At 42.8% G+C, this 70,077-nt stretch overlaps 8 protein-coding genes across 11 annotated transcripts; 5 read left to right on the forward strand and 3 right to left on the reverse strand.

Moving 5' to 3' along the window:
- Positions 1-13,506: 13,506 nt before the first annotated feature.
- Positions 13,507-14,169, forward strand: LOC127765444 (E3 ubiquitin-protein ligase Os06g0535400-like). Its single transcript, XM_052290351.1, has one exon. The coding sequence runs from the start codon at positions 13,507-13,509 to the stop codon at positions 14,167-14,169; it is 663 nt and encodes a 220-aa protein (XP_052146311.1).
- A 2,948-nt stretch (positions 14,170-17,117) lies between these two features.
- On the reverse strand, positions 17,118-18,791 carry LOC127768209 (uncharacterized). Its single transcript, XM_052293746.1, has 3 exons — positions 18,531-18,791; positions 18,175-18,224; positions 17,118-18,053 (listed from the first exon to the last, which is right to left on the reverse strand). Exons 1-3 carry the CDS (start codon positions 18,742-18,744, stop codon positions 17,187-17,189), a joined length of 1,131 nt encoding a protein of 376 aa, XP_052149706.1. The 5' UTR covers positions 18,745-18,791; the 3' UTR covers positions 17,118-17,186.
- Positions 18,792-22,935: 4,144 nt separating this feature from the next.
- LOC127765375 (uncharacterized) lies at positions 22,936-30,342 on the forward strand. 3 transcript variants are annotated; one of them, XM_052290260.1, is made up of 16 exons: positions 22,936-23,120; positions 23,245-23,310; positions 24,018-24,101; positions 24,484-24,563; positions 25,003-25,048; positions 25,146-25,256; positions 25,914-25,980; positions 26,230-26,320; positions 26,561-26,621; positions 26,705-26,835; positions 26,933-27,050; positions 27,745-27,868; positions 28,209-28,310; positions 28,409-28,477; positions 28,771-28,924; positions 29,484-30,342. In XM_052290260.1, the coding sequence occupies exons 1-15, from the start codon at positions 23,040-23,042 to the stop codon at positions 28,824-28,826; spliced, it is 1,287 nt and encodes a 428-aa protein (XP_052146220.1). In that variant the 5' UTR covers positions 22,936-23,039; the 3' UTR covers positions 28,827-28,924; positions 29,484-30,342. The 3 variants fall into 3 exon arrangements, with proteins under 3 accessions (XP_052146220.1, XP_052146219.1, XP_052146218.1); XM_052290259.1 differs by having other exon boundaries at positions 29,042-30,339; XM_052290258.1 differs by having other exon boundaries at positions 22,937-23,120; positions 29,026-30,334.
- A 1,178-nt stretch (positions 30,343-31,520) lies between these two features.
- LOC127767575 (probable F-actin-capping protein subunit beta) lies at positions 31,521-34,712 on the forward strand. 2 transcript variants are annotated; one of them, XM_052292956.1, is made up of 8 exons: positions 31,521-31,743; positions 32,156-32,226; positions 32,602-32,715; positions 32,867-32,949; positions 33,036-33,097; positions 33,202-33,321; positions 34,118-34,213; positions 34,333-34,712. In XM_052292956.1, exons 1-8 carry the CDS (start codon positions 31,633-31,635, stop codon positions 34,414-34,416), a joined length of 741 nt encoding a protein of 246 aa, XP_052148916.1. In that variant the 5' UTR covers positions 31,521-31,632; the 3' UTR covers positions 34,417-34,712. The 2 variants fall into 2 exon arrangements, with proteins under 2 accessions (XP_052148916.1, XP_052148915.1); XM_052292955.1 differs by having other exon boundaries at positions 31,525-31,761.
- A 270-nt stretch (positions 34,713-34,982) lies between these two features.
- On the reverse strand, positions 34,983-37,849 carry LOC127767576 (co-chaperone protein p23-1-like). The gene is given in 7 exon segments (XM_052292957.1): positions 34,983-35,274; positions 35,276-35,289; positions 36,414-36,489; positions 36,568-36,596; positions 36,689-36,848; positions 36,931-37,117; positions 37,649-37,849. Coding segments are annotated over 7 exon segments (522 nt in total). The 5' UTR covers positions 37,654-37,849; the 3' UTR covers positions 34,983-35,223.
- A 2,956-nt stretch (positions 37,850-40,805) lies between these two features.
- Positions 40,806-43,443, forward strand: LOC127766026 (uncharacterized). Its single transcript, XM_052291028.1, has 3 exons — positions 40,806-41,270; positions 41,721-41,780; positions 42,679-43,443. Exons 1-3 carry the CDS (start codon positions 40,806-40,808, stop codon positions 43,441-43,443), a joined length of 1,290 nt encoding a protein of 429 aa, XP_052146988.1.
- Positions 43,444-43,526: 83 nt separating this feature from the next.
- LOC127768372 (uncharacterized) lies at positions 43,527-44,636 on the reverse strand. Its single transcript, XM_052293932.1, has 2 exons — positions 44,144-44,636; positions 43,527-44,047 (listed from the first exon to the last, which is right to left on the reverse strand). Exons 1-2 carry the CDS (start codon positions 44,548-44,550, stop codon positions 43,849-43,851), a joined length of 606 nt encoding a protein of 201 aa, XP_052149892.1. The 5' UTR covers positions 44,551-44,636; the 3' UTR covers positions 43,527-43,848.
- Positions 44,637-65,607: 20,971 nt separating this feature from the next.
- On the forward strand, positions 65,608-67,312 carry LOC127767756 (3-ketoacyl-CoA synthase 12-like). The gene has a single exon (XM_052293193.1). The coding sequence runs from the start codon at positions 65,662-65,664 to the stop codon at positions 67,063-67,065; it is 1,404 nt and encodes a 467-aa protein (XP_052149153.1). The 5' UTR covers positions 65,608-65,661; the 3' UTR covers positions 67,066-67,312.
- Positions 67,313-70,077: the final 2,765 nt, after the last annotated feature.

The following is a 70,077-nucleotide window of genomic DNA, read 5'->3' on the forward strand; positions in this document are numbered from 1 at the left end:
GATCTGCAATCTTCGCCTCGGTATCTCTCTTGCTCCTCATCCGACTCCTGTACGTGTGGATGTCCTCCTTGAACCCAATCTTCCAAGTAATCACCCCTTTCCCTCGTGTTCGTCCTGGATGCTCTAGAGTCTACAGGGCGAGTGACAGCTCGTCCCTCTCTCTGTGCGGTCGGAACGTGCCCTGAGAAGAGGCTTCCACTGCGTCTGTTAGTCGACGTGCAGCCTCTCGTATCTGATCGCCGAAGACCAGTGAGCCATCAGCTGGGTTTAGCGTTCCACCGTGAGCATAGTACCAGAACTTCGATCGTTCCGGCCAATTAGCGGTGGCCGGTTCGATACCCCTCTCAAGCAAGCTAGCCTCCATCTCCTCCCACTTCGGCATCAGGACGCTATAGCTGCCTGACCCCAAGTGGTGATGGTACTTCTTCTTGGCGCATTTTCTTTCTTTCCTTCTATCATCGCCTGCCCTTGTTCACCTGTCTTATATGCAACGAACGCGTCCCAGTGATCCCTTAGCTTTGGGAATGTGTCGAAGTTCGGTGTCTGGCCCTTCAGGATATATTTCTGGTACAGATCTCCCTTGAAGCTCTGAAACTGTTCTGCCATTTTCTTCAGAGTCCACCTTTTCACTTTGTCCTCTGTACCCGCGGGAAGGGTGAATGTCTCGAGCATTGTGGTCCACAGCATCTCTTTCTCCGAATCTGGGCCAAAGCTCTCATGATCTCCGCGTGCCCTTGTTCTTCGCCAGTACATCGTACTGACAGGCACGTTATCCCGCACAACCCAACCGCTGTGACGTACATAGTTCTTGGCGACTTCTGCCGGGGCACTAGGTCGTCCATCTTCTTCCACTTCCGTTATGATGTGCCGACCCTCAAGCTTCTTCGCGGCACCTCGTTGCCCGCGTGCCCTCTTCTGTCCAACGGAGGGTTGACTTCCACTAGCCTCCTCCTCCTGGTTCCCCTCCACATCCCTTTCCACGTGCCCCTCCTGGTTCCCCTCCGCATCCCTCTCCACGTTCCCTTCCTCGTTCAAATACTGGTTTGGATCCTCGTTCCCCTCTTCTTCGTTCCAGTACTGGCTGCTTCCCTCCGCGATTGTATCGTACAATATCTGTTCCTCATCGCGATCAGCCATCTGTTCATACAGGAAACATCTGCTAAGTCATGAGACATTTATGTTTTAACAATCTTATATTAAAACTCAAATAATCTTATATGCTAAGACTAAACGAACAGTCATGTATGCTAAGTGTAACTGTCGTATATTAGAACCCTACACAGTCTTAGAAGTTAAGTCTAATTACAAATCTAATAATCTTATACTAAAACTCAAATAGTGATGATATATGCTAAGTCTAGGTGACGTATATTATAGGACCCTAGCTAGTCAATAATTATATACTAAGTCTAATTACAAATATAATAATCTTATATTAAAACTCCAATAATCTTATATTAAAACTCAAATAGTCATGTATTCTAAGTGTAACTGTCGTATATTAGAACACTACACAATCTTATATGCTAATTAAGTCTAATTACAAATCTAATAATCTTAATTCATTACAAATATAACAATCATATATATATATAATTACGTCACTTGCCTGCGCGAATTCCTTCGAGGGCTAGCTCTACCACTCCGGCTTGAGGGACGACTCCGACAACGTCTTTTCTGCAAGATACAAAAAGATGTATTAGGATAAACGCGAAGTAACATATATTGCATTTGACGTTCACGTTTCGTTCACGATATCGTTCACGTTCGCGTTCTCGTTTAGGTCACATTTCATTCACCTACGTTTGTTCGTTCACGTTCATTCACCTGCCTATAATTGCATTTCACGTTCACGTTCGTTCGCTCGTTCACGTTATCGTTCACGTTCGTTCACTCGTTTTCATTCACGTTCGTTGGCTCGTTCACGTTCGTTCGCTCGTTCTCGTTCACGTTCATTCACCTTGTTCTCGTTCATGTTCGTTCGCTCGTTCTCATTCACGTTCGTTGGCTCGTTCACGTTCGTTCGCTCGTTCTCGTTCACGTTCATTCATTTTGTTCTCGTTCACGTTCTCGGTGTGGCGGCAGCGGGACGGCGGTGTGGCGGCAGCGGAGCGGCCGCGGGGCAGCGCGGCGGCTGCGTGGCGCCGCACGCGGCATCGGGCCGGCGCGTGGCGCGGCGGCGTCGCGCCGTGCGCGGCATCGGCGTGGCGCGGTGCCGTTGTGGCGCTACGCCCGGTGGCGGCGTTTCGCGGCGGCGGCGTTGTGCGGCGACGGCGTGGCGCGCCGCCGGTGGCGCGTGGCGCAGCGGCGGCGTGGCGGCGCGGCGCCGGTGCCGTGCCGCGGCGGCGTCGTGGCGTCTCGTGGCGCGCCGTCGTCGTGGCACGGCGTCGTGTCGTGACGAGGTCGGCGTCGGCGTCTGAAACTCGGCGGTCGGCGGCAACCGAGAGGGAGAGAGAGAGAGATCGAGATCGGAGAGAGAGATCGAGAGGGAGGCGGCGGCGGCTCTCACCCCAGAGATGCGGCGGCGGCGGAGGCGGCGGCGACGACGACAAGCGCGAGAGGACGGCGAGATACGGTGGCGGCGTCGGCGCGGGGATGCCCTAGGCAGTGGCGGCGAAGGAGAAGCCGAGAGAGATCGATCGGGCAAAAACTTCTAAGTGTTGGTGGAGAAGACGAGGGCGCGCATCGGGAACATATATAGCCCTAGATCTTTAGTCCCGGTTGATGAGAACAACCGGGAGTAAAGATATCATTACTCGCGGTTGTTGAGGACAACCGGGAGTAAAGAAAAGATCTTTAGTCCCGGTTGTCCTCAACAACCGGGAGTAAAGATATCTTTACTCCCGGTTGTTCTCATCAACCGGGACTAAAGATCTTTTCCCGCTATTTCCAAATTCTTTTTAAACCCGGTTAGGGTAAAGAACCGGGACTACTGATAAGCGCACTGAATATTATTTTCCATTACATATGTGTTTCTAAAATAGAAGATAATGCATTACAATTATTTAAAGTACAAAGATTAATGACAATTACTTCGAAAAATTATTGTTGTCTGTAATAAATTAAGTGGATAAAACGTAATAAGCAAATATATGATTTAAAATTAATAAAAAATCTAATAATCATATATACTTAGCATATGAATGATATTATTAAATTGGTAAAAACTCTAATTAACATATGTATATACATACGGCATGATTTAAAATTAATAAAAATTGTAATCATCATATATACTTAGCATAGGAATTATATTAAATTAATTGTTAAAAACTCTAATTAACATATGTAAATGCCACATGCATGATTTAAAAATTTTAAAAATTCGAATAGTCATATATAATTAGCATATGAATGATAGTAAATTAAATTGTGAAAAACTCTAATTAACATATGTAAATGCCACATGCATGATTTGAAACTTTTAAAAATTCTCTAGTCAATTATAATTAGCGTATGAATGATAGTAAATTAAATTGTGAAAAACTCTAATTAACATATGTAAATGCCACATGCATGATTTGAAACTTTTAAAAATTCTCTAGTCAATTATAATTAGCATATGAATGATAGTAAATTAAATGTTAAAAACTCTAATTAACATATGAAATTGCCACCTGCGTGATTTAAAACTTTTAAAAATTGTAAGTATCGCATATAACTAGCATATACATGATTTAAACTTGTTAAAACCTCTAATAATCGTGCGTAATTAACATATGCAATACATCAATTGATTTATATGGATAATCAATACATCCAAAATAATTTACATCGTATACACAATAATTACGGCAATACATCGGCGGTGACGGTTGACCGCACGTACTTTCTCCTCACTATTGTTCCCTCCTTGTGATCGCTACGTGAGTAAGGGGTGTCTTCATTTGATAGGAGGATGCTAGGGTCAATCGTCACCGTGAAAGGGGGTTGTCCATCCAACTGATCATAATCTTCGTCAGTCTGGTCCTCAACTCCGACGATTTTTCTTTTGCCTGAAAGAACCATGTGACTCTTAGGCTCGTCAGGCCCTCTGCCCTTCTTTCCTTTGCTAGACATGTCCTTCATGAAAAGGACTTGCATTACATCATTGGCAAGGACAAAAGGTTCGTCCGAGTATCCAACCATGTTAAGGTCAACCGTTGTCATCCCACTGTCATCAATCATTACGCTTCCACCAGTCAGCCTAACCCATTGGCACCGGAACAGAGGGACCTTGAGAGGACCATAGTCAAGCTCCCATATTTCCTCGATGGCACCGTAATACGTGCCAGTTGTTACATCGTGTCCCATGGCATCGACACGAATAGCGCTGTTTTGGTTCGTGCTCTTCATGTCTTGGGATGTCGCGATCGACCCAGACGGTCCCCTCGCCAGGAAGGCAAGTTGTTGGTTGATCGACTCGTTACCCATGAGATGTTGTCGTATCCACGTGGGGAAAGTATCAATGTGATGCCATGTAATCCATGCATCGGACTTACCGATGTTCTTGGCGCGAAGTAGAGCCAAGTGCTCCTCGATGTAAGGAGCTACCAATGAAGATTGTTGCAGAACCGTGAAATGGGTTTTACGGAATAAATTGTTGTCTACCGTCATTATTGCTTTCCTTCCGAGAGTTCCCTTTCCCCGTAGTCTCCCTTCATGGCGTGATTCAGGTACCCCGATTGGGCGAAGATCTTCGATAAATTCTACGCAAAATTCGACGACCTCCTCTGTTCCATAACCCTTGGCGATGCTTGCCTCTGGACGAGCACGGTTACAAACATACTTCTTCAGAACACCCATGTACCTCTCGAATGGAAACATGTTGTGTAGGTACATAGGCCCGAGAATACTGATCTCTTTCACAAGGTGACAAAGCAGATGCGTCATTATATTGAAAAATGAAGGTGGAAATATCAACTCAAAACTGACGAGACATTGCACCACATCATTCTGAAGGGCTTCTAATATATCCGGATCGATGACCTTCTGCGAAATTGCATTCATGAATGCACATAGCTTTGTTATTGTTGCCCAGACATTGTTAGGAAGGATACCCCTTATTACAACTGGTAGCAGTTGTGTCATCAACACGTGACAGTCATGAGACTTTAGGTTTGTGAACTTCTTCTTCTTCGTGCTTATTATTCGCTTGATATTCGTGGAGTATCCAGACGGTACCTTTATGCTCTCCAAGCATTCAAACATACTTTCCTTCTCTGCCTTGCTAAGAGTGTAGCTGGCTGGACTCAAGTAATGGCTTCCTTTCTCCTTTGGTTCCGGGTGAAGGTCGTCGTGTTGTTCCATATGCTTCAGATCATTACGTGCTTCCAGTGTATCTTTCGACTTTCCGTATACACCTAGGAAGCCAAGAAGGTTTACGCAAAGGTTCTTAGTGAGGTGCATCACGTCGATTGCGTGGCGTATGTCCAAGAATTCCCAATAGGGTAACTCCCAAAATATAGAGTTCTTTTTCCACATCGCCGCGTGACCATCTTCGCTCCCTATAGGCTGGCTTCCAGGCCCCTTTCCGAACACTACTTTAAGATCTTTAACCATAGCAAACACTGTTTTCCCGCTGTGATGTTTAGGCTTCGTACGGTGGTCAGCCTTATGTTCGAAGTGCTTGACTTTCTTCCGTACCGGGTGGTTTGCTGCAAGGATTTGACGATGACTCATGTATACAACCTTCCTACAGTGCTTAAGATACATACTTTCTGTTTCATCCATACAGTGAGTGCAAGCCTTGTACCCCTTGTTGGACTGTCCGGATAGGTTGCTAAGTGTAGGCCAATCGTTGATGGTTACGAACAGCAGCGCTCGTATGTTAAACTCTTCCTGTTTGTCCTCGTCCCACACGGGGACACCTTCCTTCTTCCACGACAGCTTAAGATCTTCGACCAGTGGTCTTATGTACACATCGATGTCGTTACCAGGTTGCTTGGGGCCTTGAATAATAATCGGCATCATTATGTACTTCCTCTTTATGCATAGCTAGGGGGGGAGGTTGTAGATACACATCGTAACGGGCCAAGTGCTATGGCCGCTGCTCATCTCTCCAAAAGGATTCATGCCATCCATACTCAAACCAAACCATATGTTTCGTGCGTCCTTTCCAAATTCTCTAAATTTTCTGTCGATGTTTCGCCACTGCGAACCATCGGCGGGGTGTCTCAGCATCCCGTCTTGTTGACGCTCTTCAGCGTGCCATCGCATCATTCTAGCATTCCCCTTGTTCCTGAACAAACGCCTTAGCCGTGGTATTATAGGGAAATACCACATCACCTTAGGAGGAATTCTCTTCTTTGTTAGCTGCCCATCAACTTCTCCTGGATCGTCTCGTCTAATCTTATATCGTAGTGCTTTGCAAACAGGGCATGCTTCTAGGTTCTCATACTTCTCACCGCGATATAGGATACAATCATTCGGACATGCGTGAATCTTCTGAACTTCCAGTCCTAGCGGGCAGACTATCTTCTTAGCCTCGTACGTTGTCTCGGGCAATTTGTTTCCCTCCGGAAGAATGTTCTTGACGAGTTTCAATAAATCGCCAAATGCCTTGTCACTAACCCCATTTTTTGCCTTCCATTGCAAGAACTCCAGAGTGGTATCCAACTTTTTATGCCCCTGCTTGCAACCTGGGTACAACGAAGTTCTGTGGTCCTCTAACATCTTGTCCAATTTATGGGCCCCTTTTCACTTTCGCAATCCTCCTTGGCGTCCTGCAACATCTGACCATGATCATCCGCAACGTCGTTACCATCAGCATCCCTTTCCTCCTCGCCCGTTTGATTTCCTTCAAATCCAACGTACTGAGCAACGTCCGGAATATTGTCGTCTTCCACTTCATCTTCTTCCATTTCAACACCTTACTCTCCATGGGATGTCCAACAGTTATAGCTTGGCATGAACCCCAACTCAAACAAGTGGAAATGAATAGTCCTGGATGCAGAATACTCCTTCTGATTCTTACACTTATTGCATGGACATCAAATAAAACCCCTTTGCCTGTTAGCTTCGGCCACTCTCAAAAAATAGTGCACGCCGTCAATAAACTCTTTGGACCACCGGTCAGCGTACATCCATTGCCGATCCATCTACATGAGTCGAAAAAAAATCATATAAAAATAATTATTCTTACAATAATGACAGTCATACAATAATTATAAGATAATTACAAACTGTTTGAACAGTCATACAAATAATTCATACAAAAATCATAAAATATTACACCAAATAATTCTTATTTACTATTTCTAAAGTTTTAAACTAATTTTAATGTGTTTTACTTCTTTTAATTTTCGTTTTAGTTTGTTTTCTAGTATTCAAGATTAACTTTCACTATAGTTTTCCTTCTCAACTATTTTATAAAACCTTCTTTAGCAAATCAACTAAATTTCTATATATTCTTTCTTCCCCACACAAATTTTCTCCCTCATCAACTTACAACTAAATTTTGGAGACAAAAAAGTGTGCAAAACATAGCTGCAAATGTAATATGACAAAAAAAACATTGGAGGATGAAGTTGCAAACCTTTTAGGCACCTCCGATTTATATGTAATCATCAAAATAAATTCACTAGAAATTTTGGCATGACCTCCCCTCTTTTTTGAAGAAATTTTGAAGCTTGCTCGGGCAGCTGGAGGAGGAAGAAGACATATATATAGGGGTGGGACTTTAGTCCCGGTTGGTGTTACCAACCGGGGCTAAAGATCCCCGAGATCTATAGGCCCTGACAGCATTTGAACCGGGACTAAAGATGATCTTTAGTCCCGGTTGGTAACACACCAACCGGGACTTTTGATCAAATATGCTCGTTACCCTTTTTAACCGGGACTAAAGATCATCTTTAGCCCCGGTTTTTATTGCATCCGGAACTATTGTGGAATTCGGCCGACCAACGAAAGATGGTTTCTCCACCAGTGACGAACACCAAGCTCCACCGCTGCATCTGCGATGGACTTGGGGTGGGCGGCGCCCACAGCGGACGACGCCACCGAGACACAGGAGAGCTTGCTCGACATCAGGCAGTTCATGGACATGACGCTCAACGACTTTGTCAACGATGCCGTCGACTACATATTCCGCAACTTCTTCCACGACGATCCCGTCGTCGTCCGCGGCGGCGGCGGCTCCCACCCGCGCGTCGAGTAGGGCGGCGATCGTCGAGGCGCCTAGAGACGACGTCGACGACAGGCAGGAGCAGGACAACTGCGTGATCTGCCTGGACAGGGACGACGCGGCGGCGGCGGAGTGGAAGGAGACGCCGAGCGGGCACCGCTTCCACGGCTGGTGCCTGGACAAGTGGCTCGAGGCCGCGCACGCCACCTGCCCCATGTGCCGCCGCCACGTGACGCCGCCGCCGATCGCCGATGAGGATGACGATGATGACTCTGAGTCTGATGATGATGACGACGACGATGATCCGGTTTTACTTTTTAGTCCTCGAGGACATCTGCGACGACGGCTCCCTGAGGACGACGACGACCCCCGCCGAGAGCATGCACGACGACGCTTTGCATAGACGAGCTACATTAGCTTTGCTGTCACATTCATCAGTGCATGTACTACTAGAATTTGATTAAATCTGTTTCTATTTTCGAGTTTAAAGTTTTAAATATTTCAGTAAAAGTTTGTCCAATTTCTCTTTAGAAATTTGAGTTGACAAAAAAAATGATTCTAAGAAAAAAAAATTCGCGTACAGGAGTACGGCCGTCGTCGTTCAGCCCGTCACCCCCGTCCTACTGCGGACCCTCTGCAATGGACTTAAGCCGCTAGGCTACATCAAAATGTTAAATGTATAAATTCTGCACACTAGCATATTTAATATGGACAAAACAGAGAATATCCACCCTAATAAATCATAGTTTCAACAATTTTGAAACTATGTCATATAAATGTTGTTATTTTTTTTAAGAAATGTTTGCAACTATTTTGATTTTTTTTAGTTGATGCATAATCATCGGCAATGTACTTGTTTTCATCGACATGGCAAGGAGATGTGAAACTTGAAGCCGAAGAGAATAAAAAATAAAAATAGATCTAGTAGCATGAGGATATTTTGAACAGTTTTACAACTCAAGCACTAAATCTAGTAGCATGAGGAGTAATTAGACAAAATAATGATAACAGTATGACGATTAGAGCGTGCACTACTAGCAAGTATACGATTGTTTCAATTTTGTTACATAAGTTAAAACAAAAGTTAGCGACCCATCAGTGCCGTTTTTCGAAAATTGTTGTTAAAAATCATTGAATCCTCCTACGCCAAGACTAAACTTGATTCAATGTTGATCTTATGATGAACAGAAGTGAATTCACTGGTGCACTGAGAAAATTTACCCCAATTAATACCTTTAAGATATTACTACAAGCTTAATTCTACGAATATTAAAGCAGTCAATTATTAGAAGCGTTTGTGGTTTGCGCTCATCTGCTCGTATCTTTACTCTTTAGATGTCCTAACTCTGTCAACTGCGGCCGATGTTACGCATGCCTAGATGGCCCACAAAAGAATGTTTCCGTGGTTTTACTTGCGGCTCTGCTTTCGGAGCTTAGTAGTAAGACCAACTTGTCGGTAATCAGTTCTCATAAGTTCATGAGAATCTGAAAAAATTGAAACACATAGTTGCATTATGTAACTATAACTTTTTCATAGTCTACATGAAAGAGCTTTTGCTTATCAGAGAACTTGTAGTAGCCATAAGCTCTCTTAAATAGCCCCTTAGTTTTCTATACGGTGGCTGAGCTGTAACGTGTGTCTGTGTCAACTGCCAATCACATAATATTTCAATCGATATAGTTGCCACTACAACACGACTTAGATTGTGTTTAGATTCATGAATGAAATTTTTTGGCGTGTCACATCGGATATACGGACACACATTTGAAACATTTGAAGTATTAAACGTAGTCTAATAATAAAACAAATTACAGAATCCGCATGTAAACTGCGTGACGAATTTATTAAGCCTAATTAATCCATCATTAACAAATATTTACTGTAACACCACATTGTTAAATCATGGAGCAATTAGGTTTAAAAGATTCGTCTCGCAATTTATACGCAATTTGTGTAATTAGTTTTTTTCGTTTATATTTATTACTCCATACATGTGTCCGAACATTCAATGTGATATGGTGAAAAATTTTTGGCTGGGAACTAAACAGGCCCTTAGTTGCTAGCTAGGGCGATTCTACAGAGTTCATATATAAAACGAGTATGGAAGATCTATTGGTGAAAGTTCTTGGGTCATCGTTGGGAGGAGGCTACTTCTGTGTCGCCTCTGGGTGACCTCGGATGCGAAGGCCGCCGTCCCAGCCTCCACAGCGTGTCTCGCCTACCTTGTCGCCGGTGGCAATGCCGCCGCCTGCAGTGGTGGCCAACAGCGGCGGTGCCTCCTTCCTCCCTCCCTTTTCCTCCCATCTCCTTTTCCCCTTCTTCCTTCCCTCCCCTTTTCTCCAGATCTGAGGCGACCCGGGAGGCGTCGGCCCCGAACCTGGCTCCCCCCATGTATAGCACCGGTGGCCACCTCCATCCCTTCCCGAGGCAGGCAACGGCTGTGAAGGCAGCGAGGGGATGGTCGGATCTGGCCACCCAAGGTCCAAATCTGGCGTATCTTCAGCGAGGTATGGGCGTCTCTCCGGCGGGAGAGGCCGGATCCCCTATTGCGGTGGTGGCGACGGCTGGCTGTGGTGGCGAAGGCACCGAGATGGATGACCGGATTTGGCCCCACAAGGTCTAGATCCGGCACATCCACAAGGGGATCAGGCGAGACCGGCTCCCTTGTGGCGCCGACAGTGAAGAGGCTGCTCGGGGGAGCTTGGGCGGCCTGCACGGGTGTCAAGGTCACTAGTAGGTTGAACTGTTAGCTGGTAGCTGTCCAGCGGTTTCGACGGGCTTGCTCCGCAGCTCAGCGCGGGGACTCGTGCCGCACAGGTGGTGATATATGTCGTCTTTGGCAAGCAGTGTCGAAGCTTTGGCTGCTCTCTGCTCGGCCCACTTCTCTTTGTGGAGCTCCTTCCCCTCCTCCCCGTGTGGAGCTCCATGCATGGTGGTGATGTGGTGGAAGGCGACCGGTGCAATGGACGGATGCCTCCGACAGCTTGGTATTCAAAGTTAGTTTGAGCAAAGATGGTCGAAAACAGATATTTATGACCAAGGTTCCCAATCCGCTACATTCATGCCCTCCCGCTACTCCCATCTCATTCCCATGATCACGTATGGCGGAAAAAAAATGATTACGCGAGAGGAGGAATAAACTTATTCCTGCTAGCTGATACTTTCATATGGAACCTACTTTTTTTTCTTTGTTTTAGGGAGTCAATTTTATCCAATCTCTTTGAGGGATAACTATTTTCACACGCCAAATTATGTTTAGGATTCCCATACAAATTTTCGGGATAGAATTTAACCAATATCTTGGTGATGCTGTTAGTTCTTTCATTTGCACCCCTTGTAAAACATGGTTGTAAAATATACGGACGTGACTCCCCGTCGAGCGCCCGATGCGAGCAGATTTACGTGCAAAATTATTTTAAACTGAATTTTCCCTTAGATTACTTATCTAAATCATGATCCAATTGCACCATTAAATTCGTTGCAGTTAAATCTTCAAAACAAGACCACACATGGATATATTCCGATGAAAAAAAATTTAGTTTATTATTGAATTATTTTTAAATGTTGCACGATGTTCCACCAGATATATCGGAATTGTTTCACTAAGTAGATCGAAAATGTTTGACACGTTTAAATCGGGTGTTGTTTCACCTTATATAAAAACAATGTTTCAGCAAATAGCGAAAAAATGTTTCACTTCACTGCAACATTAGATCTATACATATTGAAATATTGTGAGTACATTAGGTGTAACATTTTTCAATGGAACAAAAAATAAAGCAAATTCCCTTAATAGGGGTGTCGACGGTGGATACCCGTAGACCGGATATAGAGGGTATTGGGGTACGCTGGTACAAGGATCTACGTAGTACGACATCAAACAAGCAGAAGACAAAGATTATACTGGTTCAGGTCCCTTGATAGGTAATAGCCCTAACCCAGTTGATATGGGATTATATGATAGAAACCACCGATTACAAAGGGAATAACGGAACTCAATGATACCGACAAGACCGTGTCGAGTTGGTTTGACTAGATCACCCGACGACTTGGCTCCTATAGGCTCCGACTTCGTAGGCTGATGTGGATGTGTTGGTGGTGAGATTCGATGCCTTAGGTCCTCTCGGGGGGTCCCTTTTATATCGCGGGTCAGTTGATCTCCTAGTAGGACTCGGAGATATTGGACCCCTCATGATACAGTGACGACCTAGTCTTGTCCGAGTAGGACTTCTCTCATGTGTAGATTCTGTTTCTATTACGTGATTGATTTCCTTAACGTGTACAGGAAACATCCGTATATGCGCAAGTATACCGTATTGGTATACAGTATATATCCAAGGGTAGAGGTTATACCTTATCCGTAACCCTGACAAGGGTGTTTCCAAAATATGTGAGTTTTTTTTGTTGCAATGGAATATTTCGTTCACTGCAACATTAGATCTATACATAGTGAAACATTGTGAGTACATTAGGTAAAACATTTTTGGTGGAAAAAAAAATAAACTAAATTCCCTTAATAGAGAGTTTCCAAAATATATGGGTTTTGTTGCAACGGCACGTTCCATAATGTCAAAATCCACTGCAACATTTGATCCGTACATAGTGAAATATCACGAGTATACTAGCTGAAACATCGTAAAACTACTGGTTGAAACATCAAAAGAGATCCTATGTAACATTCAAAAAATATTAATAAAAAAGCTAAAATATTTTTTTGTCGAAACATAATCATGTGTGGTCTTGTTGTACAGATTTAATTGCAATAAATATAACGGTGTGATCGGATTATAAATTAGATAATTAGTTTAGAAAAAAAAGTTTCAAATATATTTGAAGGAAAAGCGACCGGAGGCGCGGGCGCCCGAGCAGCCGATTTTTTCTTGTGATGTCGTGCGCTCGGCGCGCAGCATTATCCAAATATACTCCAATCTACCATGTTTAAAGAAAGGAAAACGGGAAAACGTAGTGCTCAGTTCCTGATCACTAGAACCCGAGTCGCATTGTCGGAAACATGGTCGAATCCGTGTCCGAATGAATGATCCCAACATCATTCTCCATCACTAAAATCCGATCGATCGAGAACATTCTTTCCGAATTCCGACTGGGTGAAGTCACGGGGAACAGCTAGCGCCATTCCGACTCCGATAGCTTCTCCGCGTTCACGAACCCTACCTCCCTCCGCGCGCGGCCGCTTCATATATATAGGCCTCCACACCCTAGCGGGATCATATGCATTGGAGATCGATCGCTTGATTATTAGCTTTCCACTCACACGGTCGTCGGCGACCGATCGACTTGCTTCCTCCACCGTACGACGTACGTGCTCCTTCCCGGCCGGCCGGCCACAGCGACGGCGACGAGCACCACCGGCGCCGCCACGCCACTACGCCAGCAGCCAGCCATGGACGACGACGGCGGCGCGGGCCGCGACGGCATCCTAGCGTTCGCGCACCAGCTGGCCAGGCAAGCCGCGTTCCTACTTCAAGCCTCCAACGACCTACTCGCATCGCTTCTTCAGTCCACCTCGCGCGGCGGCGGCGGCGCCGATATCCTATCGTTCGCGAATCAGCTGGCCAGGCAAGCCGGCGCGTTCCTCCAAGACTCCAACGACATACTGGCATCGCTTCTGCAGTCCACCTCGCGCGGCGCTGCCGCTGGCGCCACCGCCGCCTCGGACGAGGCGATCCAGGCGCTCAAGGACGTGGGCGGCGGCGACGTCGACGGCGGCGGGCAGAAGCTGGTCTGCGCGATCTGCCTCGACCACGACGATCCGTCAGCGTCGGCGGCGGCGGGGTGGAAGGAGATGCCGTGCGGGCACCGGTTCCACGGCGGGTGCCTGGAGAAGTGGCTGCGCATGCACGGCACGTGCCCCATGTGCCGCCACCAGATGCCGGCGGCGGAGGTGGTGGAGGGGGCGGCTTCGGAGGTGACCACGTCGGAGCCGCTCCTGCTGATAGCGCGCGTACGCCGCTCCGGTGACGGCGCCAATGAAGAGGAGCATTACCATTACTATCTTTACGAAATACGAGTACAGTGCTCCACCAATGTCGAAATTAACCCTTAAATAGTTTTCGGTTTTCCTTTTTGGTCGTTGTTTCTTGGGGGAAACTATTCTACACCCTCGAGGGGATGTTCTCTCGTTTGCTTAAAAACCATTTAAACGGTTATGAAAAATTCTGAAAAAATTTGACAACATTCATATAACACATATATACAACTCCACAAAATCTTAAGTCTAAACTCAACTCACACGTCGAGATATAAAAAAGACAAATTCAGCATATGAATAGTAGCGTACTGTTTATATCTAAATTTGTCTTTTTTTTTGTTTCTCGATGTGTAGATCGAATTTGAACTTGAATTTTTGTGGACTAGTAGGTATCATTATACTCTACATTTTTAATTATTTTGTATCGAATTTAAAAGAATAAGGTATACGAGGGGATATCCCCTCAAGGCATTAAAATCCACTCCTGTTTCTTCAGCATGCCTTGACCATGAAATCTATTGTACCGTAATTAGTATGGCACGTCAAATGTAATCCTTTTATTTCTAAATATTGAGCACCGTTGATTTTTTTAAATATGTTTGATCATTCATCTTATTTAAAAAAATAAGTAATTATTAATTCTTTTCCTATCATTTGATTCATTGTTGAATATATGTATATGCATACATATAGTTTTATATATTTCACAAAAGTTTTTAAATAAGATGAACGGTCAAACATATGCTAAAATATTAACGGTATCAAATATTTAGAAATGGAGAGAGTATATTGCTACTGTTGCCTCATAAGGAAATTTCCTATAATGAAATCTCATATGTATCGAATCTCTGTGTTGCTTGCTCGTTCGCTCTCGGTAGTATGCTTATGTGTCTACGAAAAATGTGACACTACACCGTACGTCTATCGATCGTGAATTTTGATCAGGGCTAAAACCTACATGACGTATATGAACGCCCAAACTGCTACTCTCTCCGTTTCAAAATATTTGACACCGTTGACTTTTTAGTACGTGTTTGACTATTCGTCTTATTCAAAAAATTTAAGTAATTATTTATTCTTTTTATATTATTTGATTCATTGTTAAATATACTTTCATGTACACATATAGTTTTACATATTTGACAAAATTTTTTAAATAAGACGAACAGTCAAACATGTGCTAAAAAATCAACAGTGTCAAACATTTTGAAACGGAGGGAGTATTTTGGCGCTTCTCCAAAGCATTTTTTTGAAGAAAAAAATAATATGCGATACTAAACATGGCTTAGGGGTGGAAGGAGGCGCTTCTATTTTTTTCAAGCGGAAAATATATTTCTAACCACCGGCCCGCCTGGCGCCTGCAAAATGGGGCAGGAGGAGCGAGATGGTTATCTGCCTACCAAGATAAATCTTCCCAAGCGGATGACATGATGCGCCATTTCCATATCTTTAAGGTTGAGGTTTCTCTCTAACTTTCCAACTTCTATTCTTTTTTTCTCTCGCACGCTTCCCAAACGGCGAAACGGTGTGTTTTTGCCACAGTTTTGTATATGAAATTACTTTAAGAAATCGTATTAATCTATTTTTCTTTTTTTTCTAATACTTAATTAGTCACATGCTAATTAATAATATTATTTTTCATGCGGGAGTTCAGCCTAAATGTGTGTTACAGGACATGGGGTCGCACCAAAGCCTTTGTTAACTGACCCCACCACGTGGAATTCATCAGCAACTTAGTTAGGATCTCAACGCTAAAGCTACCAGCGTTGAGATGTTATATCGTCTTAACGCCAATATCGATAGCACTAACCCGACGGTTCATTTCTACAATTAATTTTTTAATATGAATTAATTTAAAATAAGTTCTCTAAAAGTTTCAATTTGTTAGTGGTTGATGGCACACAAAACGTCTGCTTGTGACATGCGGCCCTTCCCTATGGGACCCACATGGTCACATAGGTGCGGGGGCCAGGTATGTCACCACGCCCGCGCGCATACTCTGCTTACTTTTCGACTTCGGCTAGAACTAGATTAGAGTAAGAATAATAGTATAGCTCACTTCCTACTATTAGCCTATTTTAAAACCAACATATATAATATATTAGCTATAATTTTTTTCTCCTGTCTCTATCTCTTGTATAAGAGCCAACACCCTTAATTTTTCACTATCTCTCTCCTCCATCTAAGCTTATGGTAGGTTTATAGCTCACTATTATACTTGCTCTTAGAGTAAGTTTAATAGTATAGCCCACTACTAACTCTAATTCATCTATAGCTAATCTAATAGTTAATTTATACAATATTTGATTACTATACTATTAATTGAAGTCCGTGCTGCAGCTGGCTACATATCTGTAGGCTGTTGTTCTTCTCTCTCATTTTTTATCTCATTAAAATATATTTATAATTGGCTAATAGTAACTGCTCTTAGCGTAATCAGCGCAGCGCCGGCCTAATCGGAAGTTCACCGGCGACCAGCCGATTGACTCCGACTCGGAAATCACGTCCCTCCACCCCCGTTTTATCAAACTACACGTATCCGGCGCGAACCATTGACCGCACACTGGTGATGCCGATTGTTGTGGGTGCACTGGTGACGTTGGCCCCGCCGGCGGCGACCTCACGGACTCGTCTTCCTCCTCCGACGCCGCAGGAGGCGCACGACGACGTGATCGGTGACGGCGGCACAGAGTGCACGATCTGCCTTGACCAGCCGGCGGCGAGCAGGTGGAAGGAGATCCCGGCGTGCGCGGCACCTGACCCGTTTGCAGCCACCGGGTGCCACCAGCGATGCGCGCCGCGCGCGATCACGACACTAGCACGTACAGTGAGCTCGACGCCGGCGCACAGTGCAGCTCGTCCCCCTTTGTGTTGTACATGACATATGTTCGTCCTCGTACACAGCGCACACGTGCTGCTCTCTTTTGCAAATTATTTGGCACGTTAATCATCATCTAAAATCACGTAAGCTTCATACCGATCACCTAAGTGTACTACTAGCATAATCTAAGATACATAATCGCTCACAAAAACCATGTAGGCTAATAATTATCTTGAATTCTTGATTTGATTACGACGAACGTCTTAATAATCTACTTCTTGGCGAGAGAGAACTTGTAGAGCATGTAGTGCTTGTACTCCTGGCCCTTGCGGTAGATCTCGGTGGGGAACTTGGCGTTGTGGACGGCGTCCGGGTAGTCCTGCGTCTCGAGGCAGAGTCCGCCGTGCTTCACGTAGCGCGCGCCGCCCTTGCCCTCGTCGCCCTTGAGGAAGTTGCCCGTGTAGAACTGCAGCCCGGGCTGGTCGGACCACAGCTCCAGCACGCGCCCCGAGGTGGGCTCGCTCACCACCGCCACCTTGCGCACGCCCTGCCCGTCGGCCTCGCCGTCGAGCACGTAGTTGATGTCGTACCCGCCGCCGGGGACGTCGGCGATGCGCGCGCCGGGCGCCGCGGGGGCGCGGAAGTCGAACGGCGTGCCGGAGACGGGCGAGACGGCGCCCGTGGGGATGAGGCCGGCCCCGACGGGGGTGACCGCCGACGCGAAGATCTGGACGGAGTGGTCGAGGATGGTGCCGTTGCCGTGGCCGCGGAGGTTCCAGTAGGTGTGCTGGGCGAGGTTGACCGGCGTGGGCTTGCCGTCGTCGACGGGGCGGGCGTACATGGTGACGCTGAAGGAGTAGTCGCCGTCGATCTTGTAGGTGACGAGCACGTCGAGGGCGCCCGGGAAGCCCTGCTCGCCGTCGTAGCTCTGGTAGTAGAAGGTGATGTAGGGGAAGTGGCCGGTGGCCCTCTCCCGGACCGACCAGAACACCTGGTTGAACCCGCGGTGGCCGCCGTGGAGCGTGTTGTTGCCGTCGTTCTTGTACGTGTGGAACGCATGCCCCTTCACCGTGAACCTCCCGCCGGCGATCCGGTTCGCCACCCGCCCCACCAGCGCCCCGAAGTAGGTCGTGTCATTCTTCAAACCAAAAACATACGCATAAAACGTACGAAAAACAAAATTAGATCATCGATCGATATGCCATTTCATGTAGATTAATATAGTTTTCTTAATTTGCCATGGGATCTAGCTAGCTCACCACGTAAGATCCAATATCTTTGTAGCCAAGAACGACGTCATCAATGTGCCCTGCAAAACATATTCTGCATGATTAATCTCAAGAACTCGAGTGAACATGATGAGGGTTCGACATTTTGAACTGTTGGTTTCCGAAATTTCGTTTATTTCATATCCCTCTGATACGATATTATTTCGGCCGAAATTTTTATTTTTTTTAAGTTTTCGTGAATTTGATAATATTTCTTCATATTTGACTAAATTTTGTTTGAAATTTCGAAAATTAATCTTTATCAACACTTCCTGATATAAACACCGAAAACGAAAAATTAAACCCTTAACATGATACTGAGAAATTAACAAGACTGGATCAATTACCGTTCTTGTCGGGGAGGTTGACGGTGAGGATGGTGGCGCCCCAGTTGGTGACGACGACGGAGAACTCGCCCCGACGCAGCTCGTAGAAACCGATGGACTCCTTCCCTCCCCTCCTCGCCTCCGCCGGCGTGCCGCCGATCAGAGACGCCGCCGCCACCGCCGCCGCCACGGCCAACCATTGCCACGCCACGCTCCTGGCGCTCGTCGCCGCCATTACTGCCTAATCCCGACTACTAATACTACTAATCTTCCTCTAATCCGTGCAACTAATGCTGTGTAAATCTCGGTTGCCTATTTATAGGTGGAGGTCTCGAGGATGATGAGTTGATGACTATCGTTCTAGTCAACAGGATCTACTAGCGCGGGTTTCTCACCCACTGACATGCGGGGCCGTTGCACCGTAAAGTTGCCACGTAGGCTTCCTGTTTACAGGATGAGCATCATGTTGTTCAGATTAGTTAACAGAACACCTTAACCGTAAGAGTTAAATCTAAACCACCTCATTTGACCGGTCAAAGCACCTGCCAAGTGCCAAGCCACACCTCCGTACCCGTTTGGCCCATTGGGCCATTGCACCGGAGGCCTGCACGCGGCGTTCCTGGGTACCCGGTAACCCAGCGGGGGACCGGAAAAGTTAACCCGAACCTGAATCTCTCTCGCGCCGTCGCTCGAGGGGGAAGGGAATCCCCGTGAACCGTGATGTATCCGCTGCCATCCAAGACATAGACTTTTCAAACAAAAAAAATTTAAACTATACGGACACATATTTTAAGTATTAAATATAGACTAATAACGAAAAAAAATTATAGATTCTACCTGTAAACTGTGAGACGAACCTATTAAGCCTAATTAATCCGGTATTAGTAAATGTTTACTGTAGCACCACATTGTTAAATCATAGCGTACTTAAGCTCAAAAGATTCGTTTCGCAATTTACATGCAAATTATGCAATTGGTTTTTTTCGTCCACATTTAATGCCATTTATATGTCAAACGTTTGATGTGACGAAATTTTTAGAAGTTTGAAGGGAACTAAACACACACAGCCTAAGGCTATGTTCTTAGGTTGGAACCCTCACCTCCCACATGGAAAACGGAGTGATGGATTAGTGCACGATTAATTAAGTATTAGCTAAAAAAAACTTTAAAAATATGGGAATGCTTAGCACCGGGCATCTGTTGTCGCCGGGACCCACCACGCCGCCTGCTGTGCTGCCCACGTCTCTCCCACGCGCCTTCGTGCTGCCACGTGTCCCCACCACATATTCCGTTGCAACAAATCACCCATATATTTTGGTAACACTCTATTAAGGAAATCCGTTTCATTTTTTTGTTCCACTAAAAATGTTTCACATAGTGTACTCACAATGTTTCACTATGTATAGATCTAATGTTGCAGTGAATTAAAACATTTTTTTGCAATAAATCACCCAATATTATGGAAACCCTCTATCAAGAGAATTCGTTTCATTTATTGTTTTACCAAAAATGTTTCACCTAGTATACATATAGGGTTGGTTTGGTTTGTGGCCTAAATAGGCCTTACCAAATTTTGTCAGTGCCAAGTTTTGGTAAGTTTTGGTATGACTAATTTTGGTAAGGCAATGTTGTATTTGGATTGAAGCCAAAATAGCCTAAGTTCACTATTGAAATGGCCTATTTTCTTAGGCATGCAAAAATTTGGCTTCAAACCAACTAGACACTAAACACTATTGAAAATGTCAAATATTGGTAAGCCTAATTTAGGTCTCAAACCAAACCAGCCTATAATGTTTCACTTTGTATGGATCAAATGTTGCAGTGACTTGAAACATTCTTTCGCTATTTGCTGAAACATTGTTTTATATAATGTGAAACATCGTCCGATTTAAACGATTGAAACATTTTCGATCTACCTAGTGAAACAATTATGATATACTTGATGGAACAGCGTACAACATTTAAAAATAATTCAATAATAAGCTATTTTTTTCATCGGAATATATCCATGTGTGGTCTTGTTTTAAAGATTTAATTGCAACGAATTTAATGGTGCAATCGGATCATAATTTGGATAAATAATAAGAGAAAAATAGTTTAAAATAGTTTTGAATGCATGCATGCTTGATGACGTCATGCAGACGTGGTTGTCTGATCTTTTGCAATAGATCGGACGTCCGATTTATATCGGCCTCCTTAAAAATGGGTTAGTATGATTTTTAAAGCAACTTTCCTATAGAAAAATTTTGCAAAAAATATATCGTTTAGCAGTTTGGGAAACGCGCGCAGAAAAAAAGAGGGAGGAGAGATTGGGAACTAGAAGAGCCGAATGTAGCCTAAGATATAAGGTTGTCATTATCCCGATCCGTATCTTAGTACCTTATAATACTACGATACTACCAAGTCGAAATGATACCGATCCCACATAGTATCCTAATTTTCATAGTATCTCGATACTACTATTCATTACCACACCATTCTGCATAATCTTATGTAGTATCTCGATTCTACAATCCCTACAATATTACAAAATATTATTTAAAATAAGATGATTTGAAAATAATGTAAATAAATATGCTTAAGTTTATATAAAAATCGGTTAAATATATCAAAACCAATGTGGTTTCTCTTAATAAATGTATTTATTTGCATGGCTATATAGAATGGCTATATGTAATTAATTTAAATATTAATTAAACTTAAGAAAAGGAAAATCTCATAGTTTCCCGGTCATACGATACGATACTATTTTGAGCAAAACGATGCTACCTAGGATCCCGATCCTGACAAGCTTATTGCCATCCCAGGCTAAGCAATATCATGGTATAGACTTATAGAGGGAGTAGATCGTCTGAGGTCATGCTCTCAACGTCATAGGGAAGTCGCGCGTCGCTCCTTCGTATGTTTCGTATTGCATGGTGCTGCTACTTCTTTCGTTCCACGTCGTAGCGAGGATAGCCCATTTACAATAGAGTGTAGCGGGAGACGAACAGAGATGCTGGTCGTCAAGTCAATCCGTCCACCAAAGAATAAAAGAAAAGAAAAACCAATGTGACATCCACTAGCCAACCAGCACGAGTGTGGGAGGAGCATATCGCCGAGGAAGACTCCTTTGACACAGCCCTCCTCTCCATTCCTCGTCCATGCAAGAATATAATTGTTATCTCTCCTTAAGGTATAAAAGGAGGAGTCTAATGACTTAGGATTAGACATTTGAAAGAAATGATCTGGAGCAGAACTCTAGTTCCTCTCGTTGTAAAAACTCTGTAACACATACATCGGGCTTGTTCGGCTACAAGGTGCAGCCGCTACAACACAGTGATGATGCCGCAGTTGCTTACACGAAGTACTGTTTCTGCTGCGATGCAGCCAACATGAGTGCAGCCAAACAGGCCCATCCCACATAGTCTAAAACACAAGAGTACATAGGGTATTACGCTCCCGAGCGACCTAAATCTGTATACTTGGTTGTGTTTGGTGTTCATCGTACGAACGAAGCTTGATCTCAACTCGCCCCTTAGCCGAATCTCAAAGGGGAGGGGGGGGGGGAGTTCTTACTTCCCTGCTAGAGGAGATTCACTCTTTGACAATAGTGAACAGTGAACATTAGAATGTGATTCTTGCTACATTGGACATCTGGTGCCTTAGTATTTGTCTTAAAAAATTTTCTTCTAAAATAGCAAAAGAAAGCTAGATATATACATCATTGAGTACTATCGTGTCAAGATGTTTCGTAATGCTTTAGCTCCAACTCTACCTCTCTTGAAGCTAGATCCCAGTCAAATAGTTTTAGCTCCACTTAAAAATGGCACGGAGTGATACTCTCATAAAATAAACTAAAGAAGCAAAACTAGGTTTAGATAGCTCTATAAAATCAGTACAAACCTCATTACTATAGTTAAATTTAAAACTTAGAGTCTTACCAAACGGACTCGAAGAACATAACTTCGACAGATTTCCCCAAAACAAAAGTGTTTCACCAGTATCTAGACAAAACAAAATTAACCATACACACAAAATTGCCCTTTTTTTTTTTTTTGCCCAACTCCATCATACTTGTACAGTTGTACTATCACATAATTACAACTAAACTTGGGTTATTCTGTAGAACATGACTTCACTACTAAAATGCATATGAGAGAATACTTGATTCTCCGTTATTCCCTCGAGATAGATGTTTTGTTAGTTGTTGTTCGCTGACCATCTCGTCGCTGTTAGAACTTAAAAAAATCAGCTCAAAGGTCTTCTTTCCCCCCTTCCCCCTTTCTCCGAGCAGCGAACGGCGGCGCACGGCAGCCACGGTGGAGCGCGAGGATGTTGGTGGGCCGATTTCACTGGCATGGGCCGAGCGCGAGCCTGTTCGTCGTCGGCCTTGCTCGCTCGATTGGAGCGGCCGCGAAACGAAGGGTAGCAGCAGCAGCTCCGTGCGATTCGGAACGGACGGACCAAGGAGCGACGCCCGACGTCCCTCTGACGTTGCGCTTCTGGGTGGGTTCAGTTCGGTTCTAGGGCTCCGATAGGAACGTTGCCATGGCGGCGGCGGCGGCGGGAGGCGATGGTGAGGCGGCGGTGATGCGGGCGGAGGTCGCCGCGCTCCGGCTCCGCGTACAGGTTCGCGGACCAGCGTTCGTTTTTTCCTTTTTCTCTTCTTGCGCGGCTGTTTCGGTGGATTTAGTGAAGTTGTTTCTTCTCTTTTTTTTTTCTCTACTGGTGAATTATAATTGGGTGTGATTAGGAGTTGGAGAGGGAGAACCAGAGGCTGGGTAAGATTGCTTCGAGATGCACCTGCGGCAGGTCCAAGGTGAGATTTCTTTTATCCTTATTACTGCCATTTTCATTCATCTAATCGGAGCCATTTCGAGCTGTTCTGAATGGTGATTGATAGTTTGACGATTCCATCTAGTCGTTGGTGCACCATTGCTTCCAAAAAAAACTAGCTTGTTCTTTGTAGTTTAGTATATATATAGTGAGGTAACCTTGTAATAAGAGAGGATAACGGTAGCTAGAAATCCTTGTCCGGAGAACTGCACATTTTCGAGGTGAACTCATGCAAGAGTATTGCCTGTAATTCTTTTTTATCCTAACACATCGATTTTCTGGTCACGAAAAGATGATAGAATAGTAATGCTTTGGTTGCTGTCATGGATTGGATGGATCACACTTACTACCAGAAAGTTCCCTTTTCTATCTTCCCACTAGGATTATATTCTTGATTGTTCAAATACATGCTGAAGTTTGGTTTGAAATAAAATTTGATAAATCTAGATTACAGTACCCCAAAAGTGTCACTCAGCAAGTTTTATGGCATTAGTCAAGCATGACCCCACCATATGCTAACAAAAACCTGCATCTGTGGCTATACCTTTATAGCTAGATATCTTGGAGTTTTGATGATGTTATCATGTTGATATCATTTCTAGAAGAATGCTTATGTACTGCATCCCTCACCTGTTATCATTTGTCATGAGGTTCTTCTCTGTTAACATTTTTCCTGATTTTCTTCTGTAGGACGACAGCGCTGCTTCCTCTCCAGTAGTTAGTGAAAGTTTGTCCAGCAGTAAACAAGAACCACAGAAGAACGTAAAGTCACATGTAAGTGTAACTTCAGACCATAATGTCATATTTTAATTTGATCAGATGGTTCCACAATAACATCTACCGTAATCACATAATGGAGTTTTGCTTTCTTATCTTATCTGAGTCATATGCATACAATCGAATTATAGTGCAATGGTATTGTGGAATACAATAGTTCATGCACATATGCAACTTAAGATACACTAAGTTTCTATAGGTAAGGATAGTCATTTGTTTACTAGAAGGAACTCTGTTTGTTGTCATTTTTGCATGTAAATATATTAGATGTGTATGTCTCCATTGAGATTAATGGAGCATATTTTTCACCTATACTAAAACATTAATTTTCTAAGAAAACTTCTGTCTAATATTACCTGTTTTTTTTTCTTGTGTTTAGTGTAGAGGTTGCCAAGTGGGGGTTGTAAGTCACTGCCCAAAGCGATTAATTGCTCTGAAAATCATGTACTTTGGTCAGAGGTATGATTTTATTTCCAATACAAAAATCATGTGTTTCCTTCATCTGTGATGCTTTCTTGCTTAAACTCCGATACAATCCCAATATTGTGCTAGCTTCTATGTGATGAAGATAAGAAGATTGCATTAAAATCCTGCTACTATGTGATCAAATATAGGCGTACTATATGTGTATATGCAACAGCTTTAAGTTAGGAACCTCTTCACTGGTCACAGATCAAACTTTGAGTCAATAATATAAACACATGTTTCTTCTGCAAAATTGCAATATGTTCTCCTGGCACCTGCAAAATTGAGTCAATAATATCAAACTTTCCAATCCAAGAACTTCTGCTGGCACCTGCATCCGTTCTCTTTACTTTGTTAGTTCTTATTGCTCGTGGCCTCGTGCCTTGTCTCTTTTCTCATTTTTTTTTCTGCAAATATGCTTGTTCTCATGCAGATTTTATGGCTTTGCTTCAGAAGCCCACACAGAGCCTACAGTTGAGGTATATTTTTTTTCCTACGAACTACATATCAGCTTATTTTTGTTTCTCTAAGGGCGTCTAAGGTTTTCCATTAATACTCCTACCTTTTCTGTTTCAGTCTGAGATATTTAAAGCACTTGAAAGGGCGAAGCTTCTGGTTGGAAGTAGGAAAGAATCATGTTATTCTAGGTGTGGAAGAACTGATAAGGGGGTTTCTGCTACTGGACAGGTACTTGAATGTGTATGGTTTGTTCAATGCTAGATGATTATATTATGTTTTCTTCTTGTATATAATATAAGCTTATATTACTCATAGTAGTCTCAGATGTGATCACGAATTATTTTTGTTTCTGGTTTTATTTTTAAGAAGCACTCTTCTGGTCTTTCTCATCAGAAAGTCATATTTTTCATGTGCTACTTTCTTGCTACTGACTAGTGATTAATACAATTATGTACTGTGATTAATACAAGTTCACTTTTCTCTCTCATGGAAAATACCGCATAAAAAAGTTCATAACCCAAAATCCCTTTTTATACATAACCATCAACCTTTTACATTCCACAATGCAACGGTTGACCTCAAATTTTAAATAATAGCCTGTAATGGAAGAAAGAAATTTATGTAGAAGTATCTTCACAACCAATCAGTATGTCATTTTGATGTGCTTGATGTTAAATTTCTGAAGACATACGTCAAAGATATTTAAGTGCTACTGCTTGCATGCAATAGGTACACTATTTTTTAGGAATCTAGATAGTAATTTTGTATTGCAATAGTGTTTGATGATTTTTGCATGGTGCAGAAATGAGTGCAATATGGAAAATGTGAGATATGTCTATGCACTAAATAAAATTTGTTTCCTCATCCTGCACCTGCAACATGCAGGTAATTTCCTTATTTCTGCGATCCAACATAAAAGATGCCAAATTGGATGTACTAGACAACAAATCTGGTATGTTTCTGCCTTCTATTCTTTGCAGCTCTCTAGCAGTGAAAACAGCATGTAATTCAGATTTAATTTGCTGCTTAACTATACTGCGACCCTGCTAGTGGGAAATTTCCCTGACCTTCTCCCAACAAGAGCATGTCTTGTGTTGTTTTCCTATTTCTACCTGTCATTTCATTTCAAATGTCAAACATCTTGGATCCTGCCTATGCTTGCAGTGGTTTCGGCAAACTAAGAGTTGTGCTTTGTTTTCAGAAATTGATTATGTAAAAGTATTGAATAGAATCCTTCCACACGATATACGTGTAATTGGCTGGTGTCCCGTTGCAGGAGATTTTCTTGCAAGGTTAGCTTCAGCTCTATGTATACTTTGTTTTTGTTTGAAATATTAAAGGCACTCTCACTCAAGTCTCATCCTATTGATAAATATAAGTTCTAAGAAAAGAGATTGCGTGTTTATTTGTTGATTTATTCCCTTCTTTTGAAGATAAAGCATTTAATTTTTTCTTCTATTCTACTGTATCATCTTGCACTTTATGTTCCTATGTCTGATAGAATCTTATCTTCCCTTACTGCTATTTTGTAGATTCTCTTGTTTGGGCAGGGAATATAAGTACCTGTTTTGGAAGGGCAACTTGAATATATCGGTAAATATGCCATTCCTTGATTTCTATAATTGTTAACTTGTCCATGTTGAGTTCTTGACAAGCTGACTTAAAACTGTCAACAGGAAATGCAGAAGGCTGCATTAAAATTCATTGGCGAACATGACTACAGGAATTTCTGTAAGATGGATGCAGCAAACGTGAGTAACTTCAGGCGACATATTACAGATTTTAATATTTCAGCCTATGACCAAAGGTTAAATTTGCATTTTAATCAAAACTCTTTTATCCGTAAATGTGTGAGATGCTTGCCATACCTGAATTAAATCATGGAAGTGCTTTATATCTTCAAGGTCTAACTATGATGAGCTGTGGGCCATCACAATCAAGGGGAGTGCCTTCCTGTGGCATCAAGTTCGCTGCATGGTAGCTGTGCTATTTCTTATTGGTCAAGGTCTTGAGTCACCATGTGTAAGTAAAATCGCTCCTAAGCTTTTTTTTTTTCTCTTAATAGGTTATTGTATGGTATATTGGTATATGCCGTTAAAGTTGGCACAGACTTTCCCTTTGGGCCTTAGGTATGTAAGCTACATATCTTTAGGCTCATATAGGTTCCTATACTTGCATTGCATGGATGATTTCACTTGGCACTGATTGGTGCAACTTTAGGTCTCTTATTATCTTAGCCAATGCAAGTTCATGGATGCACATTGAGTTAACGAGTTCATGGTCAACTGCCAAATTGGAATACACATGCAAGTTTAAAGACCTGATGTAAAAGTATTCTTTATTACTTGGCTGGAATTTTTAGGGTTAATCCCCTTTAGATATTTCTTATTGCTTAACCCATAATACAATATAGGCTACCTTTATATACTGAGGTGTGTCTAGATAGGGGAAACAGAAACAAACTAGTAACCTGATACTACTAGGACTCTGTTGGACTCTTATAACAGAACTAGGAAACTCTAATAGAGAGCTTATTAGGATTCTCCAAATGCTACAGCACTTGCCAATCCGACTTATCTCTATTATGACACTGCTGATATACTATACCATAACATCCAGCCACAACAACAAAGAAATCTTTCAGACTTGCACACGTTTTTTTTTCTTTCGATTATTACATTTGCTGTTTTTCCTTTTCTTTTTATTTTTGCAACAGATAGTTGATTCATTATTGGATATTACCAAAACTCCTAGAAAACCTCAATACAAGATGGCATCAGAGATTCCATTGATTCTGCGATCCTGTCTGTTTGATGAGGTCAACTTTATGTGTTCATCAGGTATTCATACTTTGGCCATGTCTGTCTGAAGTTGTATTGAAATATCATCAGTTCATTTTCTGTCAATAATTAATTGCATTGTATATTTTTGCCTGAGTTATTTCAGACTGAATGTAAACAGCAGCAGTGAAATATGGTTCTTTCAGAGATAATATAATAGACAGCCATGAATAGTTGTTTCATAGAACTTGTGTATGCAAAGTAATTTAAGTTTTTCATTTGTAAAGAAAATATCTTTTGGGTTCAAAATCCACCCTCTACAGTTTTTGCTGCCTGTTCGCATATATTTCTAGCTTTTTCATGGTGTAATTAATTGTGATGCAACATTGTTCCGTTTTAGAGGCCAGTCAAGCTTTGATTGAGCACTTGAAAGATGAATATCATCAGTATATGCTCCAGGCTGCAATATTTTGTGAGGCATTGTCCTGTTTATGTTCTCCAGGTACATTCATGTAAACCTTTTCCATTTTTCCAGAAGGCTAAGATCCTTTCTCAGTTTTATGCCATTTTTAGTGAACTAAAAGTGAGATGTCATTGCAGAGCCTGATCCATTTGAACCTCGTCACAAGAAGAGGAATCATATTCCTCTAATGTCACGACAAACAGAACGTAAGTAATTGTTATATAGTTCTTTACTTCCAACATATATTTTTGTTAATATGTTTTCCTAAGGACAAGCAAACGTTTTATTTGGTTATGCCAGCCTCTTGGTTTACTCTTCAACATTCTGACAGTCCTACCGTTAGTTTTCTGTCATTAGTTTATTGTGCTGCAACTGTTAATAGCCTTGCCTATAAAATGCCATCAGTTGTGCACATATGATATGTTGGTGCGGTGCTTAGTTTTGATTCTTTCCTTGTTTATCTGCTTCCAAGTGAAACTGAGTCGCCTTCTTGTTTCAGCTTCGTATGAGGAACGGATAGCAAAGGTCAAAACAAAGTCAGCTGGTAGTGTGTAGTTACGTGGCTAGCTTCAGTATCGCATCAAGAGTTTCAAACGATGGGTGAATCCTTCAAGGATCAGTGCTGCATAGTGTCATAGTCATCCAACTCCAAGGTAAATTTCCCAAGAGATCTCTTTGTGTGTGTTCAATCACGAGAAGTATGTTTGATGATCGCTTACCTGAAGTTTTCAAGCTGATGCCTATGCATTCTCAGTGGTTTACTTATTCAGGGGCAATGTCTAAATCCATAAAGCTTGGGTTCTCGATATGTGGCGATTTAAACTGACAAAGGACAATTGGTGGCATTTTATCAGTTCATACAGCAATATGCACCATCTCTGCTGGCTATTCTAGCCTTCTGGGTACAGGACATAATGCTAGGGAAGGCCATGTTGTGCATTGCATTTTGAGTATGTTGTAAAATACTTCCAAGTCATGTAGAACAACACATCTCAGATCCTTAGTTCCTTACATACATCTGTAGCAGAATTGTGCTACCTCCGTTTCAAATTATAGCAATCTAGAATGGAATTAGATGCATACTAGTACTATGAATCTGCGTAGTGGGTGTGTTCAGATTTTAATTCTTTCTTTGTTATATTTTGGGGCGGAGGGAGTATGAACATTCAATTTTCCCTCCACTTTAATGCTAAGGGCCCCTTTGAATCGCAGGGTTGAAAAAACAGAGGAATAGGAAAAACACAGGATTCTGCCAGGAATTGAAGTGTAAAACAGAGGATTGCAAAACACAGGAATGGTCGTTTGATTGGAGCGCAGGAAAAACGCAGGAATCGGATGAGAGAGATGGACTCAAAGGAAATTTTTCAAGAGGTTGGAGCTCTTGCTAAATTTCCTCTAAAATCCACATGCAATGTGCCATTCCATAGGAATTTCATAGGATTTAGAAAGCTTCAATCCTTTGAATCAAAGGGCCAAATATAAAAATTTCCTATAGGATTTGAATCATATGAAATTTCTACATAAATCCTTTGGTTCAAAGGGGCCCTAATATGAATCAGATGAATATCGGTTTGTCTAGTTCATATTATATTTCCCCTGGAGGGACAGAATGTTTCGGTAACATGGTCGCTAACGTAATGCAGTTATGATGGATACTTGCAGTTGCATCTAAGCAATGTTCGATTGTTAAGGGGCAAAAAGTACTTGGCTCTCCATGCCGTTGCTTTTACAGTGATTACTAGCTGCAAGATGGCGACCATTTATTTACTCTTGCTAAATTCAGTGTCATGTGGTGGTTGGCTCGTGCTACTACTTACCCCATACCGTCTTCTGAAATGCTAGTACATATGCTCTATTGGGTCTTGATTTTTTTTTCCTTTCTCCTGCCTAAGATAAGCAAGTGAAAAATACAACGAAGTATTACCAAGCAATGAAAAATAGGCCAACGATATACTAGGCTTTGTTGCCCACGTTGAGTTTAGGGGGTGTTTAGATAGGGGATGTAAAGTTTTGCCGTGTCATATTGGATATTATATAGGGTGTCGCATGGGGTGTTTGGGCACTAATAAAAAAACTAATTACAGAATCCACCAATAAACCACGAGACAAATTTATTAAGCATAATTAATCCGTCATTAGTAGATGTTTACTGTAGCACCACATTGTCAAATCGTGGAGCAATTATACTTAAAAGATTCGTCTTGCAAATTAGTTGCAATCTGTGCAATTAGTTATTTTTTAGTCTATATTTAATACTTCATGCAGATGTTTGAGCGTTCGATGTGATAGGGTGTAAAATTTTAGGGTGGGATCTAAAGAGGCTCTTAGTGTGGTATGCAATACCTGAAATGACTCCCAACACAGCTATAACAGTGGCAATTGTCACCGTCGTACTCCCTCTGAGGCCTGGTTTAGTTCCCAAATTTTTTTTCCCAAAAATATCACATCGAAATGTAGACAAAAGAAAAAACTACTCTGTAATTGCACAGTTTGCATAAAAATCGCGAGACGATTTTTTTAAGCCTAATTGCGCCATGATTTGACAATGTAGTGCTACAGTAAACATTTACTAATGACGGATTAATTAGGCTTAATAAATTCGTCTCGTGGTTTCCAGGCGGAATATGTAATTTGTTTTATTATTAGACAATGTTTAATACTTTAAATGTGTGTCTATATATCCGATGTGACTCCCCAAAACAAAAATTTTTACCAACTAAACCGGCCCTGAGATTTGATTCTTTTTTATTCATATATTACTGACATGTCTCGTTGTTTCGCCTACGTCAGGAACTTCCGTCATGACATGTGGGCCCAATGTGTCAGTAACATTAGCAACGATAGAGATGGGACTAAGCGAAAGTAAGTGTATTCCAATGTTAGGGTGATCTCGAAGTTGCAGTTTCGTGATAATTTTATGCGCAATCGCAACAATTTGAAATACTAGTTAGCTAATGTTGTAGTCACTAAATTTACTAAATTTACAGTTTTCTAAAAAAAAATATCCTTTATTCTCTACCTTTTCTTTTAAGTCTAGATAAAGCTCTCTCTTTACACGAAACTTTTAAGTCTAGATAAAGCTCTCTCTTTACATGAAAGTTTGGATGCATGTCTACAGAAAATTTAGATCGTGAAGGATCAGGAGCAATCACTGGCACACTGCTCTCTAACACACACACACACACAAATTCAGAACAACATAACAGAGCTTAAATAAAAGAAGAAGAAAAAAAAAGAAAAGAGGAGAAAAGCGACAGGAGGAGAGTAACCACAAAGAGGAGAGCAGCAGCGGCAGGGCCGGCACGCAGCCGAAAAGCCAGAAAGGGGGGAGAGATCAGACAGAGGAAGGAGGAGGGCGGACATGGAGGCGGCGATGGATCTGATGCGGCGGATGCCGCCGGGGAGGGCGGAGACGGCGCTGAACGCGCTGCTCTCCCTCATCCCCGACCACTCCCTCGACCTCCTCTCCCAGGTCGACCTCCCGCTCCAGGTGCCTATATCTTCCTCTTATCGCATCGCATCGCATCGCGTCCCAACTACCTACCTCCAGTTTCTTGGTTATGGGATGTTCTTCTTGTTACTCGAAAAGATTCACAGATAGAGAGATGGAAGTAGGTGTCTTAATCATTGCTCGCGAGAATGGCCCGGTGTGTTTCTACAAGAAACGGGCGTTTCTTTGCCTTTGTGTGGAGAGCCGGTCCAGCCGAATTGAATTGAATCGCTCTGCTCCAATGTACCCTTTAGGTGCTCGAACCAGAATCCGCGCGACCCGATCGCAAATTTTGTAGCTATGGATGCCTTTCGTCTCATTTTGTGTGCGTCTCTCTCTTTCCTCTTTGCGCTGCCACGTTCTTTTCCTAATAGAAATGGTGCAAGAATTGCAGGTTTGCATGGATAAGGAGAGCGTGAAGGAATACATCCTATGCGAGTACAACCGTGACGCTGACTCCTACAGGTCAGCGATCCGTCGATACGCTCACGGTTTCTGTTATAGTTATCTTCTTCTTTGTGAGTGTTGCGAAAAGCATCCACCTTATGAATACCGAAAGCTTCAAGCAGTATCAAAGAACGCGGAGGCAGGCACACAGGATAATCAATTGTTCAGGAATGCAGCTTAGTGATAGTTGCAGCTATACCTGTACTCGCTCTACAAATCGACCAACAAGCAAATGCATCAATCGAGAAAACCAATGCAAAGACCTGCAAACGCTTTCATTTAATTATGATTCTCATCACCACGGACACTTAAGTTGGGGGGGGGGGGGGATGTTAACTGTTGGGCAGTCTGTATTGTAGCTCCCGATTTGTTGATTGTGGGGATGGCTTGCAGGTCTCCTTGGTCAAACAAATACGATCCTCCTTTGGAAGATGGAACAGTTCCCTCCGAAGAGATGAGGAATCTTGAAGTTGAGGCAAATGATGTTTTCTCTGTCTACCGTGACCAGTAAGATTCATACTCTCTTTGATTCAGTAATGCTAAGCACCAGCATGGAATAATGTTATTGCTTGCACTTGCGTTATTTCTCAATTTAGCATACAGGTGATTATATCTGGTATGTGCATGTAAAGTAGTACAATTTCCTATTGACAAATAGGTATTACGAAGGTGGCATCTCTTCTGTGTATATTTGGGAGGATGAAGATGAGAGTTTTATTGCATGCTTCTTAATAAAGAAAGGTCTGTAGGAACACTCGATGAGATCTCGTTTATTTGACCAGATAATCTGAAATTCTTTAACTAGCATTCCTGTTATGTGGCTGCAGATGGAGAAGGAAAAAGAGGGCACATGCAGATTGGTTCATGGGACGCTATTCATGTCATTCAGGTGGCTTAAGACAAAACTGTTCATGCAGTCGCTGATTATTTTACTGGTAGTTTCTGGCTATGTTGTTTTGTAGTACTCATTGAAAATTTATGTAACTTTAACAGGTTGGTCCTGAAGAAGAAGGAGCAGCGCATTACTGCTTGAACAGCACTGTGATGCTATCATTGACAACAGATAACAAGCAATCTGGAACTTTCAACTTGTCGGGATCAATCAGGCGGCAGGTAACATCTCCCTTCCTGTCTTATCCGCCTTTTTGTCATATTAAGTTGCCCTTAGTTCAAGGGCATCTTTCATCCCTGTTTTCCACAGTTATTGATGAGTGTTACTACCTCAGTACTTTGTAGAACCCAGACTTTGTGCATAAATAAAACAATTTGAACCATCAATATAACTTTACACATGTACCTCTATAGTGTATCAGTAGTCTCAAGACATGTCGTTCTGGATGTAAAGCAACTTTGCTTTCGCAATTTTAGACCCTTGCATGGTCACAAGGCTACAATTCGGCCACAAATTTCTATCATAGTATCAAAAATCACAGAAGATACTTTTTTTTTAGATACAGAAGATACATATTATGAATGAGTACTTGACAATAAAGCTAGCGATAACAATTTAATTTTATGGGGCCAAACTGAAGTGTAAACGCCTTTCCGTGCAATGGTGATCAAACATAAAAATGTTTGATTGGCTCACATTTTGGGATCACCTACGCAAGGAGTAAGAAATAGATGAATTCTTCAAAAGTGTTCTGGAGAATTAAACTTACAAGTTAATTGCAAACTTAGAAAGCCTAGAAAGACAAGCAACACTTATTTTTTGAAAGACAAGCAACACTTATAAAGACATAACTTATCAATTTGCAGATTTCTTGTGGCACAATCATTGAATCAGTAACACTTATAAAGACATAACTTATAAAAAAATTCGTTCTTAAGACACTTCTTTTTATTAGGAGACTGCTAAGCTGTGGAAAATCCAAGCAACCTAATCCTGAACCACCTGTTCTCTTTTCAGATGAGTATGACTCTTGCTGTGGCAGATGGGCACCTGGTTAATATGGGAAAAATGATAGAAGAAATGGAGGGCAAGCTCAGAAATTCGTTGGACCAGGTAACAGTTTCACATCACACGTCAAAGAAAGAACAGTTTCACATTTAAGTTGTTTCTTTAGTGTAAGATTAATTGCGTAGATGTATTTTTCTTAATGCTTTGTATCTCTATGATGGCAGGTTTATTTTGGGAAGACCAGAGAGATGGTTTGCACGCTTCGGCCACCACCCGAAGTATTAAACAGGAGGCTACCTGATAGCTGAGAAAACGCAGAGATGTGAATTTTTAACACAAGAACTATATATTAGTCTTGCAATCATCTCCTTAGCGACCTAGAGTCTCTTTTCGTAATTGATCTGTATTTAATAGTAGCAGTCTCTAAAATGGACACCACTTTGAGCCATCATAGGAGTGTCTTCTCCATTGAATTGTGAGGAAACTGGGCAAAGCTTCTTCATGGCAGCTGTAACAGAGAGTTTAAGCAAAAGGGAGCAGGAGTTTGTATTTGCCGAACTCGTTGTCACTGCCCCTGAGAGCAATATTCTGTCATCTTTGTGAAGATCTACATCTTCTTGTGACCTTACAATTTGTTAAATCAATGCAAGAATATGATTATCTGCTTACATGATCATCCATAGTTTTGAGATTTTTGAATTCACTAGAAAACAAATTGTCAGTGATCTCCATGATTAGTGGTATAACATGTAGATCATGCAGTAACAATATGGATTGAGCAAGCTGGATACTTCAGTTTATTTTTACAGTCACGAACAATTATGCAAGTTCCAAAGTACAAGGCAAATGGAACATGCCACCAAACCGCTATGAGTAAAAGTATGAAACACAGAATGGCTGGATAGCTTTGCAATGGTTGATGCAAATATGGCGATTCACATAACAGAACAGTGTGCAATGCACAAAGTTTTTTAACAAGATGGAGCTACTAAACCATAACTACTACTTTACTTTAGTGGCAGTGATCCACTCTCCAGAGTTTACACCAAAAAAATCTTAAGACCTGGCAGCGTCACAAACAAGTCAAGCATAGCGTTCTAAAACTCTCAGGTATTTCACGGCTTCGCTTCACCAGCAGCTTCCTGTTCCCCGCTCCCCTCTGCCTTAAATGTCTTCATCATCTGCAGATTGCAGAAGCATAAATTTAGTTCGGTAATTGCCTCTCGGCGAATTCACTAAGTTGAATATACAGAGTTCTTGTTATGAGAAATTAAGATCCCTGGAAAGTTCAGTTTACTATGCTCATGTTGGCTAAATCAGATCAGATGTTTCACAAGAGTTTTACATAACATTGGTTAACTAGTCTAGTTTGAAATGGTATTGCATAGACAAAATGGTACGTTGACTGACCCAGACTATAACAACAATTCATTGAATCAACTGCTAAGACTGGCAGTCCTGCATTAGAATCAACATGCTGCATCCAACATGATGTGGAATGTCAAAAGGAATGCCATTGGAAAAGTTGTTGCCCATAAACATACAGATTACATGCAAAAAGTCAGAGTTACAGCATTTATTCAATAAAGAAAGTGACATGCAGGATACAGACAGGTCAAACTTACTATTGTTGCTCAAAGAAAACCATATTGGTAATCTATGCTTTCTATATAAGTGAGACCACAAACAGGCACCACGTTTAGCCACGTCATCAAAATAGTTTCAACCGTTAGATCGACAAGTCTTTCCAGTATTAGCCGTTAGATAAAAGTCCCCTCCACTTCCTCACCAATTAAACAACGCCATTAATCACCACCCTATCTAAATGCTATATATTAATCAGGTAGTCAATTGGACAATAATACAATCAAGATATCATATCATATTTACTATTTCCAACCATCATTCAATCAATTTTATATACATATACTAATAGAAATATATGTATATACAAGAAAGTAGATATTTTCTTGAGAATTGCTTAGTAATTTCCACAGCAAAGCGCGGGGAATCACCAAGTTGTAATAATGACAATGGACATGAAATCATGACAAATTAAAAACAAATGATGATGTAAAGGCTACTCTGAGGAACCTCATGAATCAGCAAAGTTTCAGGGGACTGAGCCAAAGGGATAAGCAGTTCAAGGAGTTGAGAAAGATCTAGCATTCGAACTGGCCCAAACAGCTAATACCAGAAGAATGTTCAGTTATGAAATAAGTACTAATAACATACTTGGAGCATGAAGCAAGTAGTACCAGTCTTTCTCTCCAAGTTAACTATACAGGTGACAAGGAGAATATACCTTTGTTAGCACTGTCAGCCGTGTCATCTTCGTCATCGTCCTCAAGATCATCATCAGGACCTCCCATGCCCAGCTTCTGCAACACAAAGAAAAACATGAGAATCCTTACTACAATTTTCCTTTACCACCAGCTGAAATTGCGGTAGACTCATACCGAGAAGTCCATATCACCGAAGTCACCAACTGCAACAAGAAGGAAGTGCACTGTCAATTCGCGCCAAACTAGATAATACAAAGCCAAACACAGAACACAAGGGATGCAGAAAAGGACTAACGCCCAATGTCTTCATCATCCTCATCTTGCCACTTATCCCAATCAACCTTGAGGAACACAGGTGGCTTGCCCTCCTTCTTCAGCAGCCTAGGCCACCACTTGCTCTCTGCTTTCTTGATAAGATAGCATATGGACCTTGCTGCAACAGCTGCCTTGCTCTCCTGCGAAAAACCGACAAAAAATACTATTAGAATGCAAAAGATTGTAACGAAACAGAGGAGATATGCCATCAATTGCGCTAACCTCAACATTCACAGCATCAAAGAGCTCAAGATCAAGCTCATAAGGGGTGTCATCGGCAGGGCCCTTCGCCGAGAAGATGAACTGGCCCTCAGGCTTCAGGTTGAGCTTCACATCCCTGGCATCGGGCAGCTCGATCGTCAAGAACACCTTGTCGGACCTCTGCGCCCACTTAGTGCTCGGGTGGCGACTGCAAGCACACAAAACCAATCCCCCATAAAATTTTGCTCAGAATCGCACTCCCCATCACAATTTCAGGTTTGCAATCATGAACACACGCAGTAAAACAGCCAGAAACCGCACCATAGGATTGCCCCAAATCACAGCAACAGAGACAAGTTAACCAATAGGACAACAGCACAATCGTTTCATCAATTACTCAAAAGGATAAGAAATCGCATCCGCATCCGAGAACAGGGCAAAAGCATTCGGGAGGACCTAGCGTCCCAACAAAACCGCAACAACTCTAATGTTTCTTGCTCCACCAAAGAAAATTGACCACCGCTGATAGCAAGTCAACAGCCAAAGTTCTTCCAGAAGATTTCATATATCCTACGATCTAACCAAACTAACACAAGCATACCAGCAATCGCAAGAACATGTAAGAACAAACTAAAACATCACCACCCCACAGCCACCCAGGCACAATCAGCCGCACCTCCACATGACACCACCACCATCACCAGCAGTAACAAGCTAAAGTGCAGCACGGAGTATTTACCTCATGTTCTTCTCCTCGGGGAAGCAGCTGCGACGATTTGGGCGCGCGCGGTGGCTGGTGGTCCTTTCCTCCCTTCCTGCGTGGCGATTTGGAGTGGATGGATTAGGGTTTTTTTTAGAAGACCTCGGGGACGACGCCGGAGGAGGAGGAGGAAGGGTATAAGAAGCGGCGCCGCGAGGGGGAGGGAGAAGGTGGAGGGCAAATCCGTAAATTCGTCCCCGGTGGGATACTTGGGTTAGCGGCTTCCGAAATGCTCTAGATGATTCCATTTCCTTCCGGTTCCCCCGCCCACTTGGATGATATAGGATCAGTACGAGCCGTACGATGAATATTGGGGTAAATCTTTCGTCGTCCTTTAACTTATCATAGCTAAAATTTCAATTTTAAAGTTTAATTTCAGTTTTAAGTTGATTCTAGAATTATTTTAGACTATGTTTCAATATTTTCTTTTATAGACTAATAATAATAATACATATATAATTATTTTGTTACTTGGTTCATTTTTCAACTCCTTATCAGTCATAACTCAAATGATCATAGCTATAAAAAATAGTGGGGTTACCTTAACTCAAGTGAATGTGCTTGGGCACTCGCACGATGGTTGATCGATGGTGGGGCGTCGGTACAGGCGGCGGTTATGCGCCAATGGCGGTTTGTTGGTTGTGGGGTGTTAGAGCTATGAGCAAAGGGGGTAGGAAGGTGGCAGGCGAAAGCCTAATATGGCAGCACACCAGATCAATAGCAGCAACCTTTTGGATACCATATTCTATCTAGGAGACGCCATTGTCGAGATACATTCCTTTTTTTTCTAGTAGATCCCCTATTGAAAACCATGTCTAAGTTCTTTTGGATGTGCAGTGATACTGCTTTAAATATCGCATCCTCCTTAGAGGCGTTGTCTAGAAGGTCTGCAATCAGTTGGATGGTGAAGGGTATGACCCCCCGAGGTTCTTGGAGTTTGGGTTCAGCTGGTTCGAGTTGGTGCTCGACGATGTGGTTGTGGCTCATTCTTAGGATTGATGGTGACCGATCATGTTCAGCGTTGATCGGATTAGTGCCTTTTCCTTCCTTAGTTTATGTATATGTGCTATCGGTGTGGGAGGTGGTGTGTTTTTTCCCCTTTTTCTGATTAACCTCTGAAGGTTGTGGTTTTGCAATTTTTTTCTGCTATGTCAATATGAAACTTGGTATCGTCTGATTTGGTTCGTTTGAAAAACAAAATAGTCATTGAGAAAACTCTTGAAAAAAATGTTGCATTTAGTTGAATTTAGATTTTTTTTTACTTTGAAGAGAGGGCCATGAAAATTGATTATAAGAACTTCTGTCGCAATAAATACATCCTCTATTTTCAAATATAAGCATTTCTAAATTATTTAACAAATATTAAGATTTAAGAAAAAATACTTAAATTTTTTGGGGCTTGGATTCCCCCCAAACATCTGATTAGCTAGAATTTGAATATTTTGAATTCCCCCATTCATCTTATTGACTTAAATTAACAAGATTCCATTGATTTGGATTTTGTGTCCTAAAAATGCTTATATTTGTGTATAAAGTGTGTGCTTATATTTCGAAACGGAGGGATCACAAAGTATTTGACATTTGGATAATATGCATTAATTAAAATTTTAAGACTTCGATTATCAATGACTCTAAACTACAATCTGAAAATATGAAAAATGATGTTGTGTTCTTCTTTTTAATATGCTTTTACAACACCATAAATTTTCTCAATTTATAAACTTATTTTAATAAAAAAATATGACCAAAATCGTACTGTAAAATACTAAAAAAAGACTGAACGTCATTTTTTTACCATGCGGAGTAGAAGTAACATTCAATATATATAAAAAAAAAACAGCACTGCAGGGATCTATTATACCTGTGATAAATTCATTGTTATATGTAGCCTAAGCATGTAGCGTTGTGATTAGTTTGTTACCAAAATAAATAGGTAATATTCAAAAATCGGTCAAAATAGTCCAATAATAATATTTTTGATAATCCTAGAAGGAAATTGCTATGCATACAATCAAACTATCCAACTCACTTAGTACAACTGAATTTGATCAACGGTTCTAAACCGCTGCAATGCATATGTGCTCTTCTTTGATTGGTATATGGTTGCATGTTTTTTGTTACATATGAATTGTACAACTGGGCCGTATATATAGCAAGCAGTACTCATCCTAGAATCTTCCTCTCACAAAACATTAGCAATGGCAACAAACCAGACACACTTTAAATATCTCTACCCCAATCAAATACTGGCAACATCTCTTCCCAACAAAATATTGACAATTTCAATAGGGTTGATTTGGGCATCAAACCAAACAGCCTTATCATTTATAACAAACAATTTTCAAACTTTTCTATGTTTCAGAGGATGATGATCAACAGTTTCAAGGACTGCTAAGACAAAGCTAAAGTTAATCTATATGTGGGCCCCCATGACAAGCCCATGAAGGTATTCTGGGCCGAAGAAGGAAAGCCCAGCCGTTCGAGCGTGTTTGTCCCCCTCCCAGGCCCGCACCTCCAAATTTCAAACGGGAAGCAAGCCGTGGTGAGCAAACCGACGTGCCGCCGCGTACTTAACCCCGTCTCCGCCCACCTCCACCTCCTCCACCGCCTCCCCCTTCCTTCGCTTCCTCCTCTTCTCTCCTCTTCCCGCTCCGCTTCCATTCCACGCCCAGCCGCACGCACGCTTCTCGAACCTTCTGGAACTTTCGCCGGCTGGAGCACTGGAGGTAGGGCGATCCGATCGCAAGTTTCCCGTTGCGGTGTGGTCGGAATCGATTGTTTTCTGCGATTTTGCTCTGGTTCGTTTGATTCGTCATGGGTTTTTTCCCCCTCGGTGGCTGATGCTGTTCTGTTCGAATATTTTGGTGGATCGAACTTGGGATTTCCCGTGATTTTTTCCGTGAAATCGGGGCAGTGGTGCGGTTTCGAGCCCCCTAATCCCGTAGGATTTTTTTTTCTGCTAGATTTGCTCGCGCATGATCAGATTCTAATTTCCGAGCTATGCAGTTTTTCGTGTGCTCGCAATTTCAGTTTCGCGTTTCTCCAGCTTTGGGTTCAGTTTTATGTTTCAAAAATCATCTCCTACAAGCCTCGATTTACTAATCCGCATCTCCGATCCCGGTTGTGATGCGCAGCGATGGATCCCCGCCACAGCAGCGTCACCCCCGGCAACGACAGCGGCAGCGGCAGGCGCGGCAGAGGGAGCGGGAGCGGCAGCGGCAGCGGAAGACGGAGCAGAGGCAGCGATAGAAGTGGAGAAGGGTCGGGGGACTCCTCCAGCAGGACGCGGCGGAGCCGCTTGTCGGCTCAGTCGACGGGCACCCGCCTCATGCCGGCGTTCGATGATGCTGCAGGGGACGGCGACGGGAGGATCCTCGGGTCGTCGTCGTCGTCGCCGTCAGGAGGGTTGGACCTCGGTCTCGAGGAATTCCGCCGCGCCCAACACGAGGCCTCTCGGAATCCGAATCTGCAGCGCCTCCTCTTCCACAGCTCCCCCGTGAGGCAGCCCACGCAGGACGACGAGGTGATCGTCATGGACGGCGTGCTCGTCGATACCACCTCTGGTTCTGGTGCCAGCGGCCGCTACGGCCTCAATCGCCAGGTAATTTGTTCCCTCTGCTCTCAATTCTCGTTCTCCTCCCGTTGCATTGATGCTTCACGCTGTTGGGGAATTCATGATGTGTTCAGACATAGGGGGCTAACTTAACTTGCATTGACTCTATCATGCTTGCTTCTGGTTACATGATCTGGAGAACTGAATGGTGTTAACGAAACAAGACAGTAATTGATGGAAAAGATAGAACCGTGACTGCATTATTTAGTGACTTTGATGGCCATGTTCACCACTCACCAGATAGTAGATTTATATTTTTGATATTTTGTGAAATTAAGTTCCTACTAATAAGAGCTAGTCATGATAGGTTCACTCCATCTTGTTCGATGCTTTTGTCCTGAAAATTACACTATGCAGTTCTCCTGATCACGAAAAATCCGTTTCCAGGTTTTCTTTCCCTGATGATTTGTTCCCCTTACCGTGACCTTTATTCTGCAGTTTTTCGATGGGAAGGGCGACCCTCGTGTGGTGCGACCCATCAAACGAACATCTTATGAGGTAAAATTGCTATTGTTTTATGCAGTAAATATCTAACAATTAAGGTCAGATATGATCCATGATATTCACTGTTTAACCCTGAAAAATGCATCGTATTTCTATCATTCTGAACTTATCAGAAGACATATGTATGCAGCACTCTCTTTGCAAAATTCAAATTGACTAGATCAAACAAGGTTTCTTATTACTTCCTTTCACAAAGTTTCTGTTCCAGAAGACTGTTTTAACCTTTGTTTAGAATCGTTTCATGTTTCTTTAGCTTGGGTTGTTTACACAATCCCCCCTGAAAACAGTTCACAAGCACTCGACAATTCGTGTAGATGTACAGTACTACACTTTCTGTAGTGAACCAGTGAATTGTTTCCAGCCCTTTTTTTGGGTTTGACAAATCCCTGCTCTCTAATCCTTCTTGTGGATGATGAACAGCTTATCTTATTTGTTTGTTTGCTCGTATGGCATTACGAATTGCATAAAAATCTTGATACTGTATAGTAGTTTCTTAAGTATGTCTTAACCTGATTCCACTGGGATTTGTCATCTCAATCATTATTCCTACTTGAGTTGAAAGAAATTTTATTGTATAGAATACACCATAGAGCGTTATTCTCTGGTAACGATTCTAATTCCTGCAAATGAGGGAAGTTCGGAAACTGGAAGACTACCAGACTGACGAAAGTGGTAAACTGGTAATCTAACTAACGACCTGGGCAGCACACGTTTTTGATGTTTACTGTAGTGCATTCCCTGCATCAAGAACATTTTCATGTTGAATTCCTTTGCCTGCTGCATCATATGTTCATATCTTGTCTCCGCTAAAGTTTTCACAGGGTCACAATTCCATTCCTGGGTTATCAAACTGAAGAGCAAATCTCTGACATGCTGCTGTCTTGTCATACAGATGGAGCCGCAGATCAGACGACCAGCGCAGGGCCCCGGATTCTACATGCAGCGGCCCCCGACGCCGCCGCCGACACCGAGAGGATTTCCGCCACCACTGCCACCCCCAGGAGCCGGTGCACCGCGAGGCGGCAGCGCCACCCCCGCCATGATCCCAGGTCATCCGGGAGCCTTTTATCCCTTCCCGCCGCCGTCACTTCCAGGAGTCGGTCCACCTCGAGGCGGCGGCGCGATCCCAGGTCTTCCGGCAGGCTTTCCTTTCCTCCTCCGGCCGCCGCCGCCACTTCCAGTTCCAGGAGTCATTTGTCGACCTCCTCCAAGCCCTCCTTACTTCGCGCCGCCGCCGAGAGCCACCCCGACCGTCTCCTTAGCCGGACCGCCGCCCGGTTTCAACCCGAAGAGGGGACTCATCAGGAGAGGCGAAGCCATCACCCTCCCAGAGTCAGAGCGACCAACGCCACCGCCGCCGCCGCCGCCGCTGCAACCAACACCAGTGGCACAGCACAAGCGGACGGAGTTCTCGTGGCCGCCGAAGACCACCGCCCCCGCCGTCACCCTCCTGACGAGAGCGCCGCCTCTGTCCTCTGCACCGAAGCAGCATCCCGAATCAGAGGCACCGCCGCCGGCGCCGTCGTCTGCTCCGAGCCCCCGGAAGGAGTTCGCGTGGCTGCTGACCGATGAGGAGGAGGAGTTGATCATCAACGTGCTGTACGGTCCGACCAACCGCCGCAGGCTGCCCGTGTTCAGGAGAATCTGCCCTGACTGAACAAGACCAAACCCCCCGTGGATTACTCTGCTCTGTATATACAGAGACTCGGCTGGTCTTAAAAGTAAGCACACCTGCATTGGTTCATTTGGCTGTCATTATAACAGTAGGTCAGTAGCAGCAACAGTTTTGATCCAGAACACAGGCCTGACGGCGGCAACTGCAACTCTGCCTGAACATTTTTTATTTCCGTCGATTCTAACAGGACGGATCACACTACTGTATATAGTACAGTGGAAATATGTACATCAGATTCACAGGATACAAATATTCAGTTCAATCCATACATCATAGAACAGAGGCTAGTTAATTAACACTGGCAGAATTTCTTCGAGGAAAAAAAAAAAACAGTGGGCGAAGAAGGCTGAGCCGATGAGGGTGTTTTGCGCAACGTGTCCTGTGTGCTCAGAGCTCCGCGTCGGAGGGTACCCGTTTCGCCGGCGAGGCAGCTCCCTTCACCTTGTCGCTGGCCTTCCCCACGGCGTCCCCCGCCGCTCTCGCCGCGGACGCCGCCGCCTGCTCCACCGTCTCTTTGGTCATCTCCAGGCTCCTCTTGGCCGCGTCCGCCGCCGAGCCGGAGCTCCCCGCGTCGTCATCATACCTCCTTTGGCACAAACAAACCAAATCTTAGAACCACCAGTACAAGTTTAACATGACAAAGATCAATCGACTGTTCGGCGATATATGGCTGTATGCGTACCGGGGCTCGCCGGAGTGTGGCCGCCGGAGCTTCATCCAGGTGAGCTTGGCCCACGCGCGGAACGCGTCGAGCCGGCTGTTGAATCCGGGGATGGCGGCGGCGCCGGGGCCCACCGCCTGCTCGACCGGCTCGGCGCCCTTGACACCCTCTAAGCCGCCGCCGCCGCCGCCGCCGCGGGTGCCGTCGCTGTCGCCGCCGCCGCTTACTCCCTCCACCGGTGGCTTGCCGCCGCCCGGCTGCGGCGACATCAGGAACGCCGCGACGGAGGCCACCAGCAGCACGAGGAGGACGACGGTGACGGATATGGTGGCGCTCCCCTTCCCCGCAGCCTCCGGTGGCGCCGCTGATGCTGCTTCGCCGCCGCCGCCGTTAGCTGCAGCGGTGCTGTCGCCGACGGAGCTGGCCATGGGAGCAGAGGTGGTCGTGGTCTAGTACTAGAGCTCGAGCTCAACGGCGGCGGAGATTGGTCGCGTTCGCGGGCTCGCGGCGAGGCGGACACAAGTACGAAGTACTACTACTCCGGTTGCCGCGCGCGCACGAGTAAGCACGTGACGCGCGTACGCCACGTAGCACCGGACCGCGGGTTGCTCGTGACTCGAGAGGGACACGTCGCCTACACGTGGCGGGCCTAGGACGAGGCCGTGGAGAGTGAAGGGGGCTTTACATTGAACCATCATCGAGGCCCATGAGGCCCATGAGGGCTTGCTTCATAACATTAGTTCACCTATCGTCGCTCAACTTTACGTCGAATCTTGTATGACATCCCTAGTCTCCAAAACAAGAAGTATCAACTCCTTAATTGCTCAAACCATGCAGAGTAAGTCTCTGGCAGTATAGATGCGTGGTTTCGCTGACGTAGCAAATCATTAGCAAAACAAATGAAAAAAACATATGTCGAGCACATGTAAGTGAGAAGAAAATGTAGGACCCACGTGTCAGCCTCATCATCATCTTCTTTCTTCCCCAGCATGGGAGAGAGGGGGAGGTAGTTGGCGGGAGAAGAGGTGGTCGAGGCAGCCAGCGGGAGACGGAGGAGAGGTGGCCGGCCGCGCCAGCGGGACAGGGAGGAGAGGGGGCTGCCTCTTCGGTAGGAGAGAGGCGGCGACTGGCAGTGTCGGCGGGAGCCCGACGTGCCGATGAGAGAGGGAGGAGCAACCGCTAGTGAGCCTGGGAGGGAAGGGAGGTGCCGGGGGAGGCGTCTGGCGAGTCCAAGCTCGCTAGTGGAACTTGATGTCGTAGGTAGGACGGCTATGTGGGACACCAAGCGTGTACGCCCGTGCCTTGAGCTTGCCGCACTCTACGCGGAAGCACCGCACCAGGCATCCCGCCTCCTTGCCGCCATGGCAGCGACGGCAGCCACCACCACCGTTCACCTTGCTTAGCTGCTACCGTCCCCATCCCGCCTCCTCTCCGCCATGGCAGCGGCGGCGCCCACCACCATCACTCACTTTGCTGCCCTTGCCCCCATCCAGCCATCTCATGGCCGCCTCTCTCCCCCTCTCCCGCCGGCCCCCTCTCCTCCCTCTCCCGCCGGCCGCGCCAGCCACCTCTTCTCCTGCTGGCGTCGGGCTGCCTCCCCCACTCTCCCATGCTGGGGAAGAAAGGAGAAGAAGATGATGGGGATGACAGATGGGCTCCACATATGTTTTTTTATCTGTTTTGCTAACTAGAATGCCACGTCAGCGAAACCACGCATCCATACTGCCAAGGAACTTACCTTGCATGGTTTTGAACAGTTGAGGAGTTGATATTTCTGATATTGGGGATTATGGACGTCATATAGACTTAATGTAAAGTTGAGGGACAGCAAGTGAACTTAGAGGCTGTTTGGTTGCTGCCTTGAGGTGAACCTGCTTCGGCCGAGACATGCCGGAGAAAAAATATTGGTTGTTTGGTTGCTACCTGACTACTTTAACTCCTTCCTGACCTGATGTCCAGGGAGCGGCTCCAGGACATGATTAGCAAGTAGTATATGCTATTTCCTGCAAGAGTTAAATCTTCTCAGAGTTTATTTAGTGTAGCATTATGGGATCTATTTTGCTCAGGCTCAGGCTTCAACCAAACAACGAAACTCATACGTGCCTGACCAGGCAACATCATCATAATTTTTCTTCCTACACAGATGCACATTTTTCTCAGGCATGTTACTGAGGTATCCAACCAAACATGCTCTTATTCCTTAGTTGGGCTCTCACCACATGATAGACGAGAAGAAAAGCCCATGAGAAGCTAGTTCTGCCTGGCGCTATCATAGCACACTTGAAGCGAAAAGGAATAAGTCCATATGTCGTCTCTCATCTTTACCGTGTGTTTGGTTCACGGTCATGTATGGATATGATATGACCATCTATATTTTGTTAGATATGGCGATCCAATTTTTTTTGTTTGGTTTGTATGGATATGGCAATCCAATTTCTTGTTTGGTTGAAGGGATATAGTATGGATTGGAGAAGCCATAAGTTAGTGGGATCTATTTGTCATATATATATATATATTTTTATCGTAATATAATCATCCGAGATCTTGTTTTAAAGATTTAATTGTAACAAATATAATGGTGTAATCAAACCATAAATTAGATAAACGGTTTAGAAGAAAAAATCATTTAAAGCTTGCTTAACAGAAAATCAAACCAACCACAGCCAATCAGAATAGGACACATCAGTCAGACCAAAACTGGATGGCTTCATCCAACCAAATCGGCCGGATGCACTCATCCAACATATTGAGAGAATATTCCCTATTCTGGCCCGCCCCATCCACCTTGCCCTCCAACCAAACACCACAAAAATTCGGACGACCATCTCCTATCCAGGCTCATCCACCCAACCAAACAGACCCTAAGCCATCGCTCGGCAAGGCCACAGCTGCATGCGAGGCTGCCCCTCACCCAGGCCATCATCGTCTCGCCCTTCAACCTCTCGATCTGTAAAAGTTAGTTGCAACGGGTATGGTATGGGTACCCATCACCCGTTCGGGTGTGGGTACGGGAAAAAAATTTCACTAGTGATCGGGTGTAGGTGTTGGAGCGGACGTATTTAGTTTGGGTGTGGGTATGAGAATATGTAAACCTGATGGATATATACCTGTTACTATCTCTAGCCATCATATCATATACACTTTTTATACATACTACAGTGCAAGTTCATGAGATATATGTGCATGTGCATTTCGCTAGTGTTTGCTAAAATGAAGTTTTTTTTCCTTTGTGTGCATACTCTGATGCTGTGTTGCATCCTTATTAGATGTATTATTATAAGTTTAATGTTGATATTACTAACCTTAAGTGATATTATGATTATCAGTGTCCACTATGCATTTTGAAGCGTCTAATTAGAATTGTGTTCACTGTTTTGCTGGACATTCGCCTTTTTATTTTGTGAAAAATCAGTTGGAGTGTTTGAACATGTACTATCAGTTATATGCTTTAATCAACTAGCCATACTAGAAACTCATAATTTTTGCTTTTATCTCTTATCCGTTGCAAGAAACAATCAGTTGCTTTTATCCGTTGCAACGCACGGGGCTTTTAACTTTAAAAAAAATTGAACGCATGGGATTGATTCGAAACAAAATTACTGCATGATTTAAGAACTGAATTAAATTGGCAATTCTGCATCTAGTTTCCAATAGCTAGATGTTAACCATGCGTAAAGCCAGCATGAAGCAACCATTCTCATTAAAGTCTTTCCTATGACGATGGCTTCAGCAAACAAGAGATGCCGTGGTGGCGGCAGCGGCAGACGAGAAAGGCAGAGAGGCAACTGCGAAATCTGCATGCGCCCGCCCTCTGCTCGACCCTTCCCATTTTTGTGAGGACAGGATGGCCGGCACAGGAGCCCACTCCCAGCGTCGCGCAAGACCGTAGGAGCACCCGCGAGACGAAGCTGCTGGGGCACCAGATCCTCTCTTCCTCTACCACCGCAAATAGCCGCGACCCCATCCTCTCCGACCGCCCACTAGCCACTGCTACCACCGCCTTCCCGTGGCTGGCTGGCAAGCTCAAGCTCGCAGCCTCCCTCACCTCCCTCCTCTTCCCCTCCACCGCCACGGAAGACCGGAGCCCCCTCATTGACAACCTCCCATCGCTGCTGCCGCCTCTCATGGACGGGTGACCCCTCTTAGCCAATGAGCTCCTAAGGTAGAGAGAGAGAGGGGAGATGGGGAAGAGAGGGGATAGGTGGGGGAGAGAGGTGAAAGTCCACTTACATGTAGCCCCATATTGTTCTTAGTTTTATATTTGCTGACTAAAACGACACATTAGTGAAACCAACACTACTACAAAACTGGTTTTTACATACGGACGAAACTGATTTTCGCATGCGGTTGCTCTAGCCGGATGCGTGACAAGGTCTGTGAAAATCGGAGTTTTTCCATGCGGCCAGCACAACCGCATGCGAAAATCCGCTTAAGCCGATTGCATGCAAAAAAGAAAAAGCGCGAAAAAAATAAAATTCCACAAGAAAAAACTCTAGCCCCGCCGCCGCCGCCATCGCCAGCCAGCCGGATCCACGGCTGACGGATCCGCCACCCAGCGACATCTGGCCGTCGGGATCGAAGAAGATGAGGGAGAGGAAGGAGAGGCGGCAGGATCCACGAGCTTGCCGCAGCCGCCGACGTCGCAATCGCCGTAGTCACGCCACACCATCGCCTCAGTTGTAGCCGCTCCTGAGGGCGGCGGATCCAGCCCTCCCAAGGGCGGCGCCACCGAATTCGCCGCCCGCCGTCGCTGCTCACTCCCACCGCCATTGCTGTTCCCGAGGTCGGGGGCGGTGGATCTGCGCATCTCCGTCGCCCGCGAGGGCGTTGGCAGCGGATCTACCCGCTGCCGCTGCCACTGCCCGCCGCCGCCACTCCTGAGGTCAAGGGCGGTGGATCCGCACGTCGCCGTCACCCCCAAGGGCGGGGGTGGCGGATCCGCCTGCCCGCCGCCCACTCCCGCCACCACCGCCCACTGTCACCCGCTGCTTGCTGAGCCGCGCCCGCTGCTGTGAGAGGGAGGAGAGGAGAGAAAGTGAGAGAGAGGATGAGGTGAGAAAGTAAGGTAAGGATGAGGAGGTGCGAGAGAGAGAGAGGGGATAAGGATGAAAATTTTGAAGTAGTGAGAAGGAAAAGAAAGAGGAGGGGAGAAAAAAGAGTGAGCATTTCTATATGCAAACCACCTAAATGTTTGCATGCAAAAATAGATTTTTACATGCAGCTCTTTAAGAAGACCGCATGTAAAAATAATCAATAAAAATTAATTTGAAAAAATGATAACTTCAAATCGAATTTTATGATACTAAATGAACTCATGTGAAAAGTTATCAAAAACAAAGTTGTAGAACTCATTAAGATATACCAATTTTGAAAATTGGTCATTTCTCCATCTGAGTTTGATTGAACTAGTTAAAATTTGAATTTTAAAATATAAGAAATTCAAATGATTTTAAATGTAAAAATTATCAACAACAAAGTTGTATAATGCATCAAGATCTACAACTTTTGTTTTGGTCATTTTTTCTATATGACTTTGTTTGAACAATTTGAATTTTAATTTCAAAATATGACAACTTCAAATAACATTTTCAAATACTAAATGATTTCAACTGAAAAAGTAATCAACAACAAAGTTGTATAACTCATCATGATCTATAACTTTTATTTTGGTCATTTCTTCATCCGACAAAGTGATAGTAAAATTTTTCACAAATTTTACATATCTCTCGTATGATTTTATAATCTATAAGAGAGATATGCAAATTTTATAAACAATGTTACTGTCATTTTGTTGGATGAATAAATGACCAAAATAAAAGTTATATATCTTGATGAGTTCTACAAATTTTATGTTCATGACTTTTTCAGCTGAAATTATTTACAAATTCAAAATATTATTTGAAGTTTCCATTTTTTCGAAATTCAAATTTTTAATTGATAAAACAAAGTCACAATAGAAGACGGCCAAAATAATAGCAGCAAGAACACAATAACATGATAGAACATGATTTTAGAAATATTTAGGAAAAAGAATCAACACATTTTAAGTTAGTATGAGGGAGAAAGACTAGTTACAAGTTTTAGTCCAAGATTAAAATGAGAAACCTTTGTTGTGTAAAAATCGATTTTCACATACGGCTCGTTAAGAGGCCCATACGTTAAGAGGCCCATATGGAAAGATTGATTTTTCCATGCGGATCTCTTAAGTTGTCTGCACGTAAAAAATGAGTTTATTTTTGCATGCAACCCCTTAAAAGGTCCGCATGTGAAAATCGCTTTTTTTTAATTGCATACGATCCTCTTAAGAAGATGTATGCAGAATTGCCTGCTCGATTTTTGGAGATACGGGTAGTTATGGTCCATCTACAATCTAACAAGGTCTCGTCTAAATTTTTTTTTAAGTAGTGAAATCATCCGACTTCAACGGTTTTGTCCAGATGAGGAACGAAGATATTACGGTGTGAGAGATGCCAATTAAACTCGACCAAAAATGAGGATGACAAATGGACTTATTACAAGCCAAAAAGACTAGTCTGTCTGCCCGTGCAAAGTTTCCTATTTTTGCAATTATTTTCCTCATTTCCTATTTAGGCCCCCTTTGATTCAAAGGAAATTCGTAGGAATTTTAGAGGATTTTATTCCTATAGGAATTTTTCCTATATAGCCCTTTGAATCAAAGGAATGGATCTTATGGAATCCTATGAAATTCCTATGGATTGCCTAATGCCATGCAAGTTTTGGAGGAATTCTAACATGAGGTAAAACCTCTTGGAAACTTTCCTTTGAGTCTTTATCTCTCCTCTAATTCCTGCGTTTTTCCTGCGGTCCAATCAAACGACCGTTCCTGTGTTTTTCCTGTGTTTTGAAATCCTCTGTTTTACACTTACATTCCTATCAAAATTCTGCGTTTTTCCTATTCCTATGTTTTCTCATTCCTATCAAAATCTTGTTTGCACGTGGGCTGAATGAATAGAGTTGAGTTAGAAGGCTTGGCCTATTTTCCTTTGGAATAAGTCCATCTGAGGTCTATTAACTTATCGAAGAATCCGATTTTCATATATTAATTGAAAAACAAGATATAACGGGTCTCTCAACTGTTAAAACCGGTGCAAAATAAGTCCCAAAGCAGTTTGGACGGCGGTCTCAGCTGACATGACGCCTACATAGCTAAGTTCGGTTTTCATCTAACGTGGCATATGAAGCAAAATTTAACAATTTAAAAAATAAAACAAAATATGTGGGTCCACATGTCAGTTAAATAATAAGATTAAAAAATAGTGGGACCCACATGACAGTGGGCCCCGCTTCCTCCACCTCATCCCCTCTCTTCTCTATCTCCTCCCCTCTCTTCCGGTTTTTTTCCATACGTTTTTGCCGCCATCTTTTTCCTTTGTCGGGCCGAACCCTAGCACCGCCGCCATGTCGATCTTGTCTTCCCATAAGTTTACTCCTCTAATTGATTACAAAATGTGATTCCCCACTCATCCTTCATCTTTTTCTCTATGATTTCTTATTTCAATTCGGTTTTAATTCGCTGGATTTAATCTCCATTCAACCCTCACCGATGATAGCCGGCCGGTGAGCTTCCCAACCATTTTTATCCCTTTCAATTCAGTTTTAATTCGTCGGATTTAATCCCCATTCAACTCTCACCGATGATGGCCAGCCGGTGAGCTTCCCGACCGTTTTTATCCCAAGTTTTGTTCGGTCCGATTTTGGAAAAAAAAAGGAAAGAAGAGATTGAGTGGATCAAAAGTCCTAAACCAATTTTAGTAGATCGATAAAGATACGGCCGGATTTGATGGGATGATGGCTGGTCGATAGGTGAGCTTCCCAACGTTTTTATCCCGAGTTTTGTTAGCTCCGATTTTGGAAGAAATGGAAAGATGAGATTGAGTGGATTAAAAACCCTAAACCAATCTTAGGAGATATTCGGCGGATTTGATTGGGGAGAATTGACTCTGGCATCGTAGGGGCACGACACCAACTTATATATAGAGGTTGAAGACGTGCCAGCTAGACACATGGCTTCACTTGTGAGTTGGGCTGAAGAGAGACAGACCGTGTGGAGGGAGGTAGTAGATTGGGCTATAATGGGAAAAGGAATGAATGAATGGGCTTTCAACCCAAAACTAAAAAAGGAATATATAATATATTGATTAAAAACGTCTTACTCGTTGCAACGCTGCTATTTTTACATGCAGTATACACGCACCAAATGAGGCGATCTCAAACTGATGATCCCTGTCTCACGGTTGGGCAGCACGTACGGCAAAAGAAATCGAAAGGAAATTCCTTCGTCCTGTCCACCTCGTACGTACTGTGCACATATCTCTCAATCCTTAATTCCCTCTACTATTGTACTAGTGGAGGTCCCGCCACTCGTGCGGCTCCCATCGACGGCGACCTCCGCGAGAAAGACGAGGGTCATTGTCTGAGCGTCGCTACGGCGGCGGACGGAGAAGGGGCAGAAGATGCAGAGAGGGCTCCAACGGCTAGAGCGAGTGCAGAGGGCCGGCTTCGGCGGCAGGAGCCCACGCCTTCCGGCAACCGAGACGCCATCGAGGGAGGATTTGGAGGCGATGGCTCGCCAAAGGATGTCAGCGGAGGCGATGGCTTGATCTGCCCTGCCCGTGTCAGTGTGTCACCCTGGCGACGAGGAAGGGGATGACGACAATGGTTGTCACTCGGTCACTACTCGCTAGTCTTCCCATGGCTAGATCCGCTCCGCCGGGCGGCTGTCGTGTTGAGCTCAGGCAGAGCCGCCACTAGATCCACACCAGCCGTCGGTGGCGGTGGCGGCATTGGCGAAGGGAAAAAGGGAGAATAGCGTTGGTCGAAGCCACCCTGCCGAACAGTGGAGAGGGGAGAGAAAGCTACGAAGAGGAGGGGGCGACGACGCCGGAGCTCGTTGGCCGCAGAGGAGGAAGCGACTACGGTGAGAACGAGCTCGCGAAGGAGGAATTGCGGTGGCGGAGCTGTATGGCCATGTTTGGATTCAGGAACTAAATTTTAGTCCATATCATATCGGATGTTTGGACACTAATTAGAAATATTAAATGTAGACTAATGATAATACTTATTCCATAACCCTAGACTAATTTACGAGACGAATCTATTGAGCCTAGTTAATCCATGATTAGCCTATGTGATGCTACCGTAAACATGTGCTAATTATGGATTAATTAGGCTTAAAAAATTCATCACGTGAATTAGCTCTCATTTATATAATTAGTTTTGTAAGTAGTCTATATTTAATACTCCAAATTTGTATCTAAATATCGATGTGACAGGTACTAAAGTTTAAAGTTTAGTCCCTGGATCCAAACACCCCTATGTTAGTGCGCTTGGAAGAAGATAAAGATTGGGATTTTTTTAGAGTGACTGGTGAGACCCTCAAATTGGTGGCTTGTTGCATAAATTGTTTTCTTTCTCTAGGGTTTGATGTGTATTATTGGGGCTTAAAATAAAGAGAGAAAAGTAATAGAGTGATTTGAAAAAGTAAATTTATCAATTGAGAACATGCTGCATTGTGGGAGATTGAAATATGCGATGCGGCTTCATTCGTTTTTTGCCTGCACTGCTCATGCCCTTGTTGCATGTGCCAAGGTTCAATATACGTATACCCTTACGGAGGTGGACGCAGTGGCGCGAGGGGGAGACGGAGGCGGCGACGCGTGCCGGTGATGACGGGACAAGGGGAGGTTGAGGATGAGGGAGAGACGAGAGGGAGAAGGGGGTGGCGGTGGCTAGGGTTTGGGGTAGTTAGGGTTAGTGGGCGTCATTTTGCGAAAAGCTCCTATGCTTCCACTTTTTACAACGCGGACCGAACTCACAATTTGTCCCTCGTTCGCATGGAATATCCGGCTTTTAGAAGGGCCTTCATGTAAAATATTATCTCCGGGGTACTGTTCGTGAGGGACCTCTATAGAATTACGTACAAAGCGGAGGGTTTTTTCATAAAATTTTCACCCCGCGCGCACTGTAGTACTGTAGCCAAATCGGATGTGTCACACCCCATCGCCCGCCCAGCTCGCCGCCCTTTTATTTTTCCCGATATCTTGGAAGAATTTTTTTTCGCTGAGCTTGGGACAGTAGAGATAGCTAGTAAGAGCAAGTACAATATAGCAGACTACAAGTCAACTATAAGTATATATGGAAAAGATAAGAGAGATAAAAAATATGTTACATATTTGCAGCACGGACTCTAAAATATTGTTTGTATATAAGAGGTGAGACCATATATTTATGGTGCAGTATATGTTTATAAGTAACTATTGTATGAATAAGCTATTAGATTAACTATATATATAATTTGGATCTATTGGTTAGCTATACTATTAAACTTGCTCTAAAACAGTTGATATAGCTCTATTGTGAATTTGTGATCAGAGCATGTATTCACTGATCACAAAATTGTAAGTATTCATCATAAGGACGTATTAGCTAAATATATATTAATTCTGTTATTTTTAATAATGATATAAACTACAGATGCAACCACTCATTACATCTGTCTTAAACCAAACAGATCTTTATCTAAATAAGACACATTAAAGAGCCACCAACCATTAAAAAGAGATACTGGAGTAAAACTTACTCAAAGGCTTAATGGTCTATTTTGGCATATGTCGATGTCATAAATATAAACTGGATAGTATCCCATTGCCAACATAAACCAAAAATACAAGTATATATATATGCTCTGTCTGTTTGCATTTAACTTGCATTTTTACCAAGGCGCACATATTTAGGCAATCAACTTTGACAAGAGAATGACTAAAATATCCTTGCTAACAAACCACGTATGGAGAAGTAGAGTCCCATACTCCCATTAGCCTAATAAGCCAAAGCAAAAGTTAAAATTTAAATTTTTAAACTTAATTTTTAATTTTATTTTAAGATATTTTCAACGTAATTATTTTTAACATTGGCTTATGAGTTGTTTTGGATAAATATATAAAATTTTTACCTATAAATTAATTTTTACTCTTTAATAAATCGTTTTGGCTTATTACGAAATATGAGCAACCAATGAAGCTAATAAAGCTAATAGTATTATGATATTATAATAAGTAGAATAACAGTATAGCACTAGTCCAAATTTTAAATAGAGACAACATTTAGCTCCCCGGATAGTTCTAGATCATTCTTCTCTATGCAATGGCAAAATGAAAAAGTTTGCACTGGAATTTGCATCTTGTCAAATACTACATATGTCTTACAATAAAATTATTCCCCCCTCCTTTTTATCTAAGGTGGTGTTCTTTTCTCCTGAAGATGAAGATTAAGTTTTTTACGCAAAACGAGGTGGTATTAACGTATGATTGATTGAGTTTTAATTATTACAAATTTAGAAAATAGATTAATCTGACATTTTAGAGCAACTTTCATATAGAAAGTTTTCGCACAAAACGCACCGTTTAGCAGTTTGAAAATCGTGCCACGAAAATCTTTATTTTCATCCAAGTTTTGTTGGAGAAAAAAACAGGGCCTAAAATAAATTTATTTTTAATAATCATTACATCGAAGTTTATCAAAATCTAGGATAAATGCATTTGGGTAGATAAAGAGACAAGTACAATGGGACTATCCTGATTTTTTTATCAGTACGTACGTGTGGAGTGGGTGAAGACGAGCTTATTTTAAAACGGAGGAAGTATTTGCGATCAGAAGTTATCAAAAGTGCCAAGTAAATGCAAACAAATGAAGTATATATTAGTATATACTCCCTCCGAGCTGATAATACTTATTGTTTTAAATAAGGATGATATCAAATTTTAGAATCTTTGATTATAAATCATTTTTTTAAATATTTGTCTTTCAAATATAGTGACTACACGTATAGATTAGTCTTAAAAAGTACTTTAATAAAATAATATATTTGTTAACACTTTTATATATATTATAATAAAAAATAATGGTGAAAGTTATTTTTTAGACTATACACTTATCTAAAACGATAAATATTATTAATCCGGAGGGAGTAACATGTATACGTACTTGTCTGGAACGCAAGAAGAAGTTATAGTACTATCACACTTGCTAAAATTCATACGTTTATTTCGGACTGGAGGTCAACAGTCAACACCAGCTACTTTCCAGCTGCTGGTCGTGTCCTGATTTCAGGAGGTCCCTAGAGGCCTAGACAATGCATGTGCATCATGCAACGCCTGCATGCTGAATACTACATCCGTCTCAAAATAAGTGTAGCCGTGGATATCCGTGCCTAACGTTTCAGCGTCCGTTTTTTTGAAAAATTTATGAAAAAATTAAAAATATTTAGTCACACATAAAGTACTTCATGTTTTATCATCTAATAGCAATAAAAATACTAATCATAAAAATTTTTTAAATAAGACGAACGGTCAAACGTTGAATGTGAATAGTATAAAATTATACTTATTTTGGGACGGAGGGAGTATTTAGGTATACCCCAGCTGCATATATGGCTCAATAATGGCTGCTATGCTTGGACTTGGATGAATGATATTAATTAGTCTCGATCAAATAAAGAATATGATTTATTTAATTAATTACATCCTGCTGTCGACCAGTAAAAAAATCCAGCTGGAGACATGGGGACTAGACATGCATACAACTTATGTAAATGTACTGTACTACTATTACTACAAAAGGGTAACTTTTGTTCCTCTTCGCCCGCCAGCTAATTATTTCAGAAATGGAGGAATCAATTAAAACCGTTGGATGATTTTTTTCCCTTGTCCGCTTGATCGATCTCAGTTGACAAGATGCATGCTCATGCAATGCTGAATTCGATGCATATTATACTTACTCCCTCCGTCTCAAAAGAAGACAAACTCTGGTTTTCGTGTCCAACGTTTGACCGTCCGTCTTATTTAAAAAATATATGAAAAAAATTAAAAAGACAAGTCACGCATAAACTATTAATCATGTTTTATCATCTAACAACAATGAAAATACGAATTATAAAAAAATTTCATATAAGACGGACAGTCAAAGTTGGACATGAAAATCCAGGATTTGCCTTTTTTTGGACGGAGGAAATATTGATTAAGCACTAGTACCAGAGATATGGATGGTTTGTCAATACAGTGGTAATAGTATCAGTGGCGGTCAGCGCCCTGGAAGATTGATCGATAGAGTTGACCAGGCAGTGGGCGTCGGTCAGACAAGAGTGGGTAGCCCGACGGTCAGATCGACAGACTCTGGGAGGGAGTCAGTTTCAGGTAGTTTTCTGGAATAATCTGGATTGATTCATGTTTATGATTTCTAGATAGTTTCTATACGTATGTGATATTATTTGTGTGCTGATGTGAGTCAAGTTGGTGTGAACTTGTACTTGGATATGGAGTTTCTTTGTTGTTTATATGCAGGTGTTTCTTGAGACAATGGGAGTATAGCTAGTATTGGATCGGTATTAGGCTTGGATGCTTAGGCTCGAGAACAATGCACGTGAAGGTAAAGGTGAAGGTAAAGGTTTCCATATGGCATACACGTGGTGTTGTGTGTATGGAAAGAGGAGTCAAATTTAGATTGGAGTCTAAGTTTGAAAAAAATTGAGTGTGGAGTTTTATGGGGATGTTGTGGTTTCGTAGGTTTCCTATGTGATTAGTAGTCCTAGTTCTAGTTCGATTTGTGGCTAGAGGTAGCCATGTTATAGGTATAAATAGTGGAGGGGTTGAGGCTAGAAGATATACTTTTTGAGAGCGAAAAGTTAGGGGCCTGCTTCGAGGTTTCGATTCTAGTTCATGATTTGAGAGAGGAGTGCTTTAGATGCACTTTGTAAATATATATTGCTGCAATAAAATTGATCTACTTTCAAAAGTTTCGTTGATACATGTTTTTCCAGATCCCGATGGTTTGAGCTAGCGGAGTTCATCGAGCAGTCTAACCAGCGGGTGGCCACACCGATGGCAGGGAGGCGGTCCAATTGGCGGCAAGACGGTGATCGTACCGGTGGCAAGCAGGCAGTCAGACCGAAGGGAGTACTGTGGTCAAACCTGCAACAATCTAGCGGTGTGACTGGTGCAATTTCGTCAAATTTGAGATTAACTTTTATTTCTGCTAAAAGTTTTTAGGATTTTGGTGTTTCTACCATTCACCCCTATCTGGTAAGCTTGGTTTTTTTATTCGATCCTACAGAGCTGAGCTAACAGTGGAGGATTCAACAGAAATTCACCTTTGCTTGTTGTCAAATGAATGTTAGCAATTCCGTTGTTGCATGTTAAGATGTTAGAGCGACCAGAGAAGAGTCTAGTGTCTCCCATTAAATAAGAGATGGATAGAGAAAGTGCAGATGGATAGAGTAAGATGAGAAGAACTTTAGGTCCCCTTTATTTTATAGGAACAACATAGTTAATTTGGAGAGAGTTTTAATTCTATGAAAATGGATGATTGAATTTTGTCGTTTCCTTTGAAATTCACATAGAATGAACAATTCTATTGAGATTTTAGAGAAAAGTTGACAAAAGCTTTACAGTTTTGCTAAAATTCTATCAACATTATTCTTTGCCTAGTTTGAGTCGATTTTTAGGCCACTCTATCATCTTCGAGATTTATACAGGTGTAACGTGGGATACAGACTGCTTAAGGAACATATCCACTGAATTTGCTGCAGGACACTGGGCGCATTAAAATATAATATCCACTGAATTGATGAGAGAGAAACCATGTAAAATGATAGTTTTGCTCCTTCTCTTCTTCCCCTTCGTCTTCCCCAACGCCGGCCGCCTAGCGCCATTGCCGATTTCCGCTTCCTCGGTGAGCCCCACATCGATTCCTTGCACCTATAGCCTCCCTAGGATCTCTCTAACACGCTGGGCATACATGTATGGCAGTCCATTGAAGGAATCAAGCCGTCGCTGTTCACCATGCTCGGCGTCCTCATCATCATCGTCGCCCACGCCGCCGCCCATGTCGCTACAAGAGACGACGACGAGGTCGTCGCTCTCGGACCGGCTCATCTCGTTCTCCACCGCCACGCCCTCCTCCTCCCCGCCGCTCCTGGCGGCAGCGGCGCGGCTGCTGGTGCGGTGGTGACTGATTGGGTGGTTGTGGGGTGCAGGCGATGCGAGCGAAGGATCTGAATGAGATGTTCCTGGTGGCTGAAGCGGAGGCGGCGCCGCCGGCGAACCCGTGGGGGTTCGTGAACTTGGTGTGCAAGCAGCTCGACCACCTCGGCAACGCTAGGTTCGACCCATCGCTGTTCCGCGTCGACGCCTACGGCAACGTGCTCTACCTCCATGCCGACTCTGCCTCGCCTCTCGCGTGGGACATCGACCACTGGTTCCATGTGCCCGTAAGAAACACATAAATTGAACGAACTCATCCCAAGATCCGCTTTGAGATCATTCATTCGTAGATAGGACTGAGGGCAATTTTGTCTTTTTAAAATTTCTCTCCCATCCTTTTTATCATAAATGATAAAATATTGTCTCGGGTATCCTACGTACAGCAAATTACATGAATTTTATGGTGTCCATCAGCAACGATACGATTTTACAGTGTCTCACAGCCAATTGCATAATTTTTGGGTGCCCAGGGCAAATTTTGCCATAGTAATGTTGCTAGTTCTGTCACCAGCCCACTATTACTACAATTTTCACAAATTTCAAATTAGCACCTGATATTTTCTGATATTATATAATAGTCTAAAATTTTTTAAATCAAATGAATAACACACACACACACACACATATATATATATATATTCAAATAATTAGTATGAACATTTTACAGTAACAAAGCAGGGGTACTTTGTTCGTACAACTATAATGGAATTATAATGACTATAGTTACATCATATATATATAGTTACATACTCCCTCGGTTCAAAAGTCTTTAGCACATTTTATTTTTTGTTTTTCTAAATGAGATGGTCATATTTGTTGTTTCCATGTATTAAATTAAATTTTTGATCGAAATCTAATCAATCATCTTAATACTGCATGTATACATATAGTTTCTTGGTTTTGTTATGTAGAGATGAGTTAATTTTTCTGGGTCTTAATGTCAAAAACTAGCTTAGATTTTGAGGGGGAGTACAATGCAATCGCGTTGTAATAATTATAATGCAACTAAATTACAAATAAGCATGCTGAAAATGAGTAAACAACAAGTAATGTGCACGTTAATGAACCACCAAGGTTGATTAATACTCCCTCTGTCCTAAAATATAGCAATTTTTTTTGTTAGATGAGATGTATTGTAGTATTATAAATCTGGACATGCCAAACAAAAGTTGCTATATTTTGGGACGATGGAGTAATAATCATCACTACATTCATTCTCAATTATAGTAGTGGAAAACGTCGACTCAGTTTTACTTAAAAATGCATCGACATATGATCTACATACTCTCAAAGCTTTAACCTTTTGGAAGCTTTTCTTCAAGTCTATTATTTATTCGTTCTTTCTGCTATCTACCCAAATTATTATTCCAATTTTTTTTTCTTTTATAATCCTATATCTTTGCACTTGTAAACTATCAAAACCATGTGTAGATATACGTCCTAATTAATAAGGCAGTTAATCCTCGCAATTCTGCTATGCATCTCAAATTAAGGCAAGTACGCTCACAGATTTTTAAAGTCGGCTAACAATTCAACATACGCTTCAAACTTGTCCATGAATTATTTGCGCCGCTCAAGTGGCGTGCAAAACATATGCATGCATATGCTTTATCCACCACCCGCTTGATAGACCCAAACGCTGAGAAGCACCGACGAACAGAAAATTAGAGTCAAAATCACGTCGAAATCGATCACTTTGTCCCGCGGGCGCCATCGTCTTGGCAGTATATGCACCCTATTGATTAACTAGTAATTTATGTGTAGATCGAGGACGGACATGTTCTTAATTAAGATCGAGCTTAAAATAGTTTTACAAACAAGAGGTGAACCGTACACATTTCGAAACTTTTTTTTTTGTGCAAGGGTATATATTTTTGGGGTGATTTTTTTTTTGCGAGGGTTTAATTTTGGGGTGATTATTTGCTGTTCTTGATATAGGCTTAGTAGTAGCTATAGTGGTGGATTTTCTACAATTCTCGTACGGTGTCCCTCCAATTAATTAAGTGACTTCCAAATAAAGGCAACGAGGTTCAAGTGGTAGGTACAAGTAGTGAGGAACTAGTTGAACATTCGCCGAGTGATCACTAATTAATATTATGATAGTGGTGTCAAAAGAGACATGGCAAGTTGTGCCCCATATATATATCTTTCTTTGCAGTAACTTCTATCATCGAGCATTTGCCCAACCAAAAGATAATGATAGGAAATAATCGAAGTTTGACATTTTAGACCAAGGTTGGCTAGGGGTTTTTAGCGGCAAAATTAAATTAAATTAAATTAAATTAAGACCCGTTTCAACTTTTTTGCGTTAAATTAAATTAATGATGACACGCATCCACCCTTTTAACATGCTTAATTAGCGTAGCAATAGGATAGCATTCGTTTCATTGCAGTTGGGCAACTGTTGGTTGATCATCACTACACTGCCGATCAGTAATTAACAGCCAAACTATAGCATGCACAGTACTAATTGACATTCCAGATCACTTAATTAGCTAGGTTGGAGGATCATCTAATATTTGTTTTGACTTCTACCTTAAATGAGATGTCGGCCACTTCTTCACGCACCTTAATCGGTGCTTATGGATTTTATTGTAGAGTGAAGGGGCCCGAAAGAGCTCGGAACATGGAAAATAGTAAAAAAGAATAATGGGAAATATATACTCGCTCCATTCCAAGATAAATGACGTTGTTTTTTCTATAAAAAAATGATGTTGTTTACTTTTCATGTAACATTTAACGATCTGTCTTATTAAAAAAATTAGTTAAAAATAAAGATTATAGAAAAAATTAGTATACATATAAAGATTGTATTTTCTTTTATGATAAAACCAGTCGTAACAAAATAAATAATATTTATTTATTTATTTTTAATAAAATAAATGGTTAAATGTTATGCGAAAAATTAATTAACAGCATCATATAATTTTGAATGAAGGGAGTATATAATCGTCGTCTTGAGACATTCCAGACGAAGGATGTCAGCCACCTTTTGACATGCAGTAGGATAAGATTAGTCTCAATAGTCAATATTGCAGTTTGAAGTTTGCAATCGTTGGTCACTTCAGTAATTAACAATCACAACACATATAGCTTCTATATAAACTACAGTATCATAGTATTTTTCATGCCAGCCAAACTAGTATATTACGGACCACGGCCTGCCTCGCTCTCCAAATCTAGGAACATCTCACCCGGTTTTACTCCAATCTTCTCCTTCATCCCTACTCTGTATCCTAATTCATCGTCCGCACAAAGATAAGTAGAATAAGAAGGGAGAAACACTACTAGAAAAATGCCTTTTTCATGCGGTCAAAAGCGGCCCAGTCCCCTACCTGTGAAAATCATCTTGACGAAAAAAAAAATCGGTGCCACCCCACCCACGCCCGTACCCACCTCTGGCCGATCTAGGGTTAGGGGAACTGCGTAGGGGCGCCGCCGCCGCCGGGGGTGGGGGGGGGGGGGGCGCCGCTGCCGCCACTGCTTGCCGCCACCTCCAGGGGCAGCCGCCGCCACCTCTCCTTCCTCTCCTCCCCTTTGGCCGGATCTGGGAGAGAGGGGAGGGGAGCCACGCTGGGTGTGGATGCTGCCGCCCTCGAGCATCGTCGTTGCCGTCTCCGGGCCTCATCATTGTCGCCACCGACCCCGCGCCTCGCCGTTGCCGCTGCCGACCCCGCCGCCTCGCCGCTGTTGCCACTGACCCCGCACCTTGCCGTTGCCACCACCGACCCTGCTGCCTCGCCATTGCCGCCGCTGACCCCGCCCTCGCCGGCGCTGACCTCGTCGCCTCTGCGTGTCGCCGTTGCTGGTTCCTGCCGCAGGTTGCTGAGGGAGCTGATGAAGAGAGGGTTGAGGGAGAGGAGAGCTGAGACTTAGAAAAAATCTTGCTGCCATGTCATATCTATTTATATCCACGCCAATTTTCATAGGCGGATCACATAAGAGGTCCACCTGTAAAAATAAAGGGTATTTCTACAGGCGAACCACTTAAGTGATAGGCCTGTGAAAATATATTTTCCCATGTGAACAGCGAGTTTCAACCCGGTTTACAAAATGAAAACGATTTTAATATATGCTGATGTTTTTTTAGGGGGAAACAGCCGCTTTCATAATACGATAATTACCGTCCATATCATCCATATATAGTTTAGAGGCCTCGACTCCTCAAATAAATCTATAACTTCAGTGCACGGCTAAAAGAGAGACATTTTGTAATTTTATCTACAGTAAGCTTGAATTTGTTTGGTTTTTTCAGTTTTCCAATACTCTCGGTCTTCTGATCGTTTTTATTCCTAGGGGGATACCGAGCTCGCTCAACCTGTCAAGGCTCGGTTCGTTTGACTGTTATCATTTTAACCAGGTAGCTAGGCTTCGGCCGTTAACCTTAACTGAGATAAAAGCTTAACTCAGCTTGGCTCACGAGCTAGCTCGTTAACACATTTATACCATCTTTTATAATTTCAACTTTACCATTATATCATAAATAATAATAAACACTAACTAATTATAATGAAAACTAAACACAAGGAGTTTAAGTAACTAAAAAAACTAAGCATTACACTCAAGAAGCATAATACTCCCTCAGTCTCCAAATATAAGGAATTTTGGTGGGACGTGATACATTCTAGTTCTATCCAGATTCGTGTTGTAGGATATATCACATCAAACCAAAATCGAGACAGAGGGAGTATATATGAAGAGATGTGGTGATCTGTAGTACTCTCTCCGTCCCTAGATATAAGGGATTTTGGTTGGAAATGACACATTTTAATCCAACAAGTCTGGACAGAACTGTCCAGATTCGTTGGATTAGAATGTGTCACTTCCAACTAAAATCCCTTATATTTAAGGATAGAGGGAGTACTAATGTGAGCTAAAAGTCTAATAGGGCTCGACTTATTATGACTATGAGTTCAAGTTGGTCTGAGCCACGAGCTAGTTTCGAGTTTTTGATCTACCTCTACGCAAACACAATCATTAATATTTGATTAGGACATGATTTGATCACTCTTTTAAAACTTTGACCATCAATTTTATATTAAGATAATTCTATAATATCATTTATTCTTTTAGAATAAGCATATGTGATCGAAATTTTAAAAGTTTTACCAAATCTTATACTCCCTCCATCACAAATAATCATCATATAATTTTTTTTGTGTTATTCAGAAGTGATCACCATATTTGGTACTCTCTCCTACGTGACCTTTTGTTTTTCTTGCAGTACTAAATGATCATTTGCATGCATTATTCTATCTACCATTCAACTAATTGTAATTATGATGCATGTATACATCAAGCAATATCATTGGGCGGCACACTACCCTTGATGCATGCGCCGGACACAAATGTTGATCCATGCCAATTTAATTAAGTGGCATGCGGGGATATACTGGTATCGCTATACATACCATATATGATGATTATTTGTGAATGGAGCACTACTAGAGCGAATCTTTTGACGTGGTATCCAATATCACAAATATCTCGGTTAGATTAAAAACTGATACTAAAGATGATTTAGTATCGGTTCTAAAAGTTTAAGTCCATATAAATATGTATATTTAGTCTGGGTTGGTGTTACTAACTGATACTAAAAATGTATTTTTAAGTACCGATTGGTATACCAACCGGTGCTAAAGATGTCTTCAGGGTTAGTTCAAAAGAAAAGCATTTTTATTCCAGTTAGATGTGTGTAGTAGGTGGAATGGTTAGACGCATGAGGGCTAAGGTGAGAGATTTTGAGTTAAAATCCCACATCCCACATATTTTTTTCACTTGCTATGCATCTTTAGGTCGAGATCTTTAGTTCCGATTCTTTTTTTTCATTTGCTATGCATCTTCATATTTTTTTTCACTTGCTATGCATCTTTAAGTCGAGATCTTTAGTCCCGATTCATTCATCTCGGTTGCTACAACCGATAGAAAGGGAGTTGTTAACCGGGACTAATCGTTTCCCCTTAGTGGAGGGAGTACTAATCATTACTTCTTCTATAGACTTGCAAGTATTTGGAAAAATAAATATTAGTAATTTATAACTTTTGACTAAATGATTACTTATGAAAGTTATATACTAAAGAAGACCATGTCAAAAAACTTATATGCTAATTTTGGAAAGATGCTAATTTTGGGAGTATGACTGCAGGATACAGCAAATAGCGCTGCACGAGTGTATTACCCAAAACAACGACAAGGGTACAAATAGGGCACGGCAAGTTGCACACATGACGTGTCATTTTCCAAATTGCTAAAGGAAACATCTACAGTAATCCATATTTCTATTTAGGGTCAATTTAGTTTTTTGACCAAAATTAATTAATACTATCCGCCACCTTCTCTCAACTCTGACCGCTTTAATTTGCGTGCAAACCAAACCGGCCTATATAAACACACACACTCTCTCCGCACCAAAACCACTAAAACCAAAACACCACCACTGATCATCACTAGCTTTCTACTTGTAGAAGGAGAGAGAGATCAGCAATGGAGCTGCTTGCCTTGGTCACCGTGCTCCTCCTGGCGCACGCCGTGGCGTACCTCGCGTGGACGGCGGCGGCGCGGCGGCGGCAGTCGCGGTGCTACCTCCTCGACTACGTGTGCCACAAGCCGTCCGACGACCGCAAGGTGAGCACGGAGGCGGCCGGCGCGGTGATCGAGCGGAGCAAGCGGCTCGGCCTGCCGGAGTACAGGTTCCTCCTCCGCGTCATCGTCCGCTCCGGCATCGGCGAGGAGACGTACGCGCCGCGGAACGTGCTCGACGGCCGGGAGGGCGAGCCCACGCACGGGGACTCGCTCGGCGAGATGGAGGACTTCTTCGGCGACTCCATCGCCGAGCTCTTCGCCAGGACGGGGTTCGGCCCGCGCGACGTCGACGTCCTCGTCATCAACGCCTCCATGTTCTCGCCGGACCCGTCGCTGGCGTCCATGATCGTGCGCCGCTACGGCATGCGCGAGGACGTCGCCGCCTACAGCCTCGCCGGGATGGGGTGCAGCGCGGGGCTGGTGTCGCTGGACCTGGCGCGGAACGCGCTGGCGACGCGGCCGCGCGCGCTGGCGCTCGTCGTGTCCACGGAGTCCATCGCGCCCAACTGGTACACCGGCACCGACAAGTCCATGATGCTGGCCAACTGCCTGTTCCGCTGCGGCGGCGCCGCCGTGCTGGTTACCAACGACCCGGTGCTCCGCGGGCGCGCCAAGATGGAGCTCGGCTGCCTCGTGCGCGCCAACATCGCCGCCAACGACGACGCCCACGCCTGCGCGCTGCAGCGGGAGGACGACGACGGCACCGTCGGGATCAGCCTCAGCAAGGCGCTCCCCAAGGCCGCCGTCCGCGCCTTCGCCGCCAACCTCCGCCGCCTCGCCCCGCGCATCCTCCCCATCACCGAGCTCGCCCGCTTCGCCGCCCAGCTGCTCATCACCAAGAAGCTCCTCCGCCGCCGCGCCACCGCCGCCACCGCCACCAAGCACACCGGCGGCGACGGGCCCAGGATCAACTTCAAGACGGGCGTGGACCACTTCTGCCTCCACCCCGGCGGCACGGCCGTGATCGAGGCCGTGAAGCGCAGCCTGGGCCTCGACGACGACGACGTGGAGCCGGCGAGGATGACGCTGCACCGGTGGGGGAACACGTCGGCGAGCAGCCTCTGGTACGTGCTGTCGTACATGGAGGCGAAGGGGAGGCTGAGGCGGGGCGACAAGGTGCTGATGGTGACGTTCGGGTCGGGGTTCAAGTGCAACAGCTGCGTGTGGGAGGTGACCGGCGACATGGCCGACAAGGGCGCGTGGGCCGACTGCATCGACGCCTACCCGCCGGAGAACACGGCCAACCCCTATATGGAGAAGTATTCGTGGATCAACGACGTCGACGGAGACAGGCTCATCATCTAAGTAAATTAAAACGGATTAATTCATTTCCCACCCATCTCCACAAATTAAAAGTTTACACCTCTCTATTCCCTTCTTTAATATATAACGTTAATTATTTCAAAAATAAATTAACCAACGTCGTACATAAAAGAACAGAGAGGGAGTATATATGTGTACATGCATGGAGATGTATATATATATATATGTTATATATACATCACAGATTCACAATATTATATATGTTGAAATTTGGTAATAAGGATATTGATCTGTGCTAGCCAACTAGTTCATCTTTGAATTGGAACTGAAACAGAAAGGATCGAGTACGTAGGTGCAGACCAAATCAGTCTTACTACCGTGTGTGTCATTAACTGTGTCATGCATGCATATATGCATTTATGTAATAAAGTCAAATTAGTAGCCATATTTACGGGTTTCACCGATTGTTAATTAGGAAAAACATGTGTGTGTTTTGTTGATTAGCTCTTAATTAGACTTCTCGGATGCCGGCCATGTGTTGTTTCAGTGGTCCATATATATGCAAAGAATAATGAAGTTCTTTCCGACTATATATATATATATATATATATATATATATATATATATATATATATATATATATATATATATATATATATATATATATATATATATACGCTGATCATGTTCTGAGATATTAAAGTTTCGAGGTAATTACCGGAACCTTTCTATATATAAAAACTAATTAAACAATTGACGTTAACATATTATATTTAAGTTCAAAATTTGATCGCTCTTGTTTATTTTCATAAGATTTTAAAATACCTCAAAATATGTTATATATTTTCAAAAGTATATGTAGCGTAGTAAGTACAACTATACAACTTACATTAAATCATAATATAATCACTTAGAGATATTTTATGATCATTAAAGTAAGACGGAGAGAATGGAGAGTGAAGTAGATCGCAGCTACATAAAAGGTAATTAGCAGCTGGCCTTCGTGTTCCTAGCTCGATCGCTCGCCGGCGGCGATCGATCCGGACAGCTAGCTAGCAGACAAATGCATGGCGGCGATCGTCGCTTAACAGAAAGAAACTGATTGAACTCATGGTATATGTACGGAGCATATGCATGTGCAAACACGCTATCTAGCTAGATATATAGTACAAGCAAGCTTAAGCTTAGCTACTCCTACATTAATTTCCAATAATGACCGAAAAGGGACAAGCGTGTTGGTTGGTGGGTGGGTTTCAGTGTCATCTCGCAGCTACTTTGTGTGCTTTGGGGTAAATAATTCCCCCGTCTCAAATTAAAATCAGATAATCTTTACTAGTATTTACTACTCACTCTGTTCCGTTTTTACATTGGTAAAATCAAACTACTCTAAGTTTGATTAAACTTGTAGATAAATATTGTAATATTTACAATACCAAATTAATTTTATTACATGTATAATTGTATATATTTTAATATATTTGTGTTGGATTGAAAATATTACTACTTTTTTCAATAAACTTAGTTAGACTTGGAGCATTTTGATTTTAAGCAAAGTTAAAACGTCTTATAATCTGAAACTGAGAGAGTAATTCCTAAAATGAATGATCTTTAAATAATCATTAAAGTATATAAAAATAAGAAGCAAATATATTAGTACCAGGTAAAGTGTGAGAGAATTAATTATATTAGAATTTAATAAAGTGTAAGGTATTCTATTTTTTATATTGATAAGTGTGACATGCATTAATAATAAAGTTGTTTAATTTGGAATGGAGGTGGTACTAGTTAGTACTATGTCACTTTATATTTATACACATGAATTTGTAAAGAGATAGTTCAAATTAAATGATCGATAGATTTTGCTATCATTAATTCATTTACTTATATAGTGGAAAATATCAGCTACTCCTGCAGTAAAGTTTATTTAACGTCGGGAGAGTGTTGAGTACAGTTTTTCAATTTTATTTGTCGTAATTATAGCGTATAGAACTTACTCTTATGTTTTAAAACATAAGCATTTTTAACCGTTTTAGTAGAAATTAAAATTGAGCTACACAAAATTAAATGAAAACTGGTTGCGGTTGAATGGTTAAGGTGAATTGAGTAGGTTGTGAAATTGCTATAAATTTAAAATCCTTATATTTTGAAAACTTGACATAAATATATAGTATGAAAGAAAAGATTAAAATAAGCTACATATACAGTCATCGAATCGAATCTCTACTGTTATAAAAATTAAAAATGTTTCCGTGGTCCGTCATCCGTGTTTAATCGGTTATAAAAATTGAAGATATTTCCGCGGTTCGTCATCCGTGTTTGAGTCGGTTTTATTTTTATGTTTCGGTTTTAATCTATATCTTTTCTCTTCTCTATCTCTTCTCTATTGTTATAAAAATTGAAGATGTTTTTGCCAGTATTTTGGTACGTCATCCGTGTTTGAGTCGGTTTTTAAATTTGTTGACTTTTAGAAATATATATCCATATTTGAGTTGGATTTTAAGCTCATTTAATTTGGAAAATACAAAAGGAGTCGTACAAGAAATTTCTTTAAAAAACTCGCGTGCTAACTTGAGATTAACTACGGACTTGCAGCTTATGATTTTCTAAAAAAAATATCCAAGCGGATTCCCATAGTGAATTAATTTTACGCTAGCTAAATCGTATAACAACAATAAAATTAAAATAGCATTTACCTGTTGCAACGCACTGGCACTTTTTTCTAGTATATCTAAAAATCCAAACTTTAGCAAAAAGATGTAATTGAGAACTCTAAACCGACTTTAATTGCTTGTGGAATCGGAGCGACGAATTAGAAAGGATAGCTTCTTGGATCGTCGACCATGTTAATTAGCAGCTCTATCTTGAAGAGAGGGTATGGAACCCTATCGAAGGAATTACGCCACCGGCCGGTCGTGGTTGAGAGATCGAGGGAGACGGCCAACGCCACCGACGGAGATCGAACCTGCACATATATCGTCCTACGTACGCACATTCCTACTGGAAGCAAAGGATATGATTTGCTCCTGATCGATCAATCGATCGATCTACTCCAGC

This window comes from Oryza glaberrima, chromosome 3 (genome assembly GCF_000147395.1).
Source record: "Oryza glaberrima chromosome 3, OglaRS2, whole genome shotgun sequence".
NCBI classification, from domain to species: Eukaryota; Viridiplantae; Streptophyta; class Magnoliopsida; order Poales; family Poaceae; genus Oryza; species Oryza glaberrima.

What these genes read in the sequence shown, in the direction of transcription:
- LOC127767756 (XM_052293193.1), top strand. Translation starts at nt 65,662, where the DNA reads ATGGAGCTGCTTGCCTTGGTCACCGTGCTCCTCCTGGCGCACGCCGTG.
- LOC127766026 (XM_052291028.1), top strand. Translation starts at nt 40,806, where the DNA reads ATGGATCCCCGCCACAGCAGCGTCACCCCCGGCAACGACAGCGGCAGC. An exon ending in GCTACGGCCTCAATCGCCAG is followed by an intron (nt 41,271 to 41,720) that starts GTAATTTGTTCC and finishes TTTATTCTGCAG; the next exon opens with TTTTTCGATGGGAAGGGCGA. An exon ending in TCAAACGAACATCTTATGAG is followed by an intron (nt 41,781 to 42,678) that starts GTAAAATTGCTA and finishes CTTGTCATACAG; the next exon opens with ATGGAGCCGCAGATCAGACG.
- LOC127768209 (XM_052293746.1), bottom strand. Translation starts at nt 18,744, where the DNA reads ATGGCGGCGACGAGCGCCAGGAGCGTGGCGTGGCAATGGTTGGCCGTG. An exon ending in CAACCTCCCCGACAAGAACG is followed by an intron (nt 18,225 to 18,530) that starts GTAATTGATCCA and finishes TATGTTTTGCAG; the next exon opens with GGCACATTGATGACGTCGTT. An exon ending in AAGATATTGGATCTTACGTG is followed by an intron (nt 18,054 to 18,174) that starts GTGAGCTAGCTA and finishes TTTGGTTTGAAG; the next exon opens with AATGACACGACCTACTTCGG.
- LOC127767575 (XM_052292955.1), top strand. Translation starts at nt 31,633, where the DNA reads ATGGAGGCGGCGATGGATCTGATGCGGCGGATGCCGCCGGGGAGGGCG. An exon ending in ACGCTATTCATGTCATTCAG is followed by an intron (nt 33,098 to 33,201) that starts GTGGCTTAAGAC and finishes TAACTTTAACAG; the next exon opens with GTTGGTCCTGAAGAAGAAGG. An exon ending in CGGGATCAATCAGGCGGCAG is followed by an intron (nt 33,322 to 34,117) that starts GTAACATCTCCC and finishes TTCTCTTTTCAG; the next exon opens with ATGAGTATGACTCTTGCTGT.
- LOC127765375 (XM_052290260.1), top strand. Translation starts at nt 23,040, where the DNA reads ATGGCGGCGGCGGCGGCGGGAGGCGATGGTGAGGCGGCGGTGATGCGG. An exon ending in ATCATGTACTTTGGTCAGAG is followed by an intron (nt 24,564 to 25,002) that starts GTATGATTTTAT and finishes GTTCTCATGCAG; the next exon opens with ATTTTATGGCTTTGCTTCAG. An exon ending in AATGTCACGACAAACAGAAC is followed by an intron (nt 28,478 to 28,770) that starts GTAAGTAATTGT and finishes TTCTTGTTTCAG; the next exon opens with CTTCGTATGAGGAACGGATA.
- LOC127768372 (XM_052293932.1), bottom strand. Translation starts at nt 44,550, where the DNA reads ATGGCCAGCTCCGTCGGCGACAGCACCGCTGCAGCTAACGGCGGCGGC. An exon ending in CCACACTCCGGCGAGCCCCG is followed by an intron (nt 44,048 to 44,143) that starts GTACGCATACAG and finishes TTTGTGCCAAAG; the next exon opens with GAGGTATGATGACGACGCGG.
- LOC127765444 (XM_052290351.1), top strand. Translation starts at nt 13,507, where the DNA reads ATGGACGACGACGGCGGCGCGGGCCGCGACGGCATCCTAGCGTTCGCG.